General features: G+C 53.6%; 15 protein-coding genes across 15 annotated transcripts; 5 read left to right on the top strand and 10 right to left on the bottom strand.

Moving 5' to 3' along the window:
• Positions 1 to 19005: 19005 nt before the first annotated feature.
• Positions 19006 to 20289, top strand: CORC01_13097 (cyclin domain-containing protein; the record flags this gene model as incomplete). Its single annotated transcript, XM_022624715.1, has 2 exons — positions 19006 to 19212; positions 19276 to 20289. The coding sequence occupies 2 exons, from the start codon at positions 19006 to 19008 to the stop codon at positions 20287 to 20289; spliced, it is 1221 nt and encodes a 406-aa protein (XP_022468792.1).
• A 3409-nt stretch (positions 20290 to 23698) lies between these two features.
• CORC01_13096 (uncharacterized protein) lies at positions 23699 to 25870 on the bottom strand (the record flags this gene model as incomplete). The annotated part of the gene is made up of 1 exon (XM_022624714.1): positions 23699 to 25870. One exon carries the CDS (start codon positions 25868 to 25870, stop codon positions 23699 to 23701), a length of 2172 nt encoding a protein of 723 aa, XP_022468791.1.
• Positions 25871 to 26758: 888 nt separating this feature from the next.
• On the top strand, positions 26759 to 31581 carry CORC01_13095 (uncharacterized protein; the record flags this gene model as incomplete). The annotated part of the gene is made up of 5 exons (XM_022624713.1): positions 26759 to 26777; positions 26835 to 27883; positions 27940 to 30134; positions 30192 to 31168; positions 31235 to 31581. The coding sequence occupies 5 exons, from the start codon at positions 26759 to 26761 to the stop codon at positions 31579 to 31581; spliced, it is 4587 nt and encodes a 1528-aa protein (XP_022468790.1).
• Positions 31582 to 32416: 835 nt separating this feature from the next.
• On the bottom strand, positions 32417 to 33433 carry CORC01_13094 (40S ribosomal protein S2; the record flags this gene model as incomplete). Its single annotated transcript, XM_022624712.1, has 3 exons — positions 32417 to 32674; positions 32741 to 32998; positions 33170 to 33433. 3 exons carry the CDS (start codon positions 33431 to 33433, stop codon positions 32417 to 32419), a joined length of 780 nt encoding a protein of 259 aa, XP_022468789.1.
• Positions 33434 to 34144: 711 nt separating this feature from the next.
• Positions 34145 to 35223, bottom strand: CORC01_13093 (rhodanese-like domain-containing protein; the record flags this gene model as incomplete). Its single annotated transcript, XM_022624711.1, has 2 exons — positions 34145 to 34199; positions 34259 to 35223. The coding sequence occupies 2 exons, from the start codon at positions 35221 to 35223 to the stop codon at positions 34145 to 34147; spliced, it is 1020 nt and encodes a 339-aa protein (XP_022468788.1).
• A 902-nt stretch (positions 35224 to 36125) lies between these two features.
• Positions 36126 to 36569, top strand: CORC01_13092 (uncharacterized protein; the record flags this gene model as incomplete). The annotated part of the gene is made up of 4 exons (XM_022624710.1): positions 36126 to 36267; positions 36319 to 36350; positions 36401 to 36464; positions 36526 to 36569. The coding sequence occupies 4 exons, from the start codon at positions 36126 to 36128 to the stop codon at positions 36567 to 36569; spliced, it is 282 nt and encodes a 93-aa protein (XP_022468787.1).
• A 367-nt stretch (positions 36570 to 36936) lies between these two features.
• Positions 36937 to 38133, top strand: CORC01_13091 (uncharacterized protein; the record flags this gene model as incomplete). Its single annotated transcript, XM_022624709.1, has 1 exon — positions 36937 to 38133. One exon carries the CDS (start codon positions 36937 to 36939, stop codon positions 38131 to 38133), a length of 1197 nt encoding a protein of 398 aa, XP_022468786.1.
• Positions 38134 to 39761: 1628 nt separating this feature from the next.
• On the bottom strand, positions 39762 to 41360 carry CORC01_13090 (uncharacterized protein; the record flags this gene model as incomplete). The annotated part of the gene is made up of 1 exon (XM_022624708.1): positions 39762 to 41360. The coding sequence occupies one exon, from the start codon at positions 41358 to 41360 to the stop codon at positions 39762 to 39764; it is 1599 nt and encodes a 532-aa protein (XP_022468785.1).
• A 1772-nt stretch (positions 41361 to 43132) lies between these two features.
• Positions 43133 to 43420, bottom strand: CORC01_13089 (uncharacterized protein; the record flags this gene model as incomplete). Its single annotated transcript, XM_022624707.1, has 1 exon — positions 43133 to 43420. The coding sequence occupies one exon, from the start codon at positions 43418 to 43420 to the stop codon at positions 43133 to 43135; it is 288 nt and encodes a 95-aa protein (XP_022468784.1).
• Positions 43421 to 46828: 3408 nt separating this feature from the next.
• Positions 46829 to 48316, bottom strand: CORC01_13088 (SNARE domain-containing protein; the record flags this gene model as incomplete). The annotated part of the gene is made up of 3 exons (XM_022624706.1): positions 46829 to 47142; positions 47198 to 47980; positions 48040 to 48316. 3 exons carry the CDS (start codon positions 48314 to 48316, stop codon positions 46829 to 46831), a joined length of 1374 nt encoding a protein of 457 aa, XP_022468783.1.
• Positions 48317 to 52739: 4423 nt separating this feature from the next.
• Positions 52740 to 53781, bottom strand: CORC01_13087 (memo-like protein; the record flags this gene model as incomplete). Its single annotated transcript, XM_022624705.1, has 2 exons — positions 52740 to 53538; positions 53621 to 53781. The coding sequence occupies 2 exons, from the start codon at positions 53779 to 53781 to the stop codon at positions 52740 to 52742; spliced, it is 960 nt and encodes a 319-aa protein (XP_022468782.1).
• A 450-nt stretch (positions 53782 to 54231) lies between these two features.
• On the bottom strand, positions 54232 to 55056 carry CORC01_13086 (uncharacterized protein; the record flags this gene model as incomplete). The annotated part of the gene is made up of 3 exons (XM_022624704.1): positions 54232 to 54364; positions 54421 to 54772; positions 54963 to 55056. The coding sequence occupies 3 exons, from the start codon at positions 55054 to 55056 to the stop codon at positions 54232 to 54234; spliced, it is 579 nt and encodes a 192-aa protein (XP_022468781.1).
• Positions 55057 to 56805: 1749 nt separating this feature from the next.
• Positions 56806 to 57024, bottom strand: CORC01_13085 (uncharacterized protein; the record flags this gene model as incomplete). Its single annotated transcript, XM_022624703.1, has 1 exon — positions 56806 to 57024. The coding sequence occupies one exon, from the start codon at positions 57022 to 57024 to the stop codon at positions 56806 to 56808; it is 219 nt and encodes a 72-aa protein (XP_022468780.1).
• Positions 57025 to 58039: 1015 nt separating this feature from the next.
• CORC01_13084 (uncharacterized protein) lies at positions 58040 to 59021 on the top strand (the record flags this gene model as incomplete). Its single annotated transcript, XM_022624702.1, has 2 exons — positions 58040 to 58264; positions 58335 to 59021. 2 exons carry the CDS (start codon positions 58040 to 58042, stop codon positions 59019 to 59021), a joined length of 912 nt encoding a protein of 303 aa, XP_022468779.1.
• Positions 59022 to 60233: 1212 nt separating this feature from the next.
• On the bottom strand, positions 60234 to 64529 carry CORC01_13083 (hsp90-like protein; the record flags this gene model as incomplete). The annotated part of the gene is made up of 3 exons (XM_022624701.1): positions 60234 to 61074; positions 61128 to 62059; positions 62112 to 64529. The coding sequence occupies 3 exons, from the start codon at positions 64527 to 64529 to the stop codon at positions 60234 to 60236; spliced, it is 4191 nt and encodes a 1396-aa protein (XP_022468778.1).
• Positions 64530 to 68353: the final 3824 nt, after the last annotated feature.

Here is a 68353-nt window from a genome sequence, read left to right as displayed (position 1 = left end):
GTGCGACGAAACCAAGGCATACCGGAGCGTTTCTGCCAGAAAGGCGAGATATCTGCTTTTGACTTTTTCCGAGACGTTGACATACGTACTTTTTTTTTTTTGGCCTGTTCTGGGTGCCAAGTGATTTGTCGGTAGTATTTCTTGGTGAATGCATGTGTTTCGTAGCTGGAACCCTTGGAAAAGCACCGACTAGGTAGGTGTCAAGGGTTGATGACGGCGGCCATCAGGTTTTCTGCTGGATGTCAGTTCTGCCAAAAGTGAGGTGGCTGGAGTCTCAAGGCTGATGGAGATTTGAATCAGGCGTCGATCATTTGTCCGCTCGGCATCCGCACATGGGACGGCGTGCGAGCTTGGAGCAGACCTCATTTACCGTTTCCGTGGTGAAGCGAGGAACGATAACGAACCGTCGGATTCAATCTGAAAATGTGGCAACTGCTGAATAGAGCTGAGCGCTACCCACGCCTCCGCTGGCACGGGGCAACGGTGTCGGCTGTGAACGTTCTCCGGTCGGTCAAGAATCGGGTTGACGCTTCGCGTGGATGCAGGTGTCCCGAAGAAACTTTCCAACGTACCCTTGTCCTGGAGGGTAGAGCTCCAAGGAGCATTGCAATCGTCCCCAATTAATCCCCATGGTTGGCCGTCTAGCAAGGGAAACTAGATGGTGTATCCGTACGGTTACCTATCGTTCCCAAGGCCAAGGTGTCTCTCCTTAGTCATATGCGTTCGGCTTACCTTTGCTCTGCAATTGACTTCAATTAGATGTGTAGGTGCGGCCAACTGCGTGAACTGCCTTGATATCCTAGCATACCTCCCCCAGAGCTTCGGCAGCTAGGCAGTGTTTGGGCCAATCCCATGCAGGTTCGCGTCATGACGTGGACTTCGATGCAGCTCGCCCGGCCCTATGTAGCCGGTGGTTGATAGCTCGACCTGGACTGCTATGGAGTTGTCGTCGGGCGTAGAAAGGGAGAAACCTTGCAATCTTTGGAATTCAAGATTGCCAAGGAAACCATGTCTGTCCACCCTCCGTAGTTCGAAAGCAATCACGAATTGTAGTCGGCAAGGGCGACTCATCATCCATTGCCGGTGGCAAGTCACCGGAGCTGGAATGATCAGTAACGCGCGAGATAACCCATACTAGCCCACTCAAAAGTTTCTTTGGCGAAGTGCAAGCGCGCTCTAAAGCCGCTGATTCGGAGCCTTCTTCAGAGACCCCACAGGTTTCGTTCCTTAGGTCGCCATCTGGGCGTCCGACGATGGGTCCAGGGAGTTAGTTTGTGCCTGAAGCAAAAGCGAGGATCAAGATAACAGCCACGCGAGAAGGCTGCGAGATCTGTCATAAAATACACGCATGAGGTCAATTGAAAGATGACGAATACTAAGAGACCCGACATTTTGGACGTCTCGCTTCTCGCTTCTCGCTGCTCCCGGCTCCGTGCCTTAGAACCAAATCATGTTGAATTCCCGGATTGGCTGGATTGGTCCCGATTTGGTGCCGGACACAGGGGAAGTGTCTCGCATGTGATATGGATGGGTCGAGGAACCAACTGATGCACACGGATGGAAACCCAGAGGTTGTGTTGAGGAATCCGAAATGGGGAGGTGGTGCAACTCTGCGTCGTGGGCGAAATCGTTTCGGGAAGGCCATCAGACATGAAACGCCAGCAGAGTTGTAATTGTGAATGTGGAGTAGTGTTGCTGCGGCAAATAAGACTAAGGCAATAGGAGGAGGATGGCAGGTGAATTGAGTTTGTACGGCTCCCCTCACGGGCTCGCGTGGGCGACCAGTGGCGGTGATTGCTGAGCAGACGCGTTGGAAGCTTTGGGCCGTTTCCTGTTTCTGTTTCTGTTCCTGGCGGGCGAAGATGCACACGCCGCGTGCTCCAAATAGACAGTGTGCAACGGCAGGCGATACCTATGTTGGGTTGACAACTTGACACTGGGTTGGAGTGAATGGGATGACAGGTGGTCAATGTGCAGCTATTTCATTGAACCACCCATTCCCAGTGGTAGCCTGTGACGCTTTGATTATCGAAGGTCTCTGACGGCGTCCTCGATGAGTTCATCGGCCAACCGTCGCCGGCATGGTAAATGCTTGCAGAAAGATTGGGACGAAACCCATCTCAGCACAAATATTTACGCAGTGGCGTGTCCTGCTATCTCCCTACTGCTCTCTCGTATCTATTGTCGTCCATTGGTAAAATTGTGATTCCGATCCCTTACAAGTGCGGGTACGGACGGCGACACTTTTTTTTCCTTTTGGGAGACTGTTGATGACAGGCCAGTCGATTGGTTGCTCAAAGACAAGCCAACTAGAGCGTTGATAGTAATAGCGGTTATCTTAAGGACTCAAGGCCCGAGCTGGAACTTTGGAAGCGTCGTTTGCCGATGGTCTTTGCTTTTCCATATCTCGCTGGTCCTAGCATGGCCTGGATGGGCAGCCCCGGCAGAGACGGGATGAGCGGGATATTGTGAGAGACGGTGCAGTAGCAAGCAACCAGGGGAAGCTTGAAGGACAAAAATTTCTTCGTGACGGTGCCATCCGATTTGCTCTGATGGGGTCGTGAAGGGTCGACGGATTAACGAAATGGAAGCTGTTCTTGGCCTGAGACGCAACTATTAATGTCAGAGCTCCAACGACAGGAGGCGCTACCGGGACAGGGTCCGCAGCATAGCAAAGGGGGAGAGGAGACGTCGGGTGTTCGGTGTTGCGTGTCATGGGATGAACCACAAGCTGCCAATGACACGGAGCTCATGCTGCTCAGGGTTGATGTCTGTGGGCAGGCGGTGGTCAGTTGAGAACGGTTCATAGTAGGGAAGTTGCTTGTCGGATTGTCAGACATAGTTTCCCTAGCAATTGAGAGTCTTGTGTGGTAGTGGATTGGTGACAACTTCCTTGACAATTGATTGCCATGGGCCGTAAGCTCACTGTGTACTTTGCGGAGCAAGGCACCAAGACTGGGTGCAAAAGCTGTCTTATTCGCACGAGACACTGCTCCCAATGCAAAGGATAAGGTTTGCATTACTAAGACACGGCATCCAGGGATCGAAGAACACAACGCGCACAAGATCTGGCGCTAGTCCAAAAATGAACAGACAGCTTGGCCGATTGGGCGAAACCGAGGACGGGAATCGGAACCTGCAACCTTCCTTACCTAGCGCGCCTCAGCCTCGTGTCTTTTGTGCAGCTGTGGATCTGCACTGGGGCACCTCCTCCGCTCCTCACTCGTCGCAGCTCAAAGTGTGGCTGACGGGAAGGCGGAGAAACAGCGACGCGGCTTCAGTCTCGTTTGGCAGCTGCAACCACTTGTCAGCCTCAGTACGGCACTTCCCTGATTCCATGCAACTGCAGTCCTACACAATTCTTTTAATCCTTCCATAAACCTTCTAGACGACTCCACGAGGAATGCACCCCCTGCATTCAAAGCTGTCAAAATCTCTCTTTTCGTCCGCCTCGCCGTGTCCGAGACCCATCATCACCGCTTTCGTTTGTGGACATGAGGTCGACGCTCCAGACACTATCGACTGCAGCAACCCTGTCAATTCGATGCCCTGAAGCAAATCCATCATTCTGTTGTACCCAACATCCACGGATACCCCACCCCACTGAGGCACCAGGCACTGCTTCAACATCGACAAGCCATTTTCTCTTGAGTGGGAGTGCTAGTTAGGGCCCGACACAGAACACTCAACGAACCGCCTGACAGCCGATGCTCTTCTCCGAGCAGCCGATCCATGCCAGTCGAGGCTTGCCGGTTGGCCGCCCGACGCCGAACTTTTCGCAGAAAGAAAACTGCAATTTCAGGTCACGAAGCCTTTCCGCCAAACGGCATTGAACCGGCAAGCCACATTGCTGTGGTCTCAGCCCATTTGTGGCAGCAGCTTGAACGAGAATTGTAGCCTGCTGCCAAACCTAACGTTTACGAGTTTAGGCCAAATGCCTCGAATTGTCGATGCACCTGAGGAGGCTGGCCTGGCCTTGGATCCACCGCCAATCCGATTTGCTCTGCGAAACGCGCCACGGTATTGCTATCTAACCAACCAAAGGTACTTAACATGGACGTCTCAAGGCGGCACCAGGAAGTACCTTAGTCAGACACCCTCATGACGTGACGTCTACACGGTTCTCTCCGCCATTCTCAGCCAGACCCAGCGCTGTTTGAGGCAACCTCACGCATGCCGGTGCAGCAAATATTGGCTTCACGGACTGACCGCTACGTTCCAGTCTTTCAAGACTTTGCATTTTCGCCGCCCAAGTGGACAAGTTTGCGGCAAAAACAGGGTCCAGGTGGTTGGGGAGGATCACCGACAAGTCTCGGGCCTCTGAACAGTCCCAAGAGTCACAACAGCGGTCAAAACGCCGCATATGCATGAGGCGAAAAAAAAAATCAGTCTCGGCTTTTGAGAGACTCTGCGGAGTGCTTGCATGTCGTTGCTGTCGAGACGGTGAAATGATGGGGTCAACATTGAGGAGAAAATTGCAGAAAATTTCTTCTGATATGGAAACGTGAATGTACACTTGAGCCGCAGCTGCCGCAGACCGTGAGCCATTGACAAATCACATCGAAGCAGATGGTGAGAAAAGAGGCTAAAAAGTGTCACGACGCGGGACTCGGTACACGATCGCGGGGCGAACCAGGGTCACGACGACGGCTCGGGTTGTCCCCAGTTCTTTTTTGGCGTTGTGCAGCAGCGCAACAGTTCCTTCTGGCACCTCCGAAGCTCCGGGTCACCTTGCGGGTGCACGCTCGCGTGAGGTCATTCCACGAGTCATCCTGCGTTGTTCATTGCAGGTGATTACGGGCGGCATCCGGCGTTGCCAAGTCAAGGCCGGGGACTGCCGGTTGGCGTCGAGATCATCGCCGAAGCTTGCGGAAGCACCAAGCAGAGTGAACGGCCCATGAGGGGCTGGAGGGGTGGTTGGAAAAACGGAGTCTTTGATCAGATTCTTTCCATGGTCACCGACGACATGCAGCCTACGGCAACCAGCGGTGATGAGTGTTGAAGCCAAACTGGCTTAGGACAATCTGCACGACGAAGGGGTTTGAATGCGTTGTTGCCCGAGGTTCGAACCGGTTCGTGATGATTGCAGCCTGCAGATCGGGGTGCGACGCCGAAGAAGCGATGTGTGGCTTGTGAGCTATAGCCTATGCTTTCTCGACTCGTGATACTTTTGATGGACACCTCGCTCAGACTATCAATTTCTTGACAAGACAGCACACGCTTCATATTGATGGAGCTCTCTCGCCAGAGCCTCAAAGTCAACCACATAATGGAACAGCCCGCGAAAGTAAAATCCAGGGTCCAGGCCTTTGCGACGGGTCCATGGCCCAATGCCCCGGTTTGAGGCTTCAGAAACTTGCAGTTCGTGATGGTTACTGCAGGCCCCACTGCGGGGATGCTTTGTAGAAGAAACGCTCCCGGACAAGCGTCAGCAAACGCGTTGGAACATCGATCATGATCCACACTTGCACGAGCAAGTGGTCGTGGACGTGGAGTAGGGGAACCTTGTAGAGGGCATACCAAAGGTCGACGCCAATGAGGACGGTGCATGCAACCACTTGCACATGCGTCGACGGCTTGCATGCAAGCAAGGAAGAGGGGAAAAAAACATGAGCTCCATATACGCGATATCATGGCGAGGCGAGGTGAGGGGAATACCGTAGCAGGTTGCGAGGTTTCTGCAAGGCCAACTGCTGGGACTGGATACGCGGCCTATTGCTGCAGTAGCAACGTCGGCGGTTCGAAACTATGTCGGTGCGAGATCACGGAGACCGACACGGACGCGGACACGTTCTGCAAACTACAGATCAGGGCTTGGGTTGACCAACCAGCCCCAAGATGCCGGTCCTGTTGATCACAAATGACACACTGGTCAATTGCGTGCCTTGATGACCGACGGGACAGGTCACCTTTCAACTTCCAGGTCGAAGACGTGCACGAGAAATATGCTTGACTTGCTGCCCCTCCAGATTGGTAATAAGCAGCACCACAGCGTCACCACGTTGAATTGATTGAGGGGTCGGGGGGTTCCACGGACCCGGTGCTCCGACAACTTGCAAGGCCTCGTCCGAGGGTCGCTGTCGCCCATCGCGTAGGGGTGGTTTGAAGGTCGCGTATCGGCGCGTCTGCATCTGAAGACCCATTAACCTCGAACGTGCCTACACTCCGCGTTCGACTAGGCCACGCACGCCCCGCGGCGTTTTGTACAGAGAGTAGTATCTGTAGGGATCAAAAGCCGATGGAGCCAACATCACGCAACCCACCACATCATTCTGTCTTGCTTTAGTCGCATGCAACAATCACACATTCACCAAGACCAGCAGACCTGGATTGCCCAAACACCAGACAAGGAGCTCCTAGGCTCTCGGGTGGTGCGAGGGGGAAGCTTGGGGGGTCGAAGTGGTGGAGTGGGAACTGCAGAACCAAGCGCATTATCTCAACCAACAAGACGCCATATCCCAGAGTTCGCGGTAAACGAGCAGGTGGGATTCTTGCAGATTCCGGTCAAGTAGGTTTGATCCAATTGAGGCGTATCGAGCTATCAGTTGGCGGCCATGCCTCGATGTGCGTGGCACCAGCGCAGTGGACTTGCTGGGATGTGGTGTGGTGAGCTGGTTCGGGGAAATAATTGCATGTTTTCCTTGATTTGCGGTTTGACCGGTCCCCTCGAGGTGGTGTACGGAGCTTGATGCTGGTTCGCGACGTTCCTGAGCTGAAGATGCGGGAGGTCTCTTGCAGGGTTTGTAGAGGCGCGGCGGGTGAGGGGTAAACGAGGATAGAGGCCCTTGTTGGACCAAGGTCCTTGTCGCCTTTGCCTCTGGGGATTTGGAGTATCCGTATGCGCGCTTCTACTCGTCCAGCCACCCTGCACGAACTGACAGGGCCACAGTTGAGCTTGGCCGAACCAGGGGGTTCTATTGCTACTTACTGCAACCGAACAGCTCGCTACTGACGATACTGCTGCTGCTGCGTTGGCAGGGAACCGGCCGAGCTGACAGAAGGCAGGTTTCAAGGGCGCAGTGCGTGTGACGGCTCCATTGGCAGTTGAGCGATGGGCCTGGAGGCGACGCAAACCGTGTTTGGCGGCCATGGAACGAACGGTTGCCTTGGACGGTCGGGAACGGCATATTCTTGGGAAGGCCTCGGATTGCGGCCTCGGGATGAGTGAGAGACTCGCAATTGTGGCACGGCCCGAAGGTGATTGATTGGACACATGACCCTCTTTCAAACCGAAAATAGGCTGCCACAGAGATTGCTGAGAGCGGACGGCCTCTCTAGTCGGCCACAAGAGGCCATTGCAACGGGAAGGCTGAGTGTTAGTGTGATCTGGGGGAGGGAGGCGGTTCGATGTTTGAATTTGATCATAATGGCAAAGGGGGGAGGGGGGGCGCGGACGACAACCATCGCGTTGAGGGGCATTAAGGACCGCGTAAAGTGGTCACCCGCCAACTTAGCCCTACGATGAGAAGCATCGTCGACATCTTTAAGGGCTAGGCTAGATGGTTCAGGCCTAATTGGGACAATGGGCACGGGAGGTGCAAGGACCTTGCACTGACCTTTGTTCATCTGATGTTACAGGTGGCGGTTGCTCTTCTTTGACAATTGGGGTTTGGTTAAATCGGGGAGGACGGGCGGACAAAGCGGGTGAGAGAACTGATCTAGAAAGATTATTTGGTTTGAAGCCAACGCGCTTTGAAGCCGATCTGCTTACGTCTTGTCAGGACTTCACTTCGACAGCCACTTGCATCATTAGAGAGAGATAGTGGACAAAGGAGCCCGCTCTGAGTCGCGAATGACGCTTGGCGGCTTTCCCTACAACGGCGCCGGTAGATCGGAGGCGCGGCTCAGGGGGTAGTCAGGGGGGTTACGGTTGGTGTTCGACGAGAGTCTGGGAAGGCGACGGGGGCGGAGATTTGAGAATTGGAAAACCCCCAACATTACGACTCACGAGACATTGACAAAGAGGGGAATAACGGAGTTGGAAATTTTGGATTGAAGAGGCCTCGGACTTGAAGTCCTTTACGGTCACGGCTTTGACGATGCTTATGTCGGACGCATGCGAGAGTGGATACTATTCTTGGGTGTCTGCGAGCGGGTACGTTCGTCGCCTACTTGAGTTCCAGACGCGTTGAGTTTGGTACTGAGAACTCGCCCCTATTATCAGACACGGAGTATAGCCCGGCCTGGCAAATTGCTCGATCATCAGCCGATTCTTCGACTGGGAATGGGGGACGACAGAGGTTAATAGGCCCCACGAGGAGAAAAAGGGAGAAGGAATGCGCGCCGTTCGCCAACCAACAACGAAATTTGTATCCCCAGGGGAAAGGGGAATGCAGGGTGGCTTCGGCTGTGTTCTGGAATGGAAGGAAACCAGCGTGTAGATTTTGTGTGGTCCATAGGCGCGGCGGGACTGCCGCCGGTACGGCATCGTAGACGCCGGACACGCTTCCTGCATGAATCGGGGGTGATGGGACGTCTGCTGGCTTCAGGGGAGCCGAGATGAGGGCGCACGCGGATCGGGATCGGGATAGGGATGATGGGATATGCGTGCCCTGTGGGATTTGCTTGCGCTGAGTGGATGGAGGAGGGCTTGTCGCTTGGTTGGACTTGATAGGAGATGGCGGGATGAATCAGATGACGATGATGGCGGTTGCGGGCTTCATGCACGAAGACTTTAGTTGGTCTCGCTTTTTCTTTTGCTATCTGCGGCTCTTTTGGTGAGCGAAGCGCGAAAATGGCTGCTTTCCCCGGCCGCCGGTCTCGAAAAGGGTTTCCTTGAGTGAGACATTTTGGACAAACGAGTGGCAGGGGAAACTAAGTGGCACCAGACTTTTCTTTTATGCCCAAATTTTTCCAATGGCCTCTCTTGCTTGACCACACCAAGGAGACTCTGACAAGACTGAGACCTGTAGCGGTGACGATCCCGCGCGGACGGTAGGTAGTCGATGGGGTGGGTGTCGAAGAAAAAAGCAACTTCTTTGGGCGTCTTTTGTCCCATGCTTTCTCCAAAAGATGATACGGGTACGACAGACAGGCGGCCCACTGAAGCGCTGCGAATCTGCAATATATCTGTTTTGCCCTTGCTTCTTTCCAAGAGGACCATTGGTTCGAGTCTCTCTTTCGCTTTCCCCCAAATGCATCTACGGATACCCTGGCTGTTCGTTTCTGTACCATGAGCCGAGTGACTGTCTCGCGCGGCAGTCTCCACGGAAAAAGGGACGATGAGCTACCGAAGGCTAGCTAGAACGGGGGACCAAGACCACCACCGCTTCTTGGACGGGAAACGGGGGATGGCGGGTGAGCTATGGTTTTAGTCGATGATGGGGGGCTTTCGTAGTTCCAGTGGCCACTGGTCTTGGTGGCCGTTTGCCGTTCTCCAGTGCCCGTCGTCCCGTACCTGTGTAATCAGTGGAGGAGGAGGTTTATATCCGAGAGAACGACTCGCGTGAATTGGTCGACGATCTCGTGGCTTGTAGGGGAGCGGGGCATGGGGAGGAGGAAACAGCAATGAAAGCTCTAAAAGAAGAACAACGAGAAGATTGTGGCGTTTTTGCGTTGAAAGTTTGAAACGGAGGATGATAGGACGCCAAAGCAAAAAAAATAAAACAGTTGCCGATATTGGGGCCCTCTTGGTTTGCGGACGGGGTGGTTGTTGGCGTTGGCGCTTGCGCGGATCTGGGGTTGAGCCTGTCGACGAAAGCTCCTCCAGGCTTACGGCTGGCTTTACCCTGTGCTGCCTGTGTGGCCCCTGTACGAACAGAGCTATGTGTTTAGGTATGCTTGTGTGTGTGTGCCTGGTTCCTGTGTTCCTGGAGAGGAGGCTGTTCCTGGCTTCCGAAATGCCACAGTCTTACGAGTTTTAGTTGTCACGAGTGTGAGTGGGAACGAAGCCACCCGCCGAAACGGGAGAAGCGTTCTCCTGTCGGCTGGACCGGGGCGGGGAAGGGGGAAGGGGAGGGGGGGACTAGGGCCATGTTGCTACTACACCATGCGGCTGTGAAGAGAAATACCTACTTTAGGTGAGCCCAGGCTTTCTGTTCTCTTCCGTCAGTGAGGTGGTGAGATGGAGCAAGAGAGCACGATGGTGACGATGAGCTTGGAGATGCGGGTGCACGCAGGCGACTGAGTAAGAGGCGGAGCGATTATTCCTTCTTCTAATAGTCTGGCTTGTATACGTAAGCTGTACGGAGTACGTATGGAGCCTCAGGAACGGGGAGGATCGAGACGCCATCGCCATCGGCGATACACGATCTTGACGCGCAGAGAGATCTTGGACGAAAGAAAACCTGTAATTTATTCAAACACGATGCACGAGAGCGGGTTTTCCTGCAGACTCTTCGTCTCTCATGGCCTGGCTCAGGCATTTTGGGTTCTGGGTCGGAAAGGAATTGGAGTATCACTCGCTGCAACAGCGACTTTGAAGGTTGCATTTTGGTTCCAATTCCATCCGTGAGCATATCGCAGAAAGAGGAAAGGACGAGTTCCCATCTCGCTTGCACTCGAGGTTAATAAGTGGCTAGGATTCCAATGTCTGACCGCCTGGGATCGTCTGTCTGGCTTTTTGCCCGAAACTCCCCTTTTTTCAAAAGACGAGATTTGCATCCGCAAAGAGAAGTGTCAGTGCCCGCGTTCTACCAATGGATCAAGTGCTTCACGAATGGCTTTAACGGGCAAGGCTGCCAGGGCAAGAAAATAAAAGGCTGTTGACTGGACGGAAACACGAAAACCCACGCAAGCGCATTGATCTTTCGTTGAAATCTCCCCGTCCTTTCCCAATCCCATCTATTTTTTTTTGACGTTCGCGTGCTCCCGCGTCTCTGGGCGGTCTGATTGGACTGTCGCGGTGTGGGGTAAGGCCTTTTTTGGAGATTGAGATTTGGGGAGAGGGACCGGGGGGCGCGCTGGCCGAAAGCTCGGGAAGGCAGGGGTAGTTTCCAAAGAAGCGTCTTGATTGGTCCTTTTCTTGCCACCCTTGCAAGTTCAAGGAAAGCGTGTCTTTTTTAGTTTGGAGGGGAGTATCCGTACTGCAAGCCCACCAAACCCTTGGTTTCGCGGGGCAGGGTGTCCTTGAGGATTGGAGATGAGGTGAGAGTGCAGATCATTGGCCTATTCTACTGGGAACTTGGGAAGAGGGATTTGGGTGCGTATGGAAACCACCTCACGCTATGGAAATGGGAACCTACGGTCTTAACGCAAAGTATGGTGCTGACTGCTCAACTGGTGAGAGATGATTGGCGAGCAAGGCAGGCTTGAGGATCCTCGGACGTGGAGACTCGATACTCGAAAGGAAAAAAAGGAGAAAAGAAACGCAGAAAAAGCAAAGTCAGGCGTTTTCTGACCCGTTCATCCGCGACTACCTAGTTTTGGGTCTCTCCCTATCCGTACGCAAAACGAGTCTGAGATTTTTGGCCGTTGAAAATTGAGAGGCTATTTCGACATGCCGTTATATCCTACGGATAGTGCATGGTCTTTGACCAAGTCTTCTAGATTGGCAAGGCATTAGCAGACCTTCCAATACTCGTGTCGACCTTTTTCAACCCGGCAAAAAAAAAAGGGACACCTTGAAGGAGAGGGCGAGCCGGATGGAGACTGTACCCGAAAAGAATCTAGCGCCGGTGGAATTGACGGCATAGCTGCGCCGTGCTGGAGTAGCTGGAAAAACCCAGGTCTATATGATCAAGAGGTGCAAGTATGGACAGGGTTATGCCTCGCATCGACAACCTATTGAACCCAACGGCCGGGAGCTCCATGTTTTCCTTTTGGCAAGGAGAGGCGCGTACCAGAATGGAGTCCCTATGCACGATGCATCAGTTTGCTCTTGCTTTTTTTTCCTTTTGTACAGGCAATCGATTTTACATCTTGTGCGTACTCGTAAGGTAGTGGAGGAAGAGAGAACTCAAGGACAAGGCACAGGATTCAAGAAGTCTCAATTATTGTATCCGGATCTGGACCTGCAGAGCCAATCTCAAACGTGCGACCAATTAGCAAGCCAAAGGCGACCAATGGCCCACCCTTGATGCCTTGGAGTCCCGTCATTGTGCATGCAAATCGTAAAGTGGTTGCGCCTCTGGGAACCCCCATTGCATCCGGATAACCCAAAGCATGCTGTACAACAAGTAAGAAGTAAGCCAACATCGCCCCACAACCCCTGCCAATCCTCACTAAAAAAAAAGTTGACATCGGTAGGACCATATGGTCATCGGGAACTCAAGGCGTTTGGTTGGGTTTCCAACGCGCGCTCTCAAAGCTTCAAGGCCCCTAGAGAGAGATAGAGAGAGCGACATTGATTGAGCGAGCATGAGAGAGAACGCGCTCGCCGAAAGTGGACACCGCGACGAGATCAGACCGTACGATCAAAGGTTCGGATCCGTCGTGATGACACCGGGCAAGTCTAGCTTTTCAGTTTCCAATTGACATGAAGCAGGAGAAACAGGATGAAAGGTCTCTTTTTGTCTTTCTGCAACCCCCCCGTTTCTTGACCTGCCTGCTTGCCTTACCTAGTCACTATCAACCCCTTATTAGCGCCCGTTCCTGTTAAAGGCCGGAAGTATGAAGCTTCTGGGGCGTGGGCGTGCAGGGCCGGGCGCACGTGCCGATAATGGGTATAGAACTGTGAGAAAGGCGACCGCACTGTCCTCACACCTGACAAGAAATCCCGTGCATCTTCATCGAAACCCCCTACTCCATTTACGATGGGCCGTTTTCGATACGTCCGAGGGTCGTGACGGACGTGTGGTTTTCGCGTTTTTGGTACGGGGGATTTGGGAAGACGAGGCTGCAACTCAATGACTTGTAGTGAAGAGGCGGGCGTTGTAGTAGGTTTTCCTTGAAGCCAAAGGCTAAGTCGAAACCAGGACAGGCAAAGCCAGGGGAAGGACAGAGATGATGAATCTATACAGTATTATGACCCGGTGGTCCTCCGTAGGCAGATTCGGCCGTATTAGCCATTGATCATCTCTCCATCTGCGTTTCTGGTAAGTGATCTGAAGGGGCATGCCAGGTTGTATGTGTGGATAGAGAAGGGCCGCGATGGAGACCCGCGTCTTGCCCTCAACGCAATGGTAAGCGTATCAACTGAACGATTGCACAATTGCTTGTTTGGTTGGCGACGATGTGTCTAGGCATCCATGATCCAAAAGGTGCAACAGTAAAAAAAAAATGCATTATCATCCCTTCTTCCCACCCGGCCGCAGCCGCCGTGGCCCGTCCTCGTCCCGAAACCTCCAACCACTCCGTGGGAACCTGCAAGTGTGGCTGGTTCCTTCTAGAAGCTCGACCGCTGAATGGATGACGGTCGGTGCGGGTGCTGTTGACATTTGATGACAACTGCAGTTTTGATTGGGTCTTGGTCTCCATCTCCATCTCGCGTTTTAATTTTCTTTACTTCTACCTCTTGTGATGGAGGCCCGTCCCGGCGAGGGCCCGGACTGCCAGGTGGTCGACAACGTGAACAACAAACACACCACCGGGGGGAGGCATTGTCTCAAGATCTTTGCTTTCTTCTTCATCTTGCCCGAAAGATCTCGATAACAAATAAATAAACAAATAGTCTCAGCAAGATAGAGGCCGGCCTGCTCGACCGCGACACCGGGAAGGGGGCCACGTTGAGAGAGCCCATGTGGAATGACGGGCATTATATCAAGCGGCGTCCAGGCCACACTGGATGCAATTCATACATAGAAGGGAATTGAGCAGTTATACTCGAAGCTTATGTCAGGACAGATGCCCATTTCATTACTAGCACATTGCTGCTGTACCTTACGCATCCAGTTATACACCCGCACGACACACAGCACGCCTGACACGATCCCGGATGCACGAGCGAGACACACACAAGCCACACTTATTTCTGTTTCTCACTTTCTCACTCCTTTTCTCTGCACTTTGTCAAAACCGTCAGACTAAACGCACGCCTGTCCCATTACCCAGTACGCGAGCGACGAGAAGTGGACCACGCGAGTACGCAAAGACGGCATATCGTCGTCATTTTGCAACGATTCATATCGCCAAAACCGGTGCCGGGGGTTCGCAGTCCCACGAATTATTCCCACGATTATCCACCGCTCAAAGTACCTTAATCCCAAGCCCACGGGTTACGCCGTGCAGCAATTCGACGCCACACCACGAACCAGGAAGCCCTGCAAACCATCTGAATCCGTACTCCGTACCGCGTCGTGAGCCAATCCCGGCGGGCGTCTATCCTTCCCGTCCATCCCTGCTCACAACACATCCACAGACGCAGACGTCTCTTCGTGGGCGACCATTACACATAGAAAGTAGAACCTGAGGAAGAAGCGGCTCCATTCTTCTTCTCATATCACCAGCCGAGTCAAGAAAGAGTCCGAATTGGTACTGGTCCCGAAGGACGGATATCACACAACACACACACACACCGCTCACGTAACTCTTTGGTGTATCTGACATCCCGCTCGGCACGCATTGGCACAGTCCTGACCACACCAGGCACAGCATAACTCAATTCTGTGACGTCTAGTGGGAATCGACTTGCCTCGTTCAGCAGGCGATTCCACACGCACCAATCATCCTTCCTGAGCACGACTACCACCCTGCCACTGCCCTCAGCCAGGTTGGCCTCTGGAATCAGCCCTGAAAGAGGACAATACATACCGAGCCGCGTCTCGGGCTTCTAGAGTTCCTTCAACGGAACCGCCCCAAACCCGGGTTCGACGAAACGAACAAAGACACACGTTGGTTGTCTACGTCTGCTTACTCTTGTCACTTGAATAGCAGCAGCAGGGTTGTGTGGTGTTGGTGCTTTCGTTCGGCCCAGCCCACCCCGTCCATCAGTCCGTTCCTTTCATCGGCAGGTTGGCGCCGTCGAATTACATCGCCCCGTTCCTTCCCATCCATCCCCGTTTCTCCTCAGGACCTTGATCCGTTGGCTTTGTTCGTTTGAAGCCTTGACGCCTCCTGCCGAACCTTGTCCCATACAAGCAACTAACTTCTCCCTGCGGACCGTATCTTACGGTGGTACGTGGGAACGCACCATAATCCCGCATACACAAAGAAAGAGACACACACACATAGAGGGAGAGGGTGAGAGAGAGAGAGAGGCACAAGTCGGAATAACGAGGGCATATCGAGTTGCGTAGCCCCCAGGCATTCTTCAAGAACAAGGAAACGCGCGCGGGCTGCTGCACAAAACCGGACATTTGACATTTGAATTGGCATTGCTACCACCGCCACTGGAACTCTGTACGGTACCTTGCCGTCGCCCTGTATTATTGGGGAAAAGGGTGTCGGGGCCCACGGGGAGTGCCAGGCCAAACCAGGACCAAAGCTCGTCAGGAGCTGCGCACCGCTCCCACACCACGCACACCACGCATCACACGTATCCAATCGACGGGCCAGTCCGCTCACTCTCACACTTCTGGCGATCCACTCCAGCAAAAGGTTGTAGCGCTGCCGCTGCTGGTGGCTGCAATTCACCACTCCATCCACTTCTCGGCGGCGGTGTCGACAGGCATTCGGCTTGCTGGGGGTGGCGCCCAGACAGACGAGACAGACCAGGAGGTCGCGGGAGACGACGAAGGACGGAGAGCAGCAGAACGTAAACGTGTTTGGACAAAGCATACCGGCAGACAATCGTCAGAGAGGTCGGTCGACAGACGGACAAGCGGGCAGGCGAGCGGTGTTGGACAATTGAATTGTAGACGCAGCCATCCCCATCCTCGTCTCTCTGCCTTCGCTGCGGGCTTCACAGCCAGGCATCAATCACGGCCAGAGGCAGAAAAGACACAAGACGAGACAAGACAGAGCATTGTGCAGCTGCTGCTCGGCAAGGAACCTCAGCCTGCTTCGCACTGCTGCACTTGCAGGGCATATCTGCAAGGAAGAAGAGGGTCGGCTCACTGCAAGTAAAGTGAGTCCGCCGCCCTCGGTATCCGTACATACAGGGCAATCCGGCTGGCCGTTATCACCTACCTTACCTTGGTTGAGGTATTCGTACCCTGTGCTGGTGCCCGTCAGCCAGCATCAGCATCGGCGCACCAGCCAGCAGCAATAGTACCTAAGGTAGCCTCAGCAGGCAGAACATACCTAGGCCACACAGCCAGGACAGGCGGTCCTTGAGGTACGTACAATTCAACTTTCACTCTTGTATCTTTGCGGTTTGCATTGTGTGTGGAAATACCTCTCCATAATTCCCCTCTCTCCCCCTGCCCTGTGTTCAGCCTGGGCTGTTCCCTGTCCATATCACAGCAGGGTACTTTGTCTTTGTATGTGGGAGTGGCGGTGTTCGAAAGTACCGTGCTGTTTCCTGGGATCCACCTGGACTTGCACTTGCACTTGGGTCGGCACCAGCACCGGCACCAGCACCAGCACCAGCACCAGCACCAGTACCAGCACCACCAGCTCATTGCACTTGTTCTCTTGCACACCCCTCCCCTCTTCCCCCCTCCCCTCGTCCTCGTCCTCATCCATCCTCCTCTTCCCCCTTCTCCTCTCTCCCTCGTCTATCCTGGGCCCCAACCCATCCCCTCCTCTCCCCCGTCTGTCTGTCCCTCTCACTTAGATTCGTACATAGCGCTGTCGTGGAATTGCACCCTCCCGCCCACACACACATCCTCAGAAAAGGGCCAAAGCTGCACCTTACGTAGGTACTTGGCCATTGTACCCAGCCGTGGGCGGGCCCCAAAGTTCCTTACCTTCCATTTGGTCGCAGACCACCTCAGTCTTGCAAAGTACTCGACCGGACGGGCCTGTTAAAACACCTTGGTTCTCTTCCAATCCTTTTTCATCTCCTCGGCCCTCCTCCAACCCTTTACCTACCCTCTCCTCCCCCTTCCTTCCTCCTCCTCGTCCCTCCCCATCCATTCATTCCCTCCTCTTCCTCTCCCCGAAGACAGTCCTTCCTGACTCCTTTGCTCGCCGAAAACGAATAAAGGGTCTTTCCATTCTCTAATCCCCCATCCCCCCTCCAGAGAATAGGAAAAAAGAGGAAGGTAGGAGAAGAGAGACTTAATCTGGCGACGTCCTCCCTGACTGAACCAACTCGTCTCCCTCGACTCCCACTCGCCTACACCACTACACCATACCAACCACATCCAGCTGCCAAAGGTCGAACCAGCTTCGCCTTGCACACGCCCCGCCGCCCTTCTCCCATCAACTCCCGACAATCTCGACATTTGGAAAGGTTTCGCCAATTCCCAGGTTTTCGAGTTTGCAGAGTGACTGGAAAAGCCACAGAGAGCGGAGACTCAACAGAGAAAGAGACTGGAACTCGATAAAAAGATACAGTGAAGAAGACCTTGATTGGTATTTTCTGCACTCTCTTTCATCAGACAAGAAAAGAGATCCCACGTCCCTCCCGTTCCTTGCATTCCCCTCTCGACCGTCCGCCCTCCCGCGACGACCAATCCCACCCACCCCCTGAAGAATTCCTCGCCTCGACGACGACCAAGGAACTCGACTCAGGCGTGCAACTCTCACGACACACACCCCCACACCCACCTCCGGCCCTCCGACGACCACGACGAGCTCCCTTTCGTTCCGCCGGCCTGTCATCCCGCCCTCATTCCTTGCAAGAGCCCCTGTGCGATCTTGCATTGTGTCGGCCCAACGCTCTCGAGCAACCGTCTCCAGACCCCGATTTTGTCCCCGTGGATTGCCAATCTCAGGTTCCCTGGACAAGGAAAGAAAATAGAGGAGAATCTTCTGGTTCACCATTGCTTCTCTCAAGCTTTGTCAGACCCTCGAGAATACTTCATTTATGATCCCGTCAGGATTATAGATCACCCCTTTTTTTTCTGGTCCTTCGGGCACCGTCTGTGAAAAGGTACGTTTTACTACAGCAATGCAATTCAGATGAAGATGTGCGCCTGCCTAGCCTGGCTCTCCACCACAAGCCCAGCTCAGTCCAGCCTGATGACGGGATGAACCTTCGTCTCCATCTCCCAAACCTTCCTCTCCCCAGAGCTTTCTTCACCACCACTCTTCCTCTTCGAGCATTCATCCCCGTTGCCGTATCTTGTCAAAAAGTCGGTTTCTAAACTTTTCCCCCTCCCTCCCTCACAGCTTTTGCGTGCCGTTGGCATCTGTTCAGCGATCCACGACCAGAAGTCTACCCCACACACCAATCATCCAAACCACCACCAGTCCGAGGTCAGGATAGCTCGAGGGGGCACGTTCATTCGTTGCTCCCCCCATCCAACCCTCTGGAATTGTCTCAATTTCGTCTGTCTCGACAGTCAAACTCGCACACACCGTGGCGGTAAGCCTCGCCATCACCTCACTCTCGCCCTCCCCTCCCAGTTCCTTAACATTGCCCTTCCCTCGCCCCCTTCCTCCCCTACGGTCTTCACTGCCTAGCCCCAAGACAGACAGGAGACTCCAATCTGGCTGATTCGCCCATCTCCCCTCATGCCAACCCATCTCCCCACCACTCACTGGTCGAATCAGGGCGGCGCTATCTGAGTTTGAGATCTTCCCCCTTTGGATCGACACCAGCGGTATTTACAGAAGCCAGTTGCTCCTCTACCGCGCCCGTCGTCGACCTCGAACAGTTGCTTGTCTCACAAATCCGCTGCTCTAGGCTTACTTGAGCACCTGCAATCGTCTAGCGAATCCTTGAGCTAACCCGATATTCTCTCTTCCTCTAGAGCCACCTACTCAACCTCTCTCATAAACGGCCAGTTTCCCGGCCACCTTTCCGTCCGTCATCTCGTACGACGAACTCGGTCTCGCATCATTTCGGCTTCTCATCCAGCCACAGTCACTCTTTTGCCGGACCCTGTTCATCTTTCAACACACGCTCCTTCTAATACTAATATTCTAATCTCTCGGTTGCACCATTCCACTCTTTCCCAGCGCCGATTCTGAAGACTTTTTTTTCTTTTCCCGTTTCTCATTCTCCGTCTTTCCGTCTCCGACCACCAAAAAAAGCTTCCTGGAGAACTTGATCGTCATTCTTTCCCGTTTCGGAACTTCGACCCGTCAGCCAAACTCCCTTACACCCGCCCTCGACTCACCACACCACCAGTCAAAATGGCGTACTACCAACAACAGCAGCAGCACTCCGATCCTACCTTCTTCACAGAGGACCACGACGAACCCCAACGACCACGAATGGGTTCTCGGGACGCCGCCAAGATGATTGCGAGGCAACGGCAGGAGATAATCGCCAGCGAGCTTTCCCGGATAGCTGGTGATGAGTACTTGGAGGACATCATGAAGCACATGAGGCACATGGAGGTAGGATAAAGAGGAAGGAGCGTCTGTCCAGATTTGACCGGCTTTGCTAACAAATAGCTTCAGGATGAGACGATGCCTGATGCCAATCTCATCGACATGCAGAGAGAAATTCAATGGTACATGAGACCCTACCTGATCGACTTTCTCATCGAAGCCCATGCCGCCTTCGCCCTCCTTCCCGAGACTCTGTTCCTCACCGTCAACCTCCTCGACCGGTACTGCTCAAAGCGTGTCGTCTACAAGCAACACTACCAACTCGTCGGTTGCGCCGCCCTCTTGATTGCGGCCAAGTACGGTGACAAGAAGGACCGTGTGCCCCAGATCCACGAACTCAACAACATGTGCTGTGGCTTGTACGACGCCGGCATGTTCACCCAGATGGAGATGCACGTTCTCAACACCCTCGAGTGGACCATTGGCCACCCCACCGTTGATTTCTTCACCCAGCTCATCGTTGCTGAGGAGCACGACAAGGTCGAGGTCGAGCACATGGCCGCCTATATCTGCGAGATCGCCCTGTACCACCGCGACTTCGTGTCCACCAAGCCTTCCATCATGGCTCGCTCGTCCCTGGCCTTAGCAAGAGCTATCCTTGGCGAGCCTGAGATCAATGACGGAGAGTGGGACCACGTTGAGAACGTCACCCTGCTGACTCTCTCTCAACACCTTCACAGCCCCTCTGTCGCCCTCGCAAGGAAGTACTCATCACAGCACCTCTCTGGCGTCGCCAAGAAGCTTGCGTCCTTCATGGCTCACCAGGCTAGCATTGCACGAGCCCAGTCGGGGGTCCCTCCGAGTCCGCCTTCTGAATCCGCCTCAAAACACTCAAACATCTACAGCACCCCCCACAAAGGCCACGGAGCTGTCACAGGAGTAGTGGAAGGATACATGACTCCGCCCATCACCCCTGATGGCGCCGCGTACGGTACCGTTTCCAAGGACGCATACCCCATGCCACCGAGATGTCCGGTCACCCCCACGCCGCAACCGAACACTGCGGCGTACGCTCAGCAACAAGTGCAGCAGCAATACGCCCCCTTTGTACACCATCACGCGACGGGTCACAACATGGCCTAACGTCGACTAACACGAGTCGAACCCAGGACCGACGAGTCGGTCCGCCCCGCGAAGTCCCACCAGCGAACCAACGCTACGATACGGGCAATCGAAGCTTTTCCCTCATTATACCCGTGGCAGGGCAATTGAGCGACCTCCCAGGAAGTGGACGAAAAAGGAAAAAAAAAAGATTGTTTGCCCCGCATGCATACAGAATGGTTTTTTTTTTCTCATCAACATGTCATGGCATCGAGCGATTTGATTTTTATGCAACAAAGTCCATTTTCACTTAGCAGAAGTGTCCCAAAAAAAGGAATACGGATCATACCCCAACAACACCCTGAGTTATTTTTTTCTCAACAGCATTCAGCGGCTTTTTATTACACACCACACACCCCAACGAAGAGTTTTACGTTCGTGAGATGGTCACCCCAGGAAGGGTGAAGGATTGGAATCGCAGCGGGCATCCTTCCCGGTAATTGAAGTTGGATCCGGGCGACGAGATATCGACACCCCGACCCATTCACACAACACCACTGGAGGGATGCCAGCGAAAGTCAGATTGTAGGGTCTCCTGATGAGATTCGACCCGGATAGGAATTCTTGAAGCGCAAAAAAAGAAGCAAAGTGGATTTTTTTTCGACGGAATGGCGGGGCCTCGATGAACTTTGACCAGAAGGGCAAAGGACACTTGGCTTCGCTCAAGGAAGGAAAACATGTGGCCATTGAGCACACAAATACCTCCTGGCCGGTTTACTTTTGTTTCCGCACCTTGGAATCAATCATTTGAGAGTGGTGGACAGATGATTTCCTTCCTTGATTATTGGAGGCCGGATATCCCCTAATTGGCCGACAATGGATATAAAGGGATATGCAGGGAAACTGTCCTGGTCCACAAGTTACTTTTGGAGACAAGGCTGGATTTATTCTCTCCCGATAACCAGAAGGAATTTCTGGATGGAGAGAACGAAAAGGGACGACCATAATACGGTGCCCCCCCCAGCCGGGTGAGCGCCCTCGAGACTTTCGTATACCCGCATTTGGACTCCCTTATGTGTAAGGTAGCTGTACAAAGGCACAAAAAAAGAGTAAAAATTCTCTGCTACTTCTGTCATATTCTCTGGTTCCTCGACTTGTATGCCATGTCTCTGTGTCGGTGCTCTGTGATGTCTCTGTGTTTGTGACGGTGAATGTTACACACCAGGGGAAGGATGAAGCTCCTGAGATGCCCACATGGGAAATGAATTGCCCACCTAACACTTGTGCCCCCCCTCCCCTGCTCCCGGGGCTGAATGCGTGGCTAATCATAGCCGTTGCATTAGTGTTGTCCGCTGCACGCGGGATGGAGCCGCGGGAGGCCTACCATTGGACTTTTCTGTTTCTCTCGGATGATGTACATTTATGCGCTGGATATGTCACCATGCGAGTGATTATGAATGGATTTCTGTGGGCGTACACCTGTGTGTGTCTGGGGGGCCACTGGGTAGTGCTGGGCTGGGATTTTTTTGTCTTACTTTTTGTTTAGTTGTTGGGTTCTATGTCGCTCCAGGACAGACATTATCAGCATTTTGGTCTCTCAATTTTTTTTTTTTATGTTTTCCTCGCAATGGCTGTTCATCTGAACCTAGGCGGCTTTAATTTTTCCGTCTGAAATTCACGTTTAGGTTGAGACTCGAGAGTGCCATGACAGAGACGGGCTAAGCCTTTTTTGGAGATTTAATGGATTCATACGTCCAGTGACAGTGAGGTGGGGATTAGGTACCCAGGCTCTGGTTCACCCAAAGTAAGTGCTCCGTACAGGGAAAGTGGTTTCTTTGAAGGGGGGTGGGAGTGGGGACGGCAAAGGTACGAAGGTACTTTGAGACTGTGGTTGCCTTTCACCTTTGGACTAGACATCTGGAGGTGCCTGGGTGTGAGCTGTGCAAGTCTACCTAGGCACCTTGCCCACTTTGGGCATCTGTGTCGGTGTGTGATGATGTTAATTAGTTGTGCTTATTCTAGGTGTATTTGGGAGGAGGTTGGGGGGATATGTGGATGGGGAGTTGCTGTTCTCCCTTTTGTGTAACGGTGTCTAAGCTGGATTGGGGAGGAACTACCTTATTTAGTGGTTGTTTCTTTTTGGGGGTTGCTGGGAGGGGGCACTGGGGGAATGGGATATGTTGTTAGAATCCTTTGGGGGGGCTCTGGAAAGAGTCGATAGCTGGATCTAGAATAACATGTTCATATAAGGTACTCACGATTCTCAGGTCATCAGAGTTATCTCGTTAGCGATGTGTTTAACTGGTTTGCTGGCAGATGGTGTTGTCAAAAAACTGACAGACTGGTGGTAGTGGTGCTCGTAGAGTTCCAAGCTCCAAATTCCCAACTCTCAGTTCCCAGTTCCAACCCCCCCCTTTTCTATCAAGGTTTCCCTGCGGGGGGTGCGTTTGAGCATTGACGGCCTTTATGCGACGGGGTTGGGGGGAAGCAAGGGGAACTTGAACTTGAGATGGGTTCCGTGTGTTCCGTTGTTTTTTTTCTTTCTTCCATGATGCGTTGGCCAAGTGGCGGCATGTGGCGGCATGTAGATGGGGTTTTTTTTTTTTTTTACTCTATTGGTTTTCGATATTCGTCTTGACTTTGTGGCGATATTGGGGTCGATGTTGGTGAGTCACATTCGGATCATGGAGACTTCCCCTACCGTCGTGTGAGATTGACCCACCGGGGGATGGACCATGGACCAGATCCTCTTCAGGCCATGAAATCTTTTTTGGTTTGAGAGACTTTGCCGTACTTGAGGTTGGCATCCGGGGATACTCGTTGTTGCTCGAGGGAACGTGCTGAACGGTCAGCCGTTGTACGCGCGTGGGATATGAGATGATGTGTTTGTACACAGGGTACATTGCACATCGTTCATCTGATCATGTGGATTTTCGGTGTTCATGCTATACCCTTCAGACGGGCCGGGGTTATCCAGGTTGAGGATGATGTGTCTTTAAGGGGATGGGGGGTGTGCATTGCAAGCTTCATGGATGATGGGAGTTGGGAATCTTCTGAGAAGTCGATGTTGAAAGGATCGATGATTGCGATGGACGGAATAGTGAGCATGAAGTAGGACTGGGAGAAGTTGATCTGCAAAGATGTTACTACGAGGTGCCTGCCAGAGAGGACCGTCGTACCCGTTGTCTGGGACCTTGAAGGGTGGGCGACATTTCAGCATTACGCGCTCACCATGTTTGCATCCACCTTGGTGTCGCGAGGATGTTTGCGCATATGGATATGGACATTTCCATGCCAATAAGCCTTCAGGTGCGAGATTATGTTCGTCGCTGGTGATTGTTGGACATTGAGCGAGGGTGAAGCCACACGAGTGATACGGCAGTTTAACACTTATATGTGTCTACGATTTTCGGTTGTCAATTCTCTGAACATTCTTCTCAATATACTCTACTCAACTCAGCTCGTCTGCATACCTCAGTCTTTTACTTTGCTTCCGTTGCTGCGAGTCCAGTGTCCTAGGCTCAATGGCATGCTTCACCCTAATACCTTTCTTGTCCACAACCGTGACTTCGCTTCTTCCTTTCCATCCCTTCTCCTCAAAGTCGACCAAGCGAGCCCTTTGCTCCCCGTCGCTACAGATCGATTCCTCGTGCCCCATGCGCAGCAAAGAAGGCTTGCCATTGTCATCTTTGCAGACCGTCTTCCACACATCCCGGGGATGACCAGGATCGCACACCCTCCCAGTGCCGGGCACCCAGCGCATCTGTCCGGGCATACGGTGCGCGCCCAGAACATCGCGGCGGTCCTCGCCCATCCAGATGGTGCGCAAGCCCGGGGTGCTCTGCAGATAACAGACTTTGAACGGCAAGAGCCCAGACAGTCGACCATAGTCGCGGCCCTCAGCGATATCGATCAAGCTCGTTGCGTTTTCGAGAAACGTCGTCTCGCCATCGCCCGTGGTCTTGGCGACGGCATTCTTGCCCCCGCACGGCGACGAGAAGGAAGGGGCGGCGCCGTCGAGCCGCGGCGACTTGCGCACCATGATCAGCGTGACGCCGCCCAGCGTGGGCTCCTCCGCCGGCCAGACGGGCGACGAGGACGAGACGAGCGGCTCGCACGTCTGCGTGTCGACCACGGCGACCTCCATCTCGTACAGCCAGGTGGCCATGGCCTCCGAGGCCGTCTGCACCGAGACGCGGGAGACGGCGGCGTAGGACGCGCGGTGGATGCCCAGGGCGCGGACGTCGCGGTTGTAGAGCATGGGCAGCGTCGAGCCGCTGTCGAGGAGCGTGCGGAAGTGCAGCGTCGGCGCAGCCGGGTCGCGGGCCATGAGGGGGTGCCGCGAGGGGCGGTTTCTGCGGAGCCCTTGCGCCGGTTGTATGCCTGCGCGGGAGGAGGACGATGGCGGTGGCGCAGGCGTGCGCAATCTATTCGGCCAACGAGGAGGCGGCAGCAGTACGTCCGAGTCCGAGTTGAAGGCATCGATATCGTCGTACACTTCGTGCGCATCGTCTTTGGCGGAGCGCGCCGGCCAGTCCTTTTCGTTGCGCACCGTCGCCTCGTCGTCGCTGCTCCGGGCGTCGCGGTCGCGCTTCCGCTTCTTGGACATGTTTGTCACCAGGGCACCGCGGTAGACGAGGTTCTTCATCCGACGAAACGACATGGTGACGCTGTAGTGACCCATGTCGTACGCCGAGTCCGTCTCCGGGAGAAAGGTGCCCTTGCGCGCGGAGAAGAAGGGCGACGGACCGGCGGGATCGCGGGCCAGGGGCGGCTCGATCCAGAGCCAGCCCTCGCCGTGGAGGCGGCTGTAGCGGTCTAGGCGGGCGGCGCGGTCCGCCGTGAAGGAGGCGTAGGTCGGGGCAAAGTCGACGAGGTGGCCCGCGTAGAGAAGGGCCCAGTTTGCCGAATAGGGGATGCGGGAGGCGCGGTAGAGGGAGATGGCGGCGGTGATGTTGGCGCGCTCTGGGGGGAATGTCGAGTCGGCGAGGGAGGCTGCGAGGAACTCGATCCTGGAGGCGACGACTTCTGTCTTGTGCGCGAGGAGCGAGTTGAGGGGTGTCGTTGCTGGATCTTGGTTTGGTTCGCCCAGGGGAGGGATGTGCGAGTCTCTGTGTGGTTGATGGGCCGTGAGGGCATCGAGTTGAGCGCGGGCTTGGCTTAGTTCTTCCCAGATGGGGCCGGCAGCCTCCGGGTTTGATGAGACTGTGGACTGGTGGATTGCTTCCCACTGGGATACGAGGCGGCGTGCTGCTTCTACGACTGTGAGATTCTTGCCCAGCGGCGCCCCGATGACGAGAGGGGGTGTTTGAGATGGTGCCTGAGAAGCTTGCGGATTGTCGGGGCTATCGCTTTGGAGACGACGATGCCAGATGGCCTCGCGTTCTTGGGTTTCTTGCTCTATACGGACCTGCTCATCGAGCCCTTGTTCGTGGGCTTCGAGTTCCAAAGAATGACTAGAGTGTTCAGAACTGCATTCATTGCTCTCTTGCTGGTCCCCATCTCCGGCTTGGGCTGAGTTGGACTCTGTTCGTGGGAGCTGCGAAAAGGTGGTAGGCAAGTCGCGAATCTGAGCTTCCGCATTGTTGGAGCTAGCACCATCGGGACTTTGCTGTTGAGACATTATACTTGTCGTCGCGATGAGATTCTTCAAGCGGAAGAAGCGGCGAGTCTTTGCTGCATGGCTTTACTTGCAGAAGTCTGCGAAAGCTTTTCTACTTTTGAGACTACGCCATTTGCCTGCTCATTACGTTGGTGAGCTCCATGCGAAGGACGAAGCTTCCTAAGTCCCCACGCTCAGTCTACGCGACCTGTCATCTCTCGAATGCTTGATTATCAAACTCTTTTCAGAATTGCGAGGGTGGCAGCCTCGTGGCGGGATGCGGTAGCCGCCGTTGCTACGATTGCAAAACGGCCCGCGACAAAGAAACAACCATGTGCTCTACCGAAAATAGAACCAATTTGGCGAGAGCACGACCGGAACCGGCAATGCAATATCGCGTGCCGAATGCATTGTTGAAACATTGACCGATTATGTCTCCCTCCCTCTGTAGGTTGCCTCCTTTGTTGTCGTTGTTGGAGGCCTTTGTGGTGAACCATACCGCAGTGCCTCCTTGTGATGCCCTCTTTGGGTGGCTACAATGCGACGGATCATGTCATTGAGGAGTTCTATCAAAGCTCTTTCAAAATTGTAAAATGAGGGTGCTTCGCAAGTCTCAAGTGGAAGCTTGGGTTCCTTCAACTTTCTGCTTTCTCAACCTGAATCTGCTTCCGTTGCTTTTGTTAGGTTTTGGCCAATGTCTCTCTGTCTCTCTCTCTCTCTTGCGCAAGGTGACCAACTTTTCTCAAACCGCTGCTCTCCAGGTCACAGCTTTTATTTAACTTGGAGCTTGGACTTTTTCAAAACCTATCGTTCTGTTTTCCCAATCATCTGGGTTGTTCCCTTACCTTAACCGTTGTTGGAGTCGCAACTCTTGCCAGCGTGCTCTGAGCACAAGTATTAACAGCAAGGATGGCGCAGCCAAGGATGCGTAAGTGCCCCCCCTCAAAATTGAATCTCATATTGAGAGGCTCTAACTATACTGTAGCCGAACTGGTTGAGATGGTCAGGAGGCAGTACCATAGGTTTCCTTCCGACACGTGGGAAACCACACGGCTCGCACTCGAAAACCCAGAGCCCCACCGCCTCTTCGAACACATCGAGACACTCATCTCTACGCGCAAGATTGATGCCATCCTCCGAAATAATTCAGGCTTCCGTGGACTGATGGCAAGCCTATACGGCCAACGTTACGGATGGCTTCAAGATGCGGACCTCGGAGGAGCTCGTTGGGAGTCTACTCAAGAAGAGGGCGTCGAGGATCTCGCCACACGAGCCAAAGAGGCCGAAGTCAACAGCCGAGAAGCAGAGGCGCGGAAGAGAGATATTATGCTCCGGAAGATTGTCGAAGGTACCGAAGATCTGGATAGGTGGGCCAAGGTATTGGGCTTCGAGGGCGTTGTCTTCTCTCCGGCCGAGATCGAGGCAGTTGCGGTAAAGATGAAGGCCGAATCCGGGTCAATCGAAGGCGAGGGACATCCGGGGTATGGTGTAGGAGAAGAGAGAGAGAAGTTTGGTGGCTTAGACGCTACAGCGTGTCTGGACGGACCCGAGGGCACCTACGGTCTTTCAACGTACGTGGGTCAGTCCAGCCTCGTTGCTGGCGTAGAGCCAACGCAACCTGAGGCGGTACCACGAGCCCCAGCAGAGGGCGGAGAAGCACCGAGAAACCCCTTTACCACGGAGTGGCGTGCGCGTGATAACCCTGGAGGCTTTAAGTGGCCGAATACATACGACCCCTATTACACCAGCGGCCATTACATCAAGAGGTCGAAGAAGTACAAGCTTCCCGAGTATCATCTGCCACCAGAAGAAGAGGAGGAAGAGGAAGAAGAAGATGGCGGTGAGGATGTCTCGGCTGATGAAGGAGAAGAGCGCGATCAGAGTGGCGGATCGATGACCCCGACTGCGTTAGCTGCGACGGCCACGACCACTCAGACTTGGACAAAGCCTGTTTCGACCAGAATCACACGTTTTCGAGGAGGGGGTACCAAAAGAAATGAAGGGAGAGATGGCAGAAAGGATTCAAGGATACCGGTAGGCCAGATTTTACCGAGGTATTTCTGGGGGAACATGCTGACTTGGAGGACCAGAAACCTACGGCGAGCGTCCCGACTGCCACCGCCCGACTGCCGGAAGGCAATGAAGGAATACGAGCTTCTGTCCAGATCTCAGGTGTTAGGGGGCAATCGCCTCCAGAGTCTTCGCGCCCTGTGATACCGTCTTTCGTTGTCGACACCCGGGCGAGGCCTGCGCATGGGGAGACGGTACGGACTGAGTCGACGACAGCTGATCCGTCTGCCCCATCCATCTCCGTTACCGATACTTCACAGACTGAGCGCACGAGGCCCGCAAACCAATCTGGACGCGGTACTCTTGTCTTCAGAACACCTTCACCCGCCCTGGCCCCTCCGTCAACACACCCTCGCATCTACACTCCCCCACGAGAATTGATTGCTCTTGAATCCGGGTCGCCCAGCGACGCATCGGAGGATTCCGACGTCGATATGATCGATGTCGAAAAGGAAGATGCTGACGACGGCGAGACCTCTGATAATCTTCTCAGCCAACCCTTCGACGAACAGTGGCTCATCAACTGGCTGAAGCGAGACATCTCCACCACCGACGAGGACCTGCGCATGATCGATTACAAGGGCTGGCGCGTCCACTCGCCCAAGATCCAGCTCATACGGATCAAGAACTTCCTCGCGGACGAGGACATTGACCGCACGCTGGACTGGGAGCGCAAGTTTGCCGAGATTGGCGAGTTCCTGCAGCACTGCGTCCGGATGGAGGGCGCCACCGACAAGGACTGGTACGTCGACTTGAGGGAAGCGATGGGCATGCTGCGCACGCACTGGCTGTTTGAAGAGCACCACTACGGCGAGAAGAAGCTCGTCGTCAACTTCCCCGAGATGAGCACGACCAGCACGAGACTGCCGCCGCTGCTGGACGGGCGCGATCTCGTCGTTGAGAAGCGGCCCAAGGAGGCAGTGCGGCCACGCTACCTCCTGCACCGCGTGCCCGAGTCCGTACAGGACGTCGACTACCAGATCCCTGGACCGCTGCTGCGGAGAACGTTCTTGAGATGGCTCCGAGAGGATGGCAACCTCGTGTGGGCCGCTGACCCGTCGGGCCAGATGCCCGGCTCGGGAAGACGCGGAGAGGTCTTCAAGTACGAACCGGACTTCAACATGGCACTCACCGAAGACGAATGGTTCGCCAAGTGCATCGAAGGAGGGCCAGACACCACGTCGAACGAGCTGCACGGTGAGGCCAATTTTTACATCTTGGTCAACGAGTACATCGGCGGAGAGGTCAACGAGGTCGAATTCCAGGGTAAGATGCGCAAGACGCAGATCTTCTACCCCGAAGGCGAGGCACAACAGAGATTCGCGCGCTACCGAGGTGCGAAGCGCGCGGCGCTGCAGCAGTGTCTCTCTCACTTTGACAGCGTCGAGAACGTGGCCATCCAGAGCCCCTTCCGCAAACTGGTGTTACCGCTTACGAAGAAGCAAAAGAAGCAGGCCGAGGCGGAGGCCGGGCGGAACATTGTCTACAAACCGCACTCCATCAAGGAGCCGCCGCACGGTACCAAGCTCGACCCCCTGGGTCTCGCGTACTGGCACAAGCAGATGCGGGACAGCCATCTACTCCGCGCGGAGGACATGAGCAAAAGGACAATGGCTGACCACCGGGAGTTTTTGGAGGATATGGAAATGCCCGAGGACACGGTGCCACTCCCCCTCAACTTCCTCGGCCCCGTGACCCCCTTCAACTTTTTGAAGGAGGACGAGCAGGAGATGGTGGCGCGGTACACCCTTCTGCGCACCCTACGCGAGAAGCTGACGAGGGCGTACAACAAGAACCCGAGGCAGATGCTCGACGGCGTGGTCAAGAACATTGAGTTTGGGTTCCAGGGGACGGACTCGTGGGACATGAGGGAGGTGCTCGTCGCCCACCGGGACGAAAACGGTGACAGGTACCTCGGCATCAACGAGTTTGAGCTGTACTGGATGGACTTTGTCTGCGGCCCCTCCACGACGGCAAAGGCTGAGCAAGAGGTGCTCCCGAACCTGGGCCGGGAGTTTGAGGCGTTTGTCGCGCGGGTGCAGACGTTGCTGGATAACCCGAGCCAGGAGTGTCTTCTTGCGGCCCAGGGTAGGAATATTGGGCTGCAGCAGGCTGCTCTGGCCCTCAATTCGGGGAATCGAAGGGGCGATTATGTCTTCAACGAGGAGGCGGTAAACAAGTTCAGCCGGGTGCTTGCTGACCATGGAAGACTTGGGTAAGTCCACACATTAGTGAGGTATAAAGGGATGATACTTACAGAAGCAATCCCCAGCTACGAACGCGCAGAAACCGGCGAAGTAACAATAAGCAGGCCAAAATGCGACTGGCACCCAGAGCACCGCATGAACTGGGCCGAAGGCTCCGACCCCTGGCACCCCAACACGAACCCATGGCACCACGCAAACGTCCCGGACCCGGACGACACGTCGGACTGGTCCTCAGCATTTGACAACGTCCAAAAGATTGACGCGAGCCGCGATCTAACCAAGAAGCTGCTATGGTCTTGCGCCTACCGCGTCGGCATCGAGCTCGGCGAGCTGGGTAAGAAGCTCGCCTACGTCGACCAGCAGCTGAACATCCCGCACGAGTGGGAGTACAGAAAGGTGCAGCTTCAGGACTTGGCGGGCAGCTGGGGGAGCAACTTCGCGCGGGAGCGGCCGGGCGAGGATGGCGTCACGCCGCTCGCGACGTACAAAAGCGTTGTAAGAGCCGGTGATCCGGGCTCATGGAAGGAGGATATGACGGAGGACCAGGCGATCGAGCATGTCCGGAGGGGCGTCATCGAGGAGCTTTCCCGGGGCGACGGGACGCTGTGGCCCAGCCGGCCGAGGTTCGGCAAGGTGGGCGGCAAGGACGTCATGACGCTGCACCGCGAGCGCATCTGGGACTGGGCGAGGCCCGAGGTCTGTGGAAAGAAAAAGAAGCAATTTTTCTCGATGAATAGGTGGCCAGTGCATTTGCAGAGCAAGGAGAGGCAAGAGGAGATCCGGAGGAGCGTGACGGACGAAGGGGTGCGGGAGCAGGCGGAAGCTGAGGAGTTGAGGGCAAGGATGGACAAGGTCGAGGAGAGGGTAAAGCCCACGCCGGAGGAGATTCGCAGGGCGCAGATGGCGCGGATGCTTTCGGTGCCGTATCATGAGGGGAACGACGAGCGGACGGAGTTCTTCCCTGGTGAGACGGAGTTCTGGGGCGGAGATACGGAGTCGCAGAGGTTGGCCATTGAGGAACGTCTGAAGAAGCTCATCGACGGTAAGCATGTCTTTCCGACCGCCCCTTTCGCACAGATTGTTGTTCGCTGACCTTCCCTTGCTACAGGAGAGCTGAGCCCCAATGACAGCACGGCGCCCCGCGGAACGGGCTGGGTCAGTCGCAAGCCGGTGCAGGTACCTGGCAGCGGTTCCCTTGAGTCATCGGGGATTGACCCGGGTCTTGTGCCGAGGAGCATTCCGTCTCGGTTTTCCTTGGCGCCGGGAGGAATGTCGAGGTCGGTGACGACGGGTGGGGGGGCGGCGGGGGAGAACCGGCCGGCGCCTGCGACGCCCCCCCTGCCTGATCTCGAGGAACGGCGGCCTCTGTTCCCGCCGCGGTATCCACCGCGTCAGGGCCGGCGACGAGTGAGATTCAACGTCGAGGATGAGGCCAGTGATGGTGCTTCGGAGTAGAGTTTTGTGAAGGGTGACGTGGGCTTTGTATTCGTTGTGAATTTGGGTTTGGCTGGTTTCAGGCGTCAGGATGGAAGATGGTTGAACTTGCTTTGTACATCTAGATCCGCGTGTGGTGAACTTATTCTACCTTACTTGGGCGAAACATCTATCCCAAACTCTGATAAGTGCGCTTCGAGTATTGTCGATGAACTTGTATATCGAGCCCGGATTGGTAAGTAGTCTGGACGATGTATGCAGCGGGCCGAGATCTACAGACAGAACATAGTAATGAGGCGAACATTCTGTCTCGAACGACGTGCAAGACCGCTATGCTGATACGGTACATCCGGGAGACTGGACAACGCGACCGAGTAGGCAAATGTGTAGAAGTTCGCTTTAGCACCGGCTTGACGACCTGAAGATAGGTTGATGAAAAGTGCTTTTCAAATGTCCCGCAAATGTCCCGCAACCCGTCATTGTCCTTGATACCTTTGAGTTAAGGATCCTCGAGATGCTCAGGTGCAGAGCTTACCGCCAGCTCGACACTTCGACCTCCGCTTCGTCGTACCGTTTATTGATCGCTCTGCAAACTCGTGCATCAACATGAAATCACTTGGTTGATGGAACGTTTTCTGGAGGTATCGTAAAATTCATGCCCGTAGTATTTTGAAAAACCCGTCGGCTGCATTCAATGTTTGATCTTTATTTTCAGATCCGGAGCTAGTTTGCCCTTAGCCTTAATGTCATGCCCTGGCCAACCAACGATGCAGTGTAACACACGCAACTCCATGAAGAAATCCCGAAGCCGACACTTGTTCTTCTCACTTCCTCGCCTTCCCCATCATTCGTCCCTCTAGTACTTCTTGCCCTCACGCAGGGTGTCCGCGTACTCCTCGAGAGGCGATCTGATGAGCTTGGTCTCCTTCCACAGGTTGGGGGTAAGGAAGCCGTAGGTGTTGGAGACGGCGGTGAAGGTGGCCTTGAGGGTGTTCTCGAGGGTCTTGGTGGAACCGGCGGAGGAGGTGTAGGCGTCCTCGACACCAGCGAGCTGGAGGAGACGCTTGACGGCGGGGGAGGCGACAAGGCCGGTACCGCGGGGGGCGGGAATGAGCTGTTGGTCCATCTAGTCAGTTTCCCAGCTTCTTGGTGCGCAAACTAGAAGTCGGGTTGTACATACACGGACGGTGACGGAACCACACTTTCCAGACTCCTTGGTGGGCAGGGAGTGAGGGGCACCGAGGTTGGTTCCCCAGTAACCGCGACGGACGGGAATGACGCTGAGCTTGGCGATGATGATGGCGGCGCGGATGGCGGTAGCGACTTCCTTGGAGGTCTTGATACCGAGACCGACGTGACCCTCAGAGTCACCGATAAGGACGATGGCCTTGAAACGCGTGCGCTGACCGGCACGAGTCTGCTTCTGGACGGGCTTGATCTGCAATTGGGGAAAAGAAACGATGAATTAGCATTTCCCTCCCTGTCCGAAATAATACCCAAAGACCAAAGAACCCAAATCTCATCTGCATTGGCGATTGTTGCGTCGTCGTCTGCGAAAGTCGATTTCGGTTCCCGGTCGAATTGGAAGTGGATTTTTGTGTGTGCGCACCTTCATGACCTCATCCTTGAGCTTGGGCAGGAAAAAGTCGACGATCTGGTACTCCTTGATGGGCAGGGAGTGAAGGTAGATCTCCTCCATGGAGCTGATCTTGCCGGCCTTCACGAGACGGCCAAGCTTGGTGACGGGCTGCCACTCCTTCTCCTCGCTCTTGCCGCCGCGACGTCCGCGACCACGGCCACGTCCACGTCCACGGTCGCCGCCACGAGCTCCGAAACCACCGCCACGGGGGGCGCTTGCACCACGGTCAGCCATTTTGTGTCGTCGGGGTAAGGTGTTGCGCGCGAGTGAAGAGACTGCTGCTGCGGTTAGTCCGGTTGCGTGGTGTTTCGAAGGGGGAGGAAGTTATTTCGAGGCTCGGGTACAACTTTTTTTGCGGGGGTCTGTGGTGGCTGTCAGGGCCGGCTGAATATTTTGCGATTGTGCTCAAGGCGGGCTCATTGGACGGGTTTGGCGAGCCCTAAGAGGGTGGCCTGAACTTCGAGGCAGGAATCCAAGGTGAAGAGTGGGGGTCTCCACCTTCCTGGTGGATTCACCGAGTCACACCGAGACTGAGCACAGTGTGTCATGCGTGCATGTTCATTGCGTTTCGGTGTTTTCGAGAATCAACCTTGCAGGGTCTTTAAGAGCGAATGCAAAATGAGTCTTTACCATTCGTGAACTAGCATGAAGTACCGATAAGCATTGATACACCTTCGCTTTTCATAATCATTTGTTCACTGTGCCACATCCAGACACAAATTGTGCATAATCGTGATCCATTATCGTGGCCTGCTATGTACACCAGCCACCTACCTCCCTTCTCCAAACGACCAAATGGCTGACGGACCTCCCCCATGCGCAATGCAAACTCCAAAGCTGTGATGTGCCGGATATCGTACATGAAAACCAGAGAAAACCAGAAGTGGGGTAGTGAGGGTATCGCAATTAGAAGCAACTCGACGCTGCACTCTCTCGCTCCATCTCTTACTCGTTCTTCCTGATGAGCGAGTCAGAGGGCTTGACCCGTTGTGCCCATTCACTGTGAAATATGTCAGCGTGTCAGATTTTTGCGATTTGAAGAGCATGAATAAAACTTACGTCCAGCTTCCATCGTAGACTTTGCGCGTCTCAGGAGAGCCCCATCCAGCCTCCTCGAGAGCTGTCTCAATAACACAGGCAGTCACGCCAGTTCCACAGCTCGAGACGATGGGCTTCTCAGGGTCGACGCCCTTCTCCTGGAAGATCTGCTTGAGCTTTTCCGCGGGGTAGAAGGCCTTGGTCTCAGGATCCAAGACGGCGTTGAACGGGATGTTGATCGAGCCGGGCATATGGCCAGACGACAGACCAGGTCTCGGCTCCGGATCGCTGCCCGCAAAACGGCCGGAGGATCGCGCATCAACAATCTGTACGCCCTCCGCACCCTCTTTGTTGTGGTCCAGCGCAATCTCGCGCACCTCCTCAAACTCGGCGACCTTGCCCTCATCCAACTTGGGGATAGGGTAGGTATAACACTCGACATTGTAAAGCTCGCCAGACTCGGTAGGAAGGCCCTGCTCAACCCAGAGCTTGAAGTTGTTCAGAACGTGAACCTTGGGGTGGCCAAAGATCTTGAGAGTCCAGCCGACGCGCGGAGCGCTGAAGATACCCAGCTCCTTGGTGTCGTAGACGACGACGGTGTCCTCCTTGCGGATGCCCAGCTCGCTCATGGCCGCTGCGAAGTCTTTGGCGGAAGGCAACATATGGGGGTACTCGCTACGGCGGTCAATGACCTTATCGAGGTCGAAGAAACGGGCCTTGGGGATCCGCTGTTGACGGAAGACCTCGATGCCGGTGCGGCCATCATTGGGGAGAAACCAGGAGGCGCAAAGGGGAATGGTTCGCGGCTCGGGGCTGATCTTGGAGGGAGGGTTCTTCTTGAGGGCCTCGTCGAGCTCCTTCGGGGTGACAAGGTAGGAAGAAAAGGAGCGGCGCGCGGCAAAGGCAGCGGTGGCCTGGAAAGAGCGCGCAGTGAATTGCGACAACTTGGTGCCGCGCGCGGGTCGGAGAATAGCAATGGTAACCATTTTGACTGTGTCTGAATCAACTGGTTCTGGTTTGGGCGATTGATGTCAGATCAGGTTGGGAGGAAATGCCGGGTCGGGATGAGCGGTGTCGGTCAATATTAGTCGGTGACGACGGCAAAGGCCGGGAGCCCGGAACGCTGGGCCACCTTTAGGAAGGGTTAGAGGGAAAGAGGAAAATCACCACAAATGCTTGAGCCGCAGAGGCATTGCATGTGGTGGTTTTCTGTGCGGGGTTGGAGGTAAGGTGGAAGAGGGGAAGCTCTGAATGAGGCTTGCCGTCACAACCGTTTTTTCCCTTTGGCTGACGTTGTTTGTTCGAGACGCCGTGGTCGATTGTGGTTGTGGTGGTGGTAGTGGTGGAGGCGGTAGTAGTGTCGGACGGGTTTTTTTGGAGAAGGAGCAATGTAGCAAGTCGGCATGGATTGGGTGGAATGGGGTACCTCGGAGCGATGGTCAAAGTCGCTGGAATTCGGGGGGCGTCCACAGGTTCCCAGTCAGTGATAAGCGGGAGGAGGTCGGGGTCCGGCCGGTCACTGTGACTCCGTCTAAGTGGAGCGGCGCGACAAACAGCCTGGGAAAAGAAGCAAAAGAAAAGGTGCGGTAGCCGTGGTGGAACGGTTGGCGCGAATGCGGGGAGCTTGGGCCATGTCGCCATCTTTTTTTGATATGATTGACTGGCTGCAGGACCCTGTTGCCCCGCAGTTTTGCAGTCCCGCCTTCCCATGGAACTCCAACAAACAAATGGAAGCCCCAGGCCTAAAATCACGACAACAAGATTACTTCATGCAAAGAATAGAGGGTCTCATTCAGGCATACGACTCTTACACAACAGCACCTCTCAGGAAACACTGACGACAAACGAATCATATTCCGAGATATTTCGCTTCATCATAACAATTCCAATGAAGGTCAAGATCACCCGGTGGAATACCGTCGCGACGTGGCGGTGGGATATCCCCGAAGACGATGTCTGTGGTATCTGCCAAGTCCATTTTGACGGCACATGTCCAACCTGCAAATACCCTGGCGACGATTGCAGCATCTGTATGCTCTTTTCACCTCCGACCACACCGTTGCGGAACTAATGATAGGTAGTGTCGGGCAAGTGTGGCCACAACTTCCATATGGTAAGAGTTCGTCTTTGCTTGCCACGAGATCTTCCTAACATGACTGAAAGCATTGCATCCTCGAGTGGATCAAGCAGGACTCAGCAAAGGGCCAATGCCCCATGTGCCGTCAAAGTATGTTTCATCTCGTATTTTTGATATTCTGTTCAAGTAAACTCCTGCTAACGCCCTCTAGAATTCGAGTTCACTGATCCGAAGAATGAGACAATTGAGAGCTAGGCGCTTCTATTGGACATAATTTGAAATGGTTGGCGTTTGGCGAACTGGTTTAGAGATACCCATTGCCCTTGTGAAGGGTCTGTTGGACTGGCAACAAGACTACCCGGGCCTGCTCATCAACTAGAGGCGTACAGGAGAAACAAAATCTGAAAGATATCCAAACTTTCTTTGGGCCAAAATGAAGAGCATAATGTCAGTGGTCGTAGGATGTGAAGAGTTTCTTTCAAATAATCACGTCCCGTTCTGCTGACCTGAGGCCATGGCTTCGCGGGAGAAACGCATGGCTTTCTTACTCCGGTACATGAAAAGAAGTTCGTAGATCTTCAGCTGACAGAAAAGAGATGATAGGATGTATTTTGATGCAAGAATGGAAATTGCTTTCCGAGGAAATGCGATACCTCATTCCTGTTTCCGTAGGTATATTGACCTGATCTCCGAAGTTGGAGGTTCGCAATCACATGCCAAATCAGGCATCCTGTCATCACGTGGTGATAGTGATAAGCCATCCCCAACAGCCTGGAACCGCTCCACCGTGGCGCCCAATGGCTCTCCAGCTAGCTCCCGTGCTTCCCTGCAGCTCATCCTCGAAACCTCCGACCGCAGCTCTCATCTAACTCCAGGAAAAGATGACAGTCAGCTCGACACGAGTGACAACGTCAACACCAACACCTCGACTCCCCGCCCTCCTCGCCAACCATTTTGGGATTACAACTCCTCTTGTAAGGAGCACGCGACCTCGGAGGAACTCTACCGTCTAATGATGGCCGATGTCCAGACATCCCCGCGCCCCGAGGCCGAACAGCCCGCCCAGGCGCCTTTGTCGTCGTCGTCACAAGACCAGAAGCCTGCCCTTGCCGGCTCACCCGATAACAAGCTCGGCACCGATACTATAACTGCCATCATTCCTGTAGTGGAGACAGATGCCGCAGCTGAGAACGAGGCCGATGCCGAGGCCCTTTTGCCCAAGCTCGATCCCGCCGGTTTCTTCACCCTCATCTCCAACTCGACGGCGAACACCACCCACCACCCGACTGTCAAGTACATCTTTCTGGACGATGACCCCGATACCCTCACGGCCGCCCTCGCAGCGCATCACTCCTCGAACCAAATCTCGACTCCCTCGGCCTCGGCCTCAACCTCCAAGTCCGGACCCGGAAAGAACCTGAACCCGAACCGAGCCGTCCTCCTCGATGTCGTTCCCGGCGAAGACGACCAATGGAAAGTGTCATCAGTCGCTAGCCTTAGTGCAGACTTTGCTGTGACCGACGCCAGCATATCTCGACAGGAGGGCGAGAAGGAGGGCGGGCTGGTCCTCAAGATTGAGGGCGTCGAAAGCGAGGGTGCTACGACGATGCTCGACAAAGAAAAGGATCGTGCTGAGAGTTTGCCCAGCTCCAATAGCGGTGTTGCCAAGTCTGGTGGCGAGGAGTACGGACCTCTCCTCGAGGATTTTGAGCGCAAGATGAGTGTGCTTCGGCGGGTTGTCAAGGCTGGTGAGGGTCGGGCTGAGAGCGCTCGTGAGACGAAGCCTTCTGATGCCGAGGTTGAGCCGACCGAGGAATGACGCTGCCATCCCTGCATCTTTTGATCGAATTTCAGCCATATGAGCTACATAATTGGACCTCTCACATGGGCCAGGGAGAACTCGAGACTTGTAATATCAAGGTCAAACGGTAAGAATTGATGTGACTCATGTCTCTAGTACAAATGCTGACCAGCTGTAGAGAATGACAGAGGATTGACCTTCTATTAGATCTGACGGCAGCGGCGGTTGAGCAGCTGGACATTTTGTACGATTCACGGATCACGAATCATGATGGAAACCCGGAGTACAGATGCTTTTCTCTTCCCCTTTGGATGGCAGTAGCGATGCTCTCTTTTAAAATGAGCGACTCGTCCAATCCGTGACTTGGAATAGGTCGATCATAGGCGACTGGAATACAAGGTAGTCATCCACGAGTGAGCCATGTTACACATATCCTTCCCTAGTTAATATTGTAATGGAAATTTCAGTGACAGCTTCGTTCTCCTGTATCGTTTTGTCTCCGTTCTGTTTCTTGACCAAGTTTCAGCGCATTTTAACGCAATTTATACGTCAATGTGGTTCTGGGCTATGTAAGAAAATGGAGTTGAAATGTAATCTATGAGAAAAGCATGGAAGTGTACCTGTTTGTAAGTAACACCTGTGATTTGGGCTCAGTATTCGCCCGTATTGATGCAAATTCTTGTACGTGAGAGTGATCATGGTGGAGGGCGTCTGCATGGTCAATGGGCCGAGTCAGCAAAGACGGCACCACCGTAGCTAGCAGCAGCAGCACGACGTACAGCAGAACAATCGCCTGATTTGAGTCTCTGGCTGCCGCAGGGCTTCCTGTAACACTAAGATGCTATTTACCATATGCTTCTAGTGATTTCCACCATCTTGGTGGCCGCCACATGCTCATGTAGACGGCTAATAAGACTTATAAACACAGCCAGCTCGCTAGCCTGTATAAGATCTCGTTCCTTTTCTTAAATCTACCTAGAGGTCACCAGCGCACCTAGTATGACCTGCTATCAGTACCACCTTGTCTTCAGGAACGACATCTTCCATCAGCCATAGGATGTCGACATCTACGGTCATGCACCGCCGCACAGCAACCACTACAACAGCACACCTCCAGTCACCGTCAGCATCATATTCCGATGAGTATATTTTACAACAGGCGGATACAAGCAGTGAACTCGGGTTAAACTAGGGTGGAAGGGAAATGGCACAGAGCACTGTTGGAAAACTAATCCGTCGTAGTACGACGATAGTTTTTGTGCTCGGGTACCCTGCCCTTTTGGCAGAGGAGGAGTCTCCTCTTTAGTGGGGAATCATAAAAGTTGTGTTCTTCCACTCATATGGTCCCCTTCTTGGCCCTTTTTTTGTAGTCCTTGATGGCCTTAGACGCGTTGATCATGTCTTCTTCACTGGTCCAGGAGTCGTATTCTGAGGGCCAGCCTGTCAACTTACAAACAGCCATCTTCAATATCTCTGTGACTAACCACCCTGTCCAGTTTGGATAATCGGTTTATCGATTTATTTCATGGCCTATATGAACAAGCATCTTTCCACTTAGAAATTACTTTCTACTTTTTCGAACAACTACTATGCTCTGTACAGAACTTTCATTGTACGGATATAAGTGCGCCTTATACTAGTCTACATCAGTTCCAGCGAAAGCCGCCGTCTTTCCTCCACAACCCAATAGGGTCGTACCACTCCTGAACCCGCTTCAGGAACCGCCTGTTCTCCTCGCCATAGCTCGCCTGAACAGGTTGATCCAGTAGCGCATAATTCATGTATCGCGGATTGGTTCGGTAGAAGGCTGCCTCCTCCGGTGATAACGCCCCCGGGACGGCGTTCGAACTGCTCACCCCAGGAGCAAACGATGCCGCCAGCCGGTCTCCGTCTGCACTCATGCTCTCGGCAAACGCAAATGTGCTGGCGTCATCCTTGGCACTCGGCCAGGCGAGGGTATAGTCGATCCAAGCCACGTCGCCAGCGTCCGCATTGAGCCCCAGCACGTTCTTGACGCCAGTGACGGCTTCGCCGGCGCGGGTGATCGCCGCCGGCACCGGGACCAACGCCATGGAGAAGAGGCGAGTCTGGTCGCCAGCCGCCGTGGCGTTGGCTTTATCCCGGAAGGCCTGCCACTGCTGAAAGTACAAATCAGCGCCCTGCTGCCCTGCGAGGTTCGGGAAAGAGTGGCCGGCAATGAGCCAGCGATGGAGGGACAGATTGCCATTGTTGTTGGACGCGATGAGGGCCGAATAGTTTTGCACGGCGGTGGTGTCTGCGATGGGTTTTGCCGCGTAGAAGGCGGCAAAGGGGCTTGCGTCGCCGGTGGGCACGGTGGACGTGTTATAGAAGACGTAGACGTTGAGGAAGGACAGCTGCGGGTTGGCGCCGCCCCCCATGCTGAGGTAGATGTGCGACTTGGGGTCGTACTTTTCGCTAAAGGCCTGCGTGGCGGCGAAGACTTCTTTAGCCTTGTCGATGGAGAAGGTCAGAATGCCGCCCCAGATCTGATTGGTGTGCGGATACGTCTTGAGGGTGAAGTGCGTTACGATGCCAAACTGGTTTCCGCCGCCTTTGAGGGCGCGGAAGAGTTCGGGCTCGGAGGTCAGGTTGGCGTTGGTGACTTTGCCGTCGGAGAGGACGACCTCGTAGTTGAGCACGTTATCGCACGCCAGGCCGTGAGTTCCGCTGAAGTAGCTCAGGCCTCCGCCCGTGAGCACCCCGCCGCCGCCGATGGACGCGAATCGTCCCCCGGTGACGGTTACACCCTGAGGCTCGAGGGACTTGTACACGTCCACCCAGCGGATACCGGAACCCACAACAGCATACCCCTTGTCGGCCACGTTTTGGATCTGATTGATGGAGTCCATCGCAATGAGGACGCCGCCGTCGGTGCTGGACCATCCTGGGGATGAGCCGTGGCCGCCGCTCTTGATGGCGAGTTTGACGTCTTTGCCGCAGGTCGAAAGCACCTTGACAATGGCTGCCACCTCTTCGGTGTTCCGGGGTCGTGTGATGCAAGCTGGACTTAACTCACCACAAGTTTGAGTCCAATAGCTTGCCCGGACCGACTGGTACTCAGTCGTATTCCGGGCCGCGAACACTTCAGGCGGCAACTTGGAGGCGATGATTTCGCATGCTTGGGCTGCCGTGGAGCAAGCGCAACCCTCTGCTACGACGGGGGAGAGTAGCAACAGACCACCCAATAGGGCTCTGGTTAGCTGCCGCATCGAGCAATTGAACATGACTACCAGAATTCGACGTCGTTTATGAGAAACCAAATTGACCTGCTGCTAAACATTAGAACAACGTCTTCCCAAATAAATATGCGACGTTGGATAGAAGCTTTTTGTACTCCGTCAGCCTCACCGGCTTCCTCGGTAAGCCAGAAAGTTTCCGTTGCTTTAATATCGCTTTAATAGAGTTCATCACATGAGATTGCCCAGTGTGACGCAGGGCGGCACTTGATTGGAGGTATCCCACTGGCACTGGAACACGGTTCACTTGCACCCTGCGGAATGATACGAGACCTTCGTAAGTAACTTTGATATTTCGGAATCAAATACCCGTAGCAGGGAGGAGCCATCTTTTTTTTTTAATAACCCGACAAAAACGTTTTGAGAGGAGCGACCCACTCTGACCGAATGGTTAAGTTGGATAGGGTGAGTAAGTAAAATCCAAAAATGTTTGGATAAGTCTCCTCAAGGCAGCCAGAGCGCTTGCTTAATTGGAAAAGGCGCAGAGCCGAAGGAGCCGAAGGAGTTGTGGAGACGGAAATGGCTGAGCAGATTAAAAAGTATATTTGAGCTATATTGACTGCACTTCGGGTGGAAGACGAAGGAACTGGCTCTAGGCGACAGATTCCTCCTTGAGGTAATATGGTAAGTCTGCCAGAGCTGTCGTTTGAACAGTCAGCTCTGATTGGCTTAATATTCCCAACTTGTTTATTGTCATCCACCCCCAGATTCTGTCTGCCTTACCCAGACTGCTTAAGTTCTGTTGGTATCCGTATCACAGGATAATGGGTTCGAACCGTAGTTCTGTGAAGTGACGAACGGTCAATCGACTGTATATTGAATCTCTGCGTGAGGTGGAAAAGAGAGGTCCTAACCGTAGGTCAGCCCATCAGTTGGAAGCTGATATAGAGACCCGCTGATGGTCCCTGCGCTTGCCCTGACTCGAGGTCGAATTGGACTTCCAATCCGACAGGTTCTGACAAAGATCTCACTTGGGCTGGGTAAATGAAGTGCAGAGGTAAAAGAAACTTGCGTATCATTACCGTCTTGATTCCACCGTTCCGACTATTTTACTGGCCGTCTAAATTGGTACTAGGTTTCATACTGTTATCAATTATATGCGACGTATGTTGGGTGCTTGATGTGGGGTTTCGTGTCGCAGTCGGCGATTCCCTGCGCCTATATTCATCCCCTTCAAGAAGGCCAAATACTCCATGTGGCTTATCCATGCAGAAGACAGGTAGTCAGTGATTTTTTTTGGTGTCCTAGCCTTCAAATTTTTGTTGGCTTGAGGAAGCAGGCGAGGTGGGCGGCCCCAAATGCTGGTAGCCTAAGCTCCTGGGTTTCCCATCGTACTGAACGCGCCACTCTTGATATCAGAAGGAAACTCGTCTCTGTAATGTAATTGGGGTACCTAGTGAACCATTGCCTTTGAGGCATATATGGCACCGGCCGATTACGTGACCTCCTCTTTGCTTTCGGACGCAAGCTCAAATTATGAATCCCGAAGAGAAGCGCGGCTTATAAAGCACTGACGGGAGACGAGTGTGATTTGGGTATTGGTACGATCGTTTTAAAAGAACTGGACGGGTTTGGTTGGCCGAGCACCAGGGCTGGCCCCAGTGATCGAGAAAGAAAACACTTGGCGAAGAGGGTAGACATGATTATGACGGCATTCGTATGGATTCTATGGAATTGATTGTTCATCCCAAAACTGGACAACCATTTGAAAAACGAAAAGCCGCAAAAGTACTATTTGTTGAAAGCGTGTCGTCTGGTTATCAGGGGCTTGGTAGCTGGCTGTGGGTGACTGGCTGTTGGAATTTCATCTCCTCGAAGACGCGGTCTAGTTCGGGTCGGGGAGGATTTGCTCCCTGTCCTCGCGGTAGACGCTCTTCTCGATTTGGAGTTTGTGGAGGAAGTTTGTGAAGATGATGGATGGCTCGGCGGGTGAGACGGAGCGGCCCAGGCTGCAGTTGAAGGATGGGACGGTTGGCGGACTCGGTGGTATGACCCCAGACCGTGGGGAGAGAAGCGACCTGGAGGGCGGAGAGCGTAGAGAAGAGCATGTTGGCGGTGGAAAATTGGTTGATGATGAAGTGATGAGGAAAAAGAGAGGAACAGTACTCAGACGATGGGATGGACCGTAGATTGATGGTGAAGATGGTGGTTCAAAGAAGTAATTTTCGAAACGTGGAAGACCAAGGAACTTGTAATTTGATGCCTCGTTGCAGGCCTCCTCAATTATTGGCAAGTTGTCGAGTTTGTAAGCAGATTGTAGTACTCCAAAGAACGAGCGGCTTTCTTTGAAATCTAGGCGAGTTTGAGATGTACCTCTGACATGCGTGTATGTCGTGGTCTCCGTCACGTATTCTTGCAACAGGACCATCACACTCTGCCAAGAGCCTCGTGGAGTCGTGGTATAGTCTTGGCACATCCAAGAAGCAGGCCGGCACAGGAATATTGATTGACTGTGGCTTCATGAGTGCTGAACCTGTCCATGCGATTGTATCAATGCTCATCATGTCATTGACGGCTGTGCAACTTTTACTATCTCCGGATGCCTTCAAGGGAACAAAGACTAACAAGTCGTGGCGAAGCAATCGCGCGCATCGCACAACGTCTTACGAGGTGTAGTTCTGGGCCCGAAAGGAATGCCAATGTCTAGAATCGTACTGGGAATTCAATGATTGATATTGAGAAATCACAAAATAGTCTTAGAATACGGCCTACCCATCTCATTGTTAACGAGAACTCCATGGAGAATGCATTAGGAAGACTGAAACTGCTAGTAGGAACCATGAAGGAAACTCTTTTTGTGATTTAGGATACTATCGTCAAGAATCAGAGATTTCAAGGTCTAGGTTTGATGAGCTGCTCTGATGAGTCACTATGATGCACTCTACATGGAGCATTGAAGGAAACTTCCCAAAAATCAGGCATCTCCAACTGCTTGACCTGGCCTATGGAACCAACGCCATTGATCTGTCTCCCCACATTACCCATTCCTCGCGCATCTGACTTTTGTATCAGTACTAGGCCAGACTCGTGCATCACAAACTCAAAGAGTCCCAGGAAGTAGATGCTCGTAGTGCTACATAATAAACGCGCGGTGGCTACAGCAGATGGCAGGGGGCTACGGGATACAGTAACGTTTAATAGAGTGCTTGCCTTTTGTAGTTTCGCGCTAGCTGTAGTTGTTCTCCAAGCATAAGCACGGGCCCAGCAGAAATGCTGCGAGTTCAACCTAGCCATTGAACTATCCTATCGGCGCCGACATCCACTCATCTTGGCTCTTTTCGAGGCAAGACATGAATTCAACAGCTTTACCGAGCGGGTGAACTCAACGCTTTCGACACAGGGTTTCCGAGCTTGGCATTTTTTTCATTCGGAAATGAAGTGATGAGTGTATGAATCCGTATAGATAGGTTATGTGAGCATGAAATCCTACTGAATTCGGCGAGGACCGGCAGGTTGAAAGTGTGGTATGGCCGAGTCCAACGAAGGTGAATGAAATGTCGTCTCTGCAGCTTTGCTCACGAAGCTTTTTCTAGCAATGAAACGCTTTGAGCAAAAGCTCGCTGCCGGCGTAGGGTTCCGTCGTAGATGTATAGATCGCTGGTAAGCTAGGTGACCAGCGGTTTGCCAAAGTTGAAGTCAAAGAGATACAGTCATGGACAAATACTGATGCGATTGCCAAATTATCCTGCATAATGGTTTCCGGCAACGCCTCACTACCTTGGAATCGACAGGGAACTCCAGAGACGATGGAGAAGTGAGCCACGACAGTTAAAAAGAAGAAGATGAGAAATAATTGGTGTTCTGCTTTAGGATTCGAAAAGATGTAAGATGCTTATACCAGCTGTCACTCGTGAGCATGGAATAGCCCTAAACGAAAGAAAACGCACCGCCAGACTCTTTTCGCCCCTACAGAACATAAATGCGTCCACAACGTGAAGACCACACGCAGAAATAGGCATATAAAGCGGGAAGAAGGTATCCTGTTGCCCCACAGTGAATAAGGAAAAGGATCAAGTCCATATCACAAGTGAAAAAGAATGAGCCAAGTGAAAAGACACGTGGCAGACGGCTTAGTCTGCGCTTTTACTCGGGAGGATTCATGACAAGAGAAAAATACAGATGACGAACGAGGCAACGTATCTGCTCTATTCTATATTTTGATAGCTCGAGGAACATAATCGCAGAAACAACAATCTTGAACTAGTTGGAAACTTTGAAAATATCAAGTGAAAAGATTTGACTATCTAGTCGACTTGACTAACACTGGAATCATCAATGGCTATCAAAAGTATGGCAATTTACATGATATTCCTGTTTAAACACTAGCAACAATATTTAGTACCGAATATATACCATCATTACAGCGTTGAAAGATATGAGAGAAACTACTGAGCGTATTGCCTGGGTCTTTAACAATGTAGCAAACAGAGAGCTAATCAGTGCCAGCCGCCAGCGATTGCAATTTGAGTCTCGAACACGATCGGTGACATCAAATATTGGAGAAGGATAGCAGGGCCTGGATTCTGTTCCAAGAACCTCGGTTCTAAATACCTTTATGGTTCCGCCTCACAGATGAAGTGTCTTCCGGTTCCCGTCAGCTAAATATACACTCCTGTAGGTGTCGGGATGGCCTAGAAGGTAGGCAGCCCTTGGAATCTGTCTGTGGGAAGTCCAACTCCAACCGGCATGGACGTCCTACCAAGTCTTTGATAGTCTAGCGGATCCCCAGGCTTCGTGCTGAGAGGAAACGACTTGAGCAACAAGTTTCTGCGCTTGGCAAAGTGGACAAGACCAACCCTCATCTCATTGGCATGTACCGGTGACCTCTCAAGACAGTGGAATTGAACCTCTTCCGTAGCACCAAGACATCACGCATTGACATCACAAAACCAGGAGACAACCAAGTATTAAAAACGTCAATTTCAAGGTGACAATATTTACGAACCACTCATGCTAACGCCCCTGATGCAACAAATAAAATATAGCAACACACAACGACCATAGTCGCGCGGCAGAGTAGTAGAAAACGCCCGCACAAGTGTTCGATGGTTTTCCTCCTCGAAAGAAAAACCTGAATCCAAGACGCAACACAGAAGGGAAACACGTTTGAGTTGCTGAACAGTAAAGAAAGTCTGGTTTTGGGTATACAAAAACACCCTACGAAGTAAATTTGGCCCTTTTTGTTTTCCTGAGACCTGGGCTCCCAGAACTAACTCTTTTCGTCTTGGTTTCCCCTACCCAGCAAAAAGAGATGAAGTGACCTTTCGTATAATCCGTCCGTCTATAAAAGCGGCGTGAAGCTCTTAATTGGTAAAGGTAGTGAGAAATCGATCCGGACGTCAAGTCGGAGGGACGGTATACTGATGGTTGGAGAGAAGCCTCGGGTGTTGTGAGGCGGTGGATAACGGCGGTATGATGGGTATTTTGTACAGGGTCGGAAGAATACGATAAGCCGTCTAGTTGCGGACAGCAGGCATGTCGACCTTGCCACCAAAACGGGCGACAACGGCGGCGTCTTGGGTAGTGGCGGTCGGTTCCCAGGCAACTCCCGGCTGAACGATGCGGCGCATGATACGGCTCGTTGCCTTGAACACCTGAGTGTGCGCAACCCCGGTATCGATGGGTACCGAGTTCGAGAACTCGGGCAGCTCGAGTATGCCAATGTTGCGCTTCGCGCGGGCGGTAGCCGCGGGGGCAGGAGCAGCCTGGCCCGGCTTGATAATGGCGAAGTAGATGGCAAGGATGACAGCGATGATAATGACAATGAGCACTGTAGGCAATCAGTAAGGGTTCCCCCGCCCTTCCAGTCAAGAATGCAGACTTACCGCAGATACCCAGGCACCACCACTTCTTCTTGCGGGTCTTGCGGGCAGTGTTGACCGCAGTTCCAATCTCTTGGTTGCCCTTATCCAGGTTCTCTACGACCTCCTCGCCCTTCTGCTCGATCTGCGTAACAGCGGCCTCTTGCTGCACAATCAACACATCCATGTCCTGGAACAGCTGTGCGAGCTCAATCAACTGCTGCTCAATCTTCTGAAGGGCGGCCTGGCGGTCCTGGACGGCGTTGAGCACGGCGTTGGCTTGGGCCTGGCGGCCGCTCTGCATCACGGCCTGCTGGAAAATCTGGGCACCGGCACCAGCGTCTTCAACCGCCTCGCGGACCTCGCGCTCGTCGGCGTCGGGTCGAACAATGCGGTACTGGCGGGCCATCTGGTCCTGAGTACGCTTACGGAAAGCCGACTCGACCTGCTGGTACTGCTGGATAGCACCCTTCAGGCGGCGATCGATACGGCCGACCTGCGGCGAGTTTCTGGCCGACTGGCCATCAGGAGTGGACTTGACTTGGCGCACGCGATCGGTCAGGCTGCGGTACAGGGTCATCGTCTCGGAAGAGAGGGCATCGAGTTGGCGGACCGTCGAAGAGTTTGCTGATGTATCGGCGTCGGTCAGGGTTCGCTCCTGCAGCATGCGCAGCTGGTTCAAGTTGGCCTCGATCTGATCAATTCCTTGATCGATGGATCGGCACTCGTTCAGGACAGCGTTAGGGTCCGATGACTGGCCAAAGCCGCTGGCGTTCTGGGCGAGGGATTCCATCTCAACGTTGGCGCCTAAACGTGCAGACAATGTCAGCAAAAGAGCACGTACGACCGTCGCGGTCAGGTCGTACCGTATTGGTCCCTACCCATAGCTGGTCCCTGGTTGTATCCTCTGTTTCCACCGCCGCCGTAGGGAGAAGGCCCCGAGCCAAAGGCCTGCTGAGGAGGACCTCTGGCAGGAGCTCCTCCATACCCTCCGCCGGGACCATCGTCCCGCTGGTCAAAGGGGTTTTGACGACCACCGTATCTATCCGAGTCTGTCAGTATGCCGCGTTCGGAGAGGTCGTACTCGTCGTCATGTGTCCCGTCGGCTCCATGGGAGAGAGAAACATACCCGTACTGCGCCATAATGTTAGTTTTTCAACGGATATCGATGGTAGGAAGGACTGTCGGTTGAATTAGGTAAGGAGAGGAGTGTGAAAGGAAAAAGGCATCAATCGCCAAAAGGAATTGCAGGCACAATAGACAAAATGCAACGCAACCAGGCTGAAGCAGATATGATGATGTGCAAAGAAGGTTGGAGATCGCAGAAGTCAAAGTTTGAGGCTTTGCGATGGAGGAACACGACATGGGAACGGGTAGACTCTCTCGACTTCGAGAAGGGGGCCAGCACCGACGTAATGCAACGTTGGTAGGGAAGGGCAGCGTGCAGCGTGAGGGTAGAACAAGGCGAGGACGGTCAGGCGAAACACCGGAAGTGCGAGGGTTGGGGTGAAACACTGACACTCATGTTGCTTCTGCGAAGCGCGAAGGCTTCTTCCTTGCGCGACGATGATGCGGATTTGGTAGACGCTCAGGGGCGAATGCAATTATTTTGTTGCTTTGTGGCTTGTGGGCTGATCGTCGCGCGTGGTGGTGGTAGGAAGGAAGATGAGTGGCCTCGGTTTGGTGTGTTGTTGATTTTGGCAGGAAAAGAAGCAAGTTGAGTACGGGTAGAAAGGGCGAAGAGAAGAAGGGGGGGATGGGATGAATTGGCGTTATGTGGTTCTCGAGTCCTAAGTGACGGTGTGGGCGAGACGGAGGACGGAACGCCTCTCACTCTCCAGGCTTGGACGACAGAAGTCTCAGGCTCGTTTTTTTGGGTCAATGGTCGACAGAGCAGCAGGGAGACCAGGGTGGCAGCAGGCCGGGGACGAGGGGGGAGGGTTGAAGCGAGACGAGGCGAATGGGGCACAATCCACAATTCCACAGGGCCTTGGACGCAGGAACGTGGGCGTTAAGCGTGTGGCTTGAAGCGCTTCTTTGTAGCAGAAATTCGAATTGTCTGTTCGGGAAGGGGGTGCGGTGCTTGGGGTGCCCCTGGCTGCGGAACGATCGCCGTTTAGGTGACTTTTTGGCTCCAGTAAGAGAGATGATTGGAGGGGCCCCGGCTTATTGGCCACAACTTCCCACGGGCTATGAGTGTGCGATGGTGCACAGTTGTTTTTTTTCCCCCCTAGGTTGATGGAATGGTAGTTCCTTTTCTTAGTCTTTCTTCCCTGGGTCGAGCGTGTGTCTGTGAGATTTTATGTTCCGTCAATGGCGTCGTAGTAAGGTGTTGCAAATGCACTCGGAGTTGGATGAGTAAGATACACGCTCTCTCAAAATAGTGAGTGAGCGATGTTGAGTGAGAGTGAGATTTGAGTGTGAGTGTATTGGTGGATGGGTGGGCTTGGCGAGGTACCTGCATGCGACGAGAAGGTCCCAATGAGGCAGGGGCCGACGATGCAACGCAAGGGAAAGGGGGGCGTCGTTGTCTGTCACTCACCCGCTGGCTGTTCGCTGTGGTGAGGTGAGGTGAGGTGAGGTGAGGAGAGAAAACTTGAAAAACGCTATGGCCGGCGGTCGGCGGCAGGTGATTGGTCGAGAAGCGTCGAGGACTGGACCTTGAAGCTGGCACTTTGCTCTTTTTGGGTGCCTGTAACTGTAACAAGCAGCCGGAGGCGAATAAACTTGAGGCGCTGGCGGGAGATGGCCCCAATGCCGGGTGCTAAAATTAATGCGACTCTCTTGTTCCCTCCACGATTGTGTGGTGCTGGACGGCTCTGCAGATGGATGCTTCGATGAAGTGTTCGCTGGCTGGTCGGTGCTGCTGACTGAAGCAATATCTCCTTGTCTCCTTCTTCACACAAGAATTCGCAGAGGTATTTTGGCTTTCGACCTGCAACTGGCACCCTTATGCTTCGGTGGTCGCTGAGTGTTCGCGCCGGTGTCAAAAGGCTAACCTTGAACGAGTGCAGCGCTGCCTCCTCAGATGATGCGGCGGAGCTCGTCCTGGTGGCTTGCGACAACCACGAGAAGCGATTACGATGGAATGTACGGATAGAAGGCGGTGGTCGACAGGGATGTTGACGACGGGAGTTGTGAGCCAATCGAAATGGTTTCCCCCCCAAAGTTGAAGTCCACAATGAGTTTATCTCCTCTTTCTCGGGTATTGGTGGTGGTAATGGTGGTGGTATTGGTGGTGGTGGTGGTGGTGGTGACAGTGGTTTCAACTGCACCCAAATCAAGTGTCTTTCGTTGGCTGGTAAAAAACGAAGCAGCCCAAGCAGATAGGAACAGCTGGTCAACTGCTGTCGCTGCCCTTCGTCTTTCGTAGCGCCAGGTTGCAAAGTTGCGAATGCGTCCCGAGACTGCCAATCAAGCGCTCGACGATCCAGATCTCTCCACCTTTTGTCTGGGACGAGGCACCTCGTGTTTCTCTGCTGCCGTCTTCCCGTTCGTCGGCGCCGCTTTCCTGCTTTCCTGCTTGTTTTCTCCAACACGGGATTTTCTTGTGGGTTGCAGTCGAACAACCTGCCAGAGCAACGATGTCGATCAAATTCTGCAGCAGCCGTTGTGAACCTATCGCTGAGATCACAGACAAAAATGTCTTGGGCAATTGAGTCTAATGGTGTTTAGGTACCTTGGTGCAATGCCTGGAGGTCGATGCGCCTCCGCAGGTATCGAAAACAAGCAACACCAAGCAATGGGATTGAAGAATGCGAGGAAGATGCGCAAGAGCAGGATCATGATCGCGACCGGCAAACAGGGAGCTCAGCTTCTTAAACCATCCAACTCATGCCCGTCAACTTTGGGAATTATCGATCCTTCTGGCCACTTCAGCACCCCGCTTCCTCGCCTTTCAGCTCACGGTCTCGGAAGCGAGAAACTAACACATGCAACTGCAAGCCTCATTCTCCCGTCTCCGTCTCCGTACACTACGGCTGAGCTTAGCCTCTCCTAGCGAGCGAGAGGAGAAGAACCAAACGGCTTCGGACTGCCTCGGGCTACCTTTCTTTTTGCTTGCGGATCTGCGGCGTCCAGTCGTGCCAGGAACACTCGCTCACTCAATCCTCCCACAGCCTGCCATCCCCACGCCCCAGCAAAACCTCATCTTCCTTTGCCCCGATCAGACTAGGTTCCATGCAAGCCGTAAGCTCATCATCAGCAGGCTGGCGGTCCATCTCACCTTTCCAGGACAAGTCGGACCAGCAGCGTCATCCCAAGAATCCACTTCCTCAAAGCCTTCCATTCCTTCGAGGACTCTCGAATGGAAAACCATTATTGACGAGCAGAAAAACGTAGTTGCCTAACAGATTGCTATGGAGATTTCCAGCAAGAACTAGATGCCAATGCCCATCCATCGCCTCAAGCAGAGAGTAGACATCCATGGAGGGAGAGGCGAGTAATAACAGGCATCACTCAGCTTGCCAAGGAAACCAGCTGTAGAAAAGTCCAAAAAAGCAGTCTAGTTTTACACTTTTCGGCAACCCATCAACACAGCCTTCGTCTGCCTCCTCCATAAGCCATCCCGCCGCCGGCTTATTTGTTGGACCAATCCACATCTACAGCGCCTTCAGCCCCAGGATGGTCATCCTTGGTCCTCCCTTGGTGACCAGCCTCCAAAGACTAGTCGAGATCTGACCCGCGGACTCTCCTCAGCGTCGTCAACGAGGGGCATCCCCCTCACCCGTCAAGGCCGTCACGGGCCGTTCTCAATATCCATCCACCTCAACGCTCCCGGCATACTTGGCTTCCCCGAGCATTGCCATAACGCGGCGCGGGGTCATGTCGAGAAATCTGGGCATCCTTCGGCTGCTTTCTCGAACGACAGCTTGGAAAACCCCCTCGTAACAACAAGCTTGTGCCCTTCGCATTCCTGCACCAGCATATCCCTGGTGTAGAGAGCGCCGTGCTGTTCGAGCCTGCTGCCAAAAACCCCGCCATGCGTTCCGCTTTGGGCGGAAGCTGACACGCAACACACCACCATCGTCGTCTCTGCATCCCTTAGCGCCGCACCGCCAGCCGGTTCCAGGAAGAAGGTAGGGCTGTGCTACCGAACGGCCCAGGATCGCCCGCATCTACATCATCCCGATTGGGGGTGACGAGACAAACGGTGGCCCTCCCTTCCGCTTCTTCGGTCGGTGCAATATTCATGCCCGCTCGTCAGCGACATCATACCTCGAGGATTTATGCATACAGTCCCCCCAAGCATTACTCATCCAGCATTAAAATCATCTGGTCACCTGCTCCTGGGCCCGTGTCTTTGACCTCTGGCACTTGAGACGGTGTCGTCAATGATATTCATGTCTAGAGCTACCCGAAGCTGAAGAAGCTTCTTTGCTTATACCTCTCATTCTCCTTTAGGAAGCGATGTGAAACTTGCGTCTAAGCCATCAAAACTCCCCTCGTCCGTCACGCCCTAACCCTCAGCCTTTGCCCGGCTGCTACTTTAGCATTTCAATACAGAACCTAACCATTCCCACCCCGTTCCCCAATCGCCCTTCGTTACTAACGCCATTTATCCTCATCATACTACTGCATAAGCCGAAGCATAGCTCACGCTAAAGTCGGATGGTCGACTTATCAATTCGCTGCGGTTGTATTGGATGAACGTGAACCGGTGGTCGCCCAGCTCCTCGAGCGCCGCCATTGTTACTCCGATCGGGTGTCTTCCGCAGACTGTGTTCTTGGTCTGCTTGATGCTGTCATAGAAGTTGCGGTGCTTTCCCGTCTTGATAGCCTCGATCGCCAGGTCATCCAGCATCTTGATCGTCTCGTGGATGGGCGGTCCGTTGGGTGTGCGGTCGTGCTCAGAGAGCCTCTGCTTGCTGTTGAGTGTCCCATCTGGGCAGTATGGCATGTAGTGGAAATGCTTGCCCCAGTGACAAAAGTCAGAGCTGACAATGAAGGCGTTCTCCGGGTCCTTGAAATACTCGGCGAGCCACTTGCCCACCTCCTTCTCCTCGGCCTCATTGTTTTCGCCAATTAGGATTGGTACGATGGGCGGGAAATTCTCGGGCGAGCCAAATGTTTGTTCCAGCCGGATCCAGAGATACGGCAAGTGCATCTCCAGCGAGTGTTCCTTGTTGTCGTTGCTTTCCGGGATCGCGGGGATTTCGAGCTCGTCGAGCAAGCGGGCTGTGACCTTCTCGTCCACCTTGAGGTCCCCCCATGGTGTGCCGTAGTTCTGATACTCGCTGACGGCGCAGCCTGCGAGGTAGAACGTATGAGAGGGTCCAAGGATGAATACACGTTTCGCTCTGCTGAGGTCGAGAGCCTTGTAGGCCCAGGCTGCCGTGGCACCCGAATAAGAGTAGCCGGCGTGGCTATCAGGATATGCTATTTTAGCAAATATGTACTTGCTTATTGCACGATCTTTTAAGGAGAAGACGAGCAGACGAAACTCACGGGGCGATGATGACTCGAGCGCCAGGAACCGGCAGGCCTTTGTCCTCAACCTGATCGGGTACGTCAGAGAGGAAGGCGTTGAGTTGCCCTCTCAGTTCCTTGGGTTCGCCGCTGTACCAGGAGCCTGCCTTGCCGGGAGGGCGGGTGTCTCCTGACTCCATAGCGCGATGTGATGTTTTGGTTGAGGCTGAGAGCTATGAGCGAGCGAACCTTCGTGATTTACATGCAACTGCAACGGATTGATGTTGACCGCTACTTCTTGGGCTGAGATTGTAATAAGGACTGAGAAGAGAGGTCAAGAGCTTGGGGTGATAAGGTGACGTGCCGCCTGCCCCGCACTCATGGTAGCTAAGGTACCTTGATACAAACCTCCCACCGGCTGCGGCAGTCAGCTCCATTTTGAGCGGCCGGCGAGGGGTATATTTCCCCCACCTTGCTGCATAAGCCGGTCCTCATCCTGAGCGCCCGTACCCGGGGCCGAATGAGCGGGGAGCAAATGACATCCTTCTTTTACTTCTGCCAACAGTAGCCCATCAGCAGCATTACACCCTCTATATTGGCGAAACTGCAACGCACAGGACTGTTGCCGAAGCTATCTCGATGCTGAGAGCTCACAACTCAACCCAGCTACGGGGTATGACTGGTTTCGGCCGATCAAAAAGCGTCCAAAACTTGGCGGCAAAGGCTTCGAACTCTGGCGCCCACCAAAGCCGCCAGTCTTGTATCTGCGACCCATAATCAAAACTGATCGCGCGGACGGGAATCCAGTCAGTATCACTCCTTGGATGCTGATCGTCCACCGATTGAGTGGGTTCCGCACATATCTTTGCGAGGCCGCAACAGCGTCGGCGCTAAATGCCCCTCTGAGGTCGGCGGCCGTGGCAGAATTGAGCGTTGGCATTTCGTCTCTACCGTACTGCAACAGATTGACGCCGGCATCTCGGAATATCCGCAGCCACTGCCTTAAGGTCCTGTGGAAGACCTTGTCCCACTCATCCCATGGGAGTTCGGTGAGATGCGGCAGAGGGCCCCAGCCTATGACAGAGTACAATGGCGTCCCCGCCCAGACTGGAAATCGGTACCAGTCCCAGGGAACGATGGCCTCTACTCTGTGCAGGTGCATTCGATCTGCGGCTGTGAGGGTCTCAGTGACTGTGTATCGTCTAAAAGTGCTCGACATTCTTCGAATCGCTCCGAATTCATGGCATGCTGCGACCCTTTATTAACTCTTCGAAGGGAGTTCAATGTGCAGGGGCTTCACCACTGACACATAACAAGGATGAGCCGTCTCCGTCCCTATCGAGTGGGGATGCGTCCCCTTTACTAAACATAGCCATCGTACTTCCCATATCACCCCCCTTCACGGCCACGAAGATGGCGCTGTCTTCCGACCTGATGCTGAATGATCGCAGACTCTGCTGCCACCCACTACTCATGCTCCAGCTGATTTGTATTTGCCACGCAGCTCGAGATATCCAAGCTGGGAACTGGACGGACAGACTCCACTCGTTGTATTCTCTCGAACAGACAGTAGCGAGCTGCCACCTCGGAAAATTCCCAGCTGTAATCTTTTACCCTACTTTATTAATTAAGGCAGTCGCGCGTGTGAGAATGAATGAAAATCCCCCTAGTCGTTACATACCTAATGATTTGTGTGAAAGCCGTTTGCCTATCGAATGCTCGATCAGAACCACGCACGGAGGGGATGAATTCTTTTTGCAGACGACGGAGACCTACGGGATCGAGGCCGAGACTGGCTTTGAGAAATGCGCACCATGTGGCTTGAGTCGTCGTCGGTTCAGTTTCAAGCTTGGAAAGCTTGGCTATACCCCGAGAGACTATGATCAAAGCAAATGATCGGAAGAGGGATTGCCCATGTATCCCTGCTGATGACGTTGGAATGTTGATGGTGAGGTTTTCTGCTTCCGGCAGCAGTAAATCCAAATATTCCAAGACCCTATCCAAGGAAAATTGATTGCCTTCAGAGACTCGTGCCCTGATATGACATAGCCTAGTTTCGAGTGGAACGGATTTGTATCGGTGACCGATACCATTGGGCAATACTCGAAGACCGCTTCTGAGTCCTGATATGCGGAATCAGATACCAAATACTCCAGTGTCTTTTAGAATATCATCCAGACTGTCTTTCGACATTTCGACAAGAATCGAAGACAAATTCTCAATCATCCTACGGGCCCCAGAAAATAACAAGATTTGAAGGGGTCATGGGTAACTATCGGTGGTCAGAAAAAAACAGCTTTTGTAGAAAAGAGAAGGAAAGCACCCTCCTCCATCAGCATTTCCAAGTACGAATCCCCCTAGACCGCATTCTTACAGCGTCTTAACCATACTCACAGAGCCGTGAGTAAACGCAAGCTGTCAAGCACGTCAATTGATACCTTAGTCTTATAAGACATAGCAGCAAACAAGGAGCCACCTCTGGTAATGTTGTCCCATGCTGATTTCGAACGAATGGGGACATCTTCCGATCTTTCAAGTGTTTGAGAACTGCAAAGATGTTATCTTGATAGATGTTCACTTCCAATTCAAAGTCAAAAGTTTGAATGACGTCGTAAGCTCTGAGGTTTGAGTTGCCATCCCCAAGCGCTTCTCTGTGCCAGGACGGAATAGACTGATCCCATAAGCCATGTGGGTGGCTGCGCGTGCAGCTGAAAACAAACGTCTGATATCAAAGATAGACGCAGTCTTACGATCCTGGTTGTTTAATGAGAGAACCATGACATGATTGACGCTGTGGTAACGAAAGATCTGCGAGCACTTGTTCTGTAGTCACCAGCAGTGTCCTGAGCTTCGGCCTGACTGGCAGCTTTTGCATGGAACATCTGAATTTATTCTATGTCGGCCGTCTATTTTAGTTGTACTAATACTACGTATGGCATGAGTGATCCGATGAAATGGTCATTAGCTGTGCATCGAAAAGATTGTCAGGTGAAATTGCATACGTCAGATATTGCTCCCGTGCAAGCTTGAAAACTTCTAAAGCTGAGTTGAGCTTAGACTCTAGAGCGCACAAATCCTCCTTGCAGAGAACAACCTTTATCTACGCCAGCTTTCTCTTATACCTCCGTGGATCTGTGACCTGAGTATGCAGTCGGTCGACTGTTTCTTGCAGGCCTTTCAACACAGTCCGGGTTCTGGCGATGTATTTCTGTAAGAAAGCATTGTTAGACTTGCTGCGGAAGTGGGATTTTGGCAGCTTCGCTCTCGGTATCCAGAAGAAAATCTTCAAAGTCCTGGGGACTTTCGTCTTCCTTGAGCAGCGCATCAGAAATATTTGGGATCTCTTTCCATAGATTGATGAGCTTGATCGAGGCTCCGGCGACCTTTGCGGTCACGTCAACAACGGCGATGACGCTTGCCGCCAGGCTAAGAGCTCCGGGCATAGCGATTCACATTATTTTGTTTCGTAAATTCGTTGAATGCGCGGAATTGCAGTGAGGATGAAAGCTCGGTTGTGAGAGAGAAGAGAGAGAAAGGTTGGTAAAGTTTGGCTGGGGTGAGAAGACAACGGCAAGGAATGAGGGGAAGTCTGAGGGATCATGGTCTTCGAGTGTATGAGGCTGCGCCGTAACCAAAGATTGAGGACCGTCTGCTACGTAACCGGTTGGCCTGCAAACTATAGAAGCCGGTGCGCCCGTTGCCTACCTGCATGATGGCTGAAGCTGAGTGGTGGTGGCTGAGAGTTTGCGTCAACTATGACTTGTCATAGGACCCAGAATTAAGGAAATTGACGCTTTGGAAACAAGAAAGCTCGATATCATCCACTTCTTTTCAATCGCTCTGTTAAAGTTATTCGTCAAGTATCGAGACAGAATCTTTACTAGTGAGGCTGAGAAGGTAGACAAGAGAAGACGAGCAATCTGAGACTCAAGTTTGCAGTCAGAAATCTGTTTTATGGAAATAATTGTAGTTGGGTGCAGGAGCGTCGTTTTGACAAAAGCGTCTACGTTCGGTACAATACCTGAGAGGAAGGGCGGGTTGTCAGCGAGCCTGGTTCGCTATCTGTTCACCTTGCTAAATCAACGGATAAAATCGTGCCTGCATGGAGTGTTTTCATGTGCTGTCGCTAAGAAGACACGTTATCTATTGATTCATCGTAGGATGATGTCGCATTTCCATCCGGACCTACTAGCGGTGGAGTGCCGACTGATCCGAACATGCCCGGACCCGGGTGCTCCACAGCGGCATGGGTGGAGATACTCCGCACATCGCAGGATGCCGCCGGCGTGAGTCACCCCGCAGCCGAGTCCTCAACGTCACCTTGCCGCGGTGGGCTTATTGCTTCAAGTACCGTAGCATAGGGTACTTTAACTCCAGGTGCCAAGCCTGCATGTCGATCTAGTTTTGTCAAATAACCTCAGTCACTCAATTCGGTAGGGAATACTTCCTATTTCAGCCATGGACAACCTAGTCGAACATCCGAACCATTTCGACAACCCAGCCGGCGCTCAACCAGCACCAACGCGCTCGACTATCATCGCAAAAACATACCACTCCATAATCGAATCTTCAACATGGAACGGCTCACCAGCAGCAATCAAGAAATTCAACTTTCCCGCCAATCCCAGAGCCTCTCAACGCTGGCGCAAGGAAATCGAGGCTCTCAACCTCGCCAGAGGTCACGTACGTACCATGCCTTTATCAAAAACAAACTCTCACATACCTTTACCTACATTGACACGGAAAAACGTAGCCAAACATCACCCAAATTCTCCACTCAGACTCCCAAACCCTCACAATAACCCTCCGTCAAGAACCAGGCCGCAGCCTAGACAAGCACATCAACACCACAACCTCATTCTCAACCCTCTCCGCCCAAGAAGCCGCCGCAGTCTGGTCCCAAATATCGTCCGCCCTAGCCCACCTGCACGCCAAATGCAACATCATCCACGACGACGTCAAACCAGACAACATCGTCTTCTTCTCCACCGCCGCCGCCGCCGCCGCCGCGGCGACCACGCTTCCTCCTCATACTGAGCCAGCACCACACGCCGTCCTAATCGACTTTGGCGCCGCAATCACCTCCCCCTACGCCCTGCCCCTCAACGGCTGGACACCCTCCGGCACACCCCCCTACGCCCCACCCGAGTTCGTTGATCGCTGCAAGTCCTACGCCGGCGACGTCTGGGGCCTCGGCATCACGCTGCTCTTCTGCTTCGGGTATATCCCGCTCCCCGCGGGCGACTGGATCCTCCCCCACGTGTTTGAGGACGAAAGGGTCAAGGGGGAGATGGTGGCGTGGCTGGATGGAATCGAGGAGCTGCGGACGTCGCCGCGTATTAGCGGTGATAGTGACAGGCGTCTGCTCGGTTGGATGTTGGATCCGGACCCCGAGGCGAGGATTGGTAGCGTTGAACTCGCGAGGCTTTTGAATTCATAATCAAGGTATAGGAAGATATGAGCAGTTTAGAAATTGTCCAAGGGATGGTTGACAGTTAATCAGTAAAATCGTCTCGAAGCTGCGATGGGGGAAGGGGGCGCACCAAGACAATATCCGTATCCAACATCATCCAAAAGAACACCAAGATGGAATGTTTCGCAATCTTACAACAGGCAAAGTAAGTTGTAAATCGCTCTTCACTTCACAGCATGCACAACTCAATCCATACACCCTTCCGACTCGGCCCCCCGGAACCTCCATCCCAAAAAAAACAAACCTTTTCCAAACCCTTTCCCCCCTTGCTAAATCATCGACTCAAAAGCACACTATTCCTAGACACTAGAAACAGCACAACCTTGCCAGACAGCCCCGACTATCCCCCTGAGCCCAAAACTCTCTTAAACAACATTCCCCCCCGAGTGTTGATGGGCATCCCATATTAATACTAGCGCCCGGATCAGACTTCGAGTCTTCCCCCAACTCCGACCTCCAAATTCGTCATCCCATCCACGCCACACTCGGACAACTTTCACGAACAAGTCTGGATCCGATCTACAAACTCTCTATCGTTTTCGCTTCGCTTTCCTCGCAACTACACTCTGCGAGTAAACAAACATCTGAGACCTCCACCCCGCGGTAATACACGGATCAAGAGCACCCAGATCACATCACACTCATCATACGAAGAAGACACGAGGGTGAGAGAGGGAGAGAGAGAGAGAGAGACAGATAGAGGAGCGGTTGAATGGTACCACATTCGATTTGCGTCATTATTGACTTTAAGAGTAGAAAACACACCTGGGCTCGTAAGCAACAGGCAGCAGAATCTCATCACTGCAATCGGACCTCCCCCGGCGCCTAAGATAGTGGCCGCGGGAAACCCTCGTCCCTCATTCTAGCGGTTCCGAAAATATCTGACCCCCAAGCTCATCTTACCTCCTCCTTGGTGAATGACTCGCCCAAATGCCGCATTTTTGTTTTCAGGTTCCAATTTACTTGTGAAAATCCAACCCCCTATGCGCCGATCGAAATGCCAAGATGCAACGTGACCTGCTGCGTCCCAATCTCCTTTCCTGTTCTCTGTTGCCGCCATATGTACACGCTGTTGCTTTGTAAGCATAAATACAGAACCGGCGCCATGCACCTCGCTGTGGTAATAAATGTCCCCAATAAGCATTAAAAACGTGGGATGCTGTTGAAACTCCTTAATGTCTATGACCTCCGCCTGTGTTCCTCCTTGTCCCACTTTTCCACGTTTTCCTCAGTCAAGGAGTCGCCAGCCACCACTGTCTGGAAAGACTCTCCACGTCGAGGAAGCTTCTTCCCACCTGCGGCTTCCATGAGCTTGCCTTGCTGTGCCTGCAATGCAAGCTCGTCAGTCTCCGAGCGTCTGATTGGCTTGATGGAATCTGCCACGTTCGGAGAGTCGAATGGTGACGGTTCGTAGGAGTTGTTCCTGGTCAGAGGCCGTGGTGTCACTGGATCTCCCCGACTTTCAAGATCTGCTTCCTGGCTCATCTCTCGTTCCCGGCTCGATGGCGCCACGGCTTCTTCTGAATCAGGGGGTGATAGATCTGTGTGATCATGCGCAACGCCGGGGATATCTGCATTGCTACAATGCGCAGCGGTATCTGAACAATCGGACATGGACCCATCCGACTCCCTGTATGTTGTTTGCTGAGACCTTTTCATCAGGCTCCATCGAACCAGCATCCTTTCCAACGTCTTGCTCTTGACTGGCTTGGCGAGATAATCGTCCATTCCCGCTCGAGTGCATTTCTCCTTGTCGCCCTGAATAGCCGATGCTGTCATCGCCACAATTGGCACGTCTTGGACGTAGGCCTTGAACGGCAGATGGTGACGGAGAAGATGTGTGCACTTGTAGCCGTCGATGACAGGCATTTGTACGTCCATCAGTATGATATCCGGCTTGCTGTGCTTGCCTTGTTGGGCTGCCGCCATGTATTCGAGAGCGTCTTTCCCGTTCCATGCCGCTGTTACCGTAAACCCAAGCTTCATAATTGTCTTGGTTGCGATTTGCTGGTTGATGGCACTGAAAATTGTTAGCTTAAACTACAGCATAGACCTCAGAGAATGTGAGCTTACTTGTCCTCGACAACTAGCACGCGGATTTTGGCACGATCCGCGTGCGGCAATAACTCCTCGTCCGAGGCCGGTGGTGTCCGCACTGAGAGCCGCCGCGACGGAGACTTTTGTTTGTCTGATAGGAATTGCGAGGACTCGCCTGAGGCGGGAGGCGTATTGAGTAGCTGTTCAAACTCGGAGCTGTGGCATGAGACGCTCATCTCTGACTGTAACCTGTCTGGAAGAGAACCAATCTCGACGAGCGGTGCTCTTTGATTTTGTGGTTTGCTGAAGGGAACCCAAAATGTTGCAACGGTTCCGTTACCGAGAGCAGATTCTAGCGTCATTTCTCCATGCATCAGTTCGAGAAGATTTTTGCAAATCGTCAGGCCCAGGCCCGTACCACCAAACTTTCTCGCTGTCGAGGCATCTCCTTGGCTGAAGGGCTGGAAAAGCTTTTTCCGCACCTCCTCCTCGATTCCGATGCCGCTGTCTTCGACGATGAACTTGACGACGATACTATCCGATGTTTCCTTCTCCTTCTGCACTGAAAACTTGACATAACCTTGGTTGGTGAATTTGATACTGTTGGTCAACAAGTTCGTAATGATCTGGCGTACACGGCCGGGGTCTCCGATGACGACCAGATCTCTCTCGATTTCTTTCGATATATCGGATCGGAAATCGAGGTTCTTTCGCTCCGCGGCGAAACTCAACATTTTCTTGACATCCGTCACAATGACTGAGAGTGAGAATTGGACCTCTTCAATATCGAGTCGTCCGGACTCGACTTTAGAGAAATCAAGAATATCGTTGATGACTGTCAAGAGAGCGTTCGCCGACCTCTGAATATTTTCCACGTACTCGGTCTGTTCGGCGTCAAGCTCCATATCCCTCAACAACTCGGCCATTCCAATGACGCCAGTAATGGGTGTCCGAATTTCGTGAGACATCTGTCAACATGTTAGTTATTGACTTCCCGCCGAACAGCCATATTTCACTTACGTTAGCGAGGAATTGGCTTTTGAGCCTGTTTGCCTCTTTGGCGGCCGCCTCGTTCGCCATCGCTTGCTTCTTCTCCCGAGATTCCTCCTCCAGGTCCTCTGCCTTTTCCTTTAGCTCGCTCACGTCCATGATGACACCAATGACACCTTCGATGCGTGTCTCGTTGCTCACAATGGCCTCTTTTGTCTTCTTGCCAAGAATGGGCAGGAATCTCGTCCGGTACCAATGTCCGTCCATTCCGTGCTCTGCCACCTCTTCCGTCTTTCCGCCGGCCAGTATGTCTTCAACGGGGCGGAGGAATTTGGGGCGTTCGCCAGTCTTGAGCTGAGGGTTAAGCCGATTGAAGACCTCGTACATGTTTTGGCCGAGGAACCAAGTCTCTTGGTTTGCGGCACTATCATCCCCACTACTGTCCCACATCAGTGCACCTTCCAGCATGGTGAGGTTCAGATTGGTGTCGACGGTGAAGATGGTGACTTGCGAGTGCGTGAGAACGCTTAATAGCTGCTGTCGTGTACTCCTGGCAGCGAGTTTGGCCTCGATGCCTTCGTTGACGTCGGTGCAAGTTCCGAACCACTTCTCGATCTCGCCAGTCTCCTTGTTCCTCAGCGGGAGAGCTCTTCCCAACATCCATCTCCATTCGCCGGTTCTGCTGCGGCACCGGTACTCTGTTACGTAAGGGTCACCAGTTTCTAGAGAGTGCTTCCAGCGTCGAGCACTTTCCGGTATATCTTCCGGATGAAATGGATGTTTCCATCCCAAGCCCATTGATTCCTCGGGAGTGAGCCCTGTGTATGAATACCATCGAGTGTTGAAAAAGTCATGGTAACCATCTGGCTTAGTCGTCCAGACCAGCTGAGGCATGGTGTCGCATATGAGCTTGAAGCGCTCCTCATCCCTCTCCCTGATCTCGACAATCTCCTCCTTCATTTTGGTAATGTCTCTGAATGTCACGACGCCGGCCATGAATTCACCGGTGCTGTCATCTCTGATGGCCTCCCCCAGTACATCGTAGACAATTTTGCTTCCCGAATTTTCTATCATGCCAACCCGCATGTTGTTGAAGGGTGTCTCCGTTCTCAGTAAGACCGAAATGGGATACTCGCTCACGTCTAGCTCCCTTTCAAAGTCCTGATCCCAAACTGTCCAACCCGGGAGCAAATCAAATCCGTCGGATGATTTCTCCAAGTCGCTTTCTTGCCGGAGCAGTTTTCGAGCGGCGCGGTTTGGGAACGTCACGCTTCCGTCCTTCCACATCGCAAGGATGGGCATTTCCGTATTGTCGAGTAATGCGTCTTTCATGAGAATCATTTTCTGCAGAATCGAGGGCGAGCTGGCATGTACGGCTGTCGAGGGTGGACCCATCGGGGGGAATGGACTCGACGAAAGTGATACGGCGCTTGGGCTTACACGGAAAGATGGCGAGCTCGAGTCATGACTGGAACTGACTGAGGGCGGATTCGAGTTTGATATCGTCTTGCGGTCTGCTTGTTCCAACATATTGGGCCGCGCGAACGCCTTGCGGCTCGGGACCGGTTGAGAAGGCTGGGAAGTTGAGCTGGTGAAGGTCAGGGTGAAATAAACTTGGTGATCTTCAATCTCCCATATCGTAACAATCATCTTGGCGTAGACCTGATGGTCCGACGCCCAGCCCTTGGCCCGTGGGTCAAATCCCGGCTTCCCCAGCTCTTTGCGGGAGATAATGACGTCCACCACGGCATCTTTTACAAAGCATGGGCCGGTTGGATGATCCGGTAATGGAGGAGCGAGAGAGTCCGGTGTTGGTGTCGCCTCTCCACCTTGCCCTCGACCGAACATATCTGCAGCATCCTTTGACGTCTGGTTTGCGCCCATTTCGAGAACGAGGGAATCCAAGAACGCCTCCCATCCAACCCACACTGGGCGACCATCCTGAATCATATCAATGCCAACCTGAGACAAGGACTGCCCTCTCAGTCTTTCGGCAACGTATGAGTTATCTTCGACCACGTCGTTTGTCATGCCAAGCATCCTCCCCATGGCTTCGTTGGCAAGAACCACAGTCTTGAGATTATTCAGTACCAGTATTGGAACTGGTAAGTATTGCATAGCGGAGAAAGCGAGCTGGCCGGGGGTGATAAATGGCATCGAGATGCGGAAGGGGCTAGCTGAGTGCGACCGCTTGCCATCACCGGTTCCCATCTTGAAGTTCTCGCGAATGAAACGGCCGCTGCTGGTAGTACTCTGAGCGCCATCACTATGGGGAGGGCCGAAATCATCTGGTCGTGATGCTGTGTCAAAGTTGAATCCGCTCTCTCCGGTAGAAGGCCGGGATCCCGGGGAACTGTTCTTCTGGGATGGTACAGCAGTCTGGATAGGGGAAACTATTGGACGGCTGCCTCGGGCACTGCTGGTGACGACAGGTTCGGGAGGTGGCATTTCGGCAGTGGCCCACGCATGGGAAGCTGCGGCTCGCAGGTGAACCTCTGTGTAGGAGCGTGTATTGATTAATTTACGGAGCAGAGGTTCGGCCGCGGGAGGTGTAAGGTTGCAACCTCGTCAGGTGCCTAAGACCCTGAGTAATTAGAAAGAAGTTTGTCGGTGAGCAGGCAGTGACAGGGACGTACAGAGGCGGCGGCAGAATGCTAGAGGATCGTGGGGGAGTAGAAGGCAGAGCAGAGCATGGCGCGGCGCCTTGTCTGCGTGGAGGGCGTGCGTTCTGGACCGCCGGAGTATAGGCCCGTCTCCGGATGGACGCTTCGTTGGGAATGTGCTCTAATTGTGAGCAGTCGAGGCGCAGTTCGGCACTGGGATGAAGAAAAGCTCAAGCGCCCTCTTCTTGTCCGTTAGCTCACAAGTCTCCCGATTTCGTGCGGGAAAGCAGCAGCAGTGGCAGTGGCAATGGCACAAGGGGCAACGGCGGCTGGGGCTGGCCGGGCTGACCAAGGCGCAGACAGGGCCAGGTAGCTGGTGGGCACCGGGCAAGGCGAAGTGAAGGAATCGCTGGCGTAGAGATTCCCGAGCGGGTTGGATTCGACTGCAAACGGCGGCTTTGAGGAAGAGGCGGCAGAGATGAGAGTCGGAGGGGGGGAGAGGCGCAAGTGCGACGACAAGCAATAGCGGCAGAGGCTTACTAAGATGGGTATGAGATAGAGCGTGTGCGTAAATGCGCGCGAGTGTGTGTGTGTGTGTCTCGTGTAGTCTCGGATGGATAGACGAGCAGACGGGGGAATGAAGTGGTCGGATGGCGGCTTTGGTTCCGGAAGTGGTGTGGAGAGGTCTAGAACATAGCGCAGAAGTAGGTAAGAAAGGGAAGAAAGCTGCTTGGAACGCCACAGAAAGTTGGGGATGAGAATGAAGATGGAGATGAAAGTGTAAGTACAAATGCAGAAAAAGCAGGTGCGAGATGCCGGGTTAAAGTTGACGAGGACAATTGCCGCTCGTCAGCTACAGACGCCAACGTGCAGTAGTTTGCAGGAGTCGTGTGCGCCCTGGGTCTTGGCTACAACGGAGGCAGAGAGAAAGAGCAGAGTGAGCACTGGGATATGGATGACGGAGGAGGGGTTTACGAATAGAGGAGAAGCAAAAGAAGGGGATCATGCTCACAATAGTCCGTTTGGACAGAGAAAAGATGTAGAGAGAAGCCAAAGTGCTAGCTACGCAGAGCTGATCAGCCTGTCGGTAGGATGGAAGATGGAAATTGAATAGACAGGACCGAGCTGACTGTGCACGACGGTCAGGATTGGATGGGCAAGCAAGCGACAGACAGGCAGGCGAGGAAGGACAAGGGATAGGGCGGTCATGGTCCAAACTTAGTTTGAGTGAATGTGGTTCCCTACCCTACCTAGTGGTGTTATCGGTGATCAAGCATCAAGACGCCGGAGGAGTAGGTAGTCGAACCCATGCAACGTCTGGGGGGGGGGGGGGGGGGGGGGGGGGTCGGGGGGGGGGGACATGTGCCGGTGGGTGGTGCGGTAGTGGGGTAGGAGGGGGGGAGGGGTGGGGTGTGGGGGGCGGGTGGGGGGGGGGGGGGGGGGGGAGGGGGGGCGGGGGGGGGCACTTGTAAGGTAGCTTGGTAAAGTTGGGGGGAAGCATGGACACGGAGCTGAGCTGGGGAACAAGCGAGATGTGACTACGAACGGGAACTGGGGGAATTCCCATGAGATGGTGGCATTGGGCGGGAGAATTGGCCCAGAACCGGACTGGACTGAGGTGGGTTGAGCTCGTGGGTTTATTCATGAACCGACTGACAAGGACGGACAGAGAGAGGGTGAAAAGTGAAGGAGGGCCAAACGAAGAGGCAAATCAGCTGGGCAGTGATTTTGCTGGATGCGAATCCCACCTCGATTCCCGCCCTCTTCCTCGGTCTCTCGTCTTCCACTGTAACGTACTCTGTGTGGGTGTGTGGGTGTCAGGGTCTCGAGTTTTGAGCCGGTGAGCGGGGGAGGCGATTATTAGCACACCAGAGCAACTCTCATTCCTCGTTGGATTGATTCCATGCGCTTGACTGCAGTGTCCGTCGCTGGCGTTCCATAGAGCAAGCGAAGGAGAGAGCGCGCGCGGGAGAGGGAGAGAGCGATCGTCATACTGCGACAACCCTAGGCGGCGGTGGCCAGAGGACCCACGGGATTGGATGCGAGAATCGGGGGCAAGGGACAGAACTTGAACGGTACGGGTACTTGTACCTTTCTTTGCTGCGTGTCATGTCAGGGCCGCAAGTACCCCACCGCACACCCTAATGTGCCGGGTACTCTTGTATCCGAGGCTGCCAGGTATTAGGGGACTTGCAGGCCGGGTTTTCAGTTGGCCATTGAGGTGGATGGGAAAGTGGATGGGGGATGCACAAGTTCAATCAGGAAGGCATCGAAATGTGATACTGAGATGAGGTACGTATTCCTAGAGTGCCTTACTTAAGCCCTCTTCCCAAGTAGGTAAAGTAGGTACCTAACCACCACCGCCACCTACGGATATAAATTTGAGGCCCAGCATCTCAACAGGGCCAGAGTTGACATTATGTAGTCTACTCTACAGTGGAGTTTCCGCGCTATATGGCCAAGCACTACTAATGACGCCCTGCTCACTGTCCTCCAGTGTGCCGCTGCAACTGTCCGCCAGTAAGGCACCTGTCCAGGTCTACCCACAGCTGGCCCGGGTCTACGAAGAGAGGCCCTAGCGATGCTCCCTTCTGCCCAGCCCATCGAAATTCGTCATGCCTGTCGTTCTGCCTTCTTTCCCACTTATTTATCATCCAAATCGCCCGGTATTTCCAACATTCAGCGTCTCTCCGTGAGGGATTCCCCTGGACAAGATGCAGCTCGAGACACCAGGCACGACCGGCGCCGGCGCCGGCTTGTTTCCATGTTTCAACTCTGCCCGTCCGCCCCTAGGCCCTTTCCGCGTGGGATCTTCCCGTCGTCTTTGCGAGCCAATCCATGCTACTCGTCGTCCGTCCATCACGTACCTCATCCGAGAAGCCACAGTTTGTCCCGTCTGTTCTCTTCCTTTTTTTCGCCAATGTTGCTTTTTGTGTGACAACTGAACATATTCACCTTTTGCACTAAACGGCCTCACATCTCCTGTATCTCTTCCTTCCAGGCCCATGGCATCACCTCCCGCGTGGTTGCCGGCTTACGCCCACAGGCATCCACATTGTCATTCAAGCCTAGACGATGGATTGAGGCTCCCGAGAGGCTTGTATCATTGTTGTGCTGTCCAGCTGGTCCCCTACCATGCAGAGAGAGAGGTCAATATCGGGTTGTTATGGATATTGTAATCCACTGCCTTTTCGCTGCCGTGCTGCCCAAACTGAGGCCTATGACGGCTGAGATTGAACCATGCGCCAGTCCAACACATTTGCCTTGGTGCTACGTGAGCTGTTAAACCCCACGACGATGACGGCAGAAGAGTATCCCTCAAAAGACGAGGCGAACCTGAAATACGGGACAGTATGGGGCGTCTCCGGATGGGACAACTCGATAAAGCTAGCAAGAATGGGATCTTGCCCCAAACAAAGTAAAGATAGGCGCTTTATGCCGCTGCAGAGAGGGACCCCGACCCTAAGAGAGGCACAGCACACACCACACCACTGTCTTCCTCGTCGACGTTCGGGGCATTATTTTTCCTTTCTGTGAGCGACATTCTCATTCTGCTGATCCCTTCTTTGTCTTGTTGCGATCCGCGTGTCTGGCCGAGTCCGTCAGGTGTGCCACTTCGGCATCCTCTTGATTGCCAAACAGAATGTTGCAGTTGTTTCTGTCAGTTTC

This window comes from Colletotrichum orchidophilum, assembly GCF_001831195.1.
Source record: "Colletotrichum orchidophilum strain IMI 309357 chromosome Unknown Scaffold_177.1, whole genome shotgun sequence".
NCBI lineage: Eukaryota > Fungi > Ascomycota > Sordariomycetes > Glomerellales > Glomerellaceae > Colletotrichum > Colletotrichum orchidophilum.
This window is presented reverse-complemented; position numbering and strand designations above follow the sequence as displayed.